This window comes from Lithobates pipiens, unplaced genomic scaffold (assembly GCF_037356315.1).
Source record: "Lithobates pipiens isolate NorthernLeopardFrog02 unplaced genomic scaffold, aLitPip1_a1.2 Scaffold_16, whole genome shotgun sequence".
Lineage (NCBI taxonomy): Eukaryota > Metazoa > Chordata > Amphibia > Anura > Ranidae > Lithobates > Lithobates pipiens.
Genome location: NW_027507748.1, coordinates 12824708 through 12896533, shown reverse-complemented (window position 1 = coordinate 12896533; position 71826 = coordinate 12824708). Strand labels below are relative to the sequence as shown.

The window sequence follows — 71826 nt, the reverse complement described above, 5'->3', positions numbered from 1 at the left end:
AGAGGTTGCAGATGTTGCAAGGGTTCCTCCAGAGGTTGCTAGGTTTCGACCAGAGGTTGCAGAGGTTGCTAGGGTTCCTTCAAATGTTGCAAGGGTTCCTCCAGAGGTTGCTAGGTTTCCCCCAGAGGTTGCTAGGGTTCCTTCAAATGTTGCAAGGGTTCCTCCAGAGGTTGCTAGGTTTCCCCCAGAGGTTGCAGAGGCTGCAAGGGTTCCTTCAAATGTTGCAAGGGTTCCTCCAGAGGTTGCTAGGTTTCCCCCAGAGGTTGCTAGGGTTCCTTCAAATGTTGCAAGGGTTCCTCCAGAGGTTGCTAGGTTTCCTCCAGAGGTTGCAGAGGTTGCAAGGGTTCTTTCAAATGTTGCAAGGGTTCCTCCAGAGGTTGCTAGGTTTCCCCCAGAGGTTGCTAGGTTTCCTTCAAATGTTACAAGGGTTCCTCCAGAGGTTTCTAGGTTTCCTCCAGAGGTTGCAGAGGTTGCAAGGGTTCTTTCAAATGTTGCAAGGGTTCCTCCAGAGGTTGCTAGGTTTCCTCCAGAGGTTGCAGAGGTTTCTAGGGTTCCTTCAAATGTTGCTAGGGTTCCTCCAGGGGTTGTTCCTTTCAGTAGTTGTTAGGTATTCCTTTCAGTAAGTAACCACGGACACCAAAGATCTTTTTAGTTATCTTTTTGGGGGACTTTCTTCCCACTGACTACCTATATGACTACCTAATCACCTGTATAAAAAAATCTCTTCTCCAATGACCACCTATACACCTACAGTATATAAAAAGGCCCTTCTATGCTGACCACCTCTAAGCCTATATAAAAAGGACCTTCTTCGTTGACCACCTATTAACCCATGTAAGAAGGATCTTCTCCAATGACCGCCTATACAATTATATAAGAAGGCCTTTCCTCACTGATCACCTATACACCTTTATAAAGTAAGTAGGACCTTCTCCACTGACCGCCTATACACTAATTTAAGAAGGATCTTCTTTGACTGACCACCTCTACAAAAATATATGAAGGTCCATATCCACAGACCACATAAACAAGAAGGCCCTTTTCCACTGACCACCTACTGTATATAAGGAAAACTTTCTCTAATGACCACTTATATATAGTATCTCACAAAAGTCAGTACACCCCTCACATTTTTGTAAATATTTTATTATATCTTTTCATGTGACAACACTGAAGAAATTACACTTTTCTGCAATGTAAAGTAGTGATTGTACAGCTTTTATAACGGTGTGAATTTGCTGTCCCCTCAAAATAACTCAACACACAGCCATTAATGTCTAAACCGCTGGCAACAAAAGTGAGTATACCCCTAAGTGAAAATGTCCAAATTGGCGCCCAATTAGCCATTTTCCCTCCAACAGTGTCATGCGACTCGTTAGTGTTACAAGGTCTCAGGTGTGAATGGGGAGCAGGTGTGTTAAATGTGGTGTTATCGCTCTCACTCTCTCATACTGGTCACTGGAAGGGTCACTGGAAGTTCAACATGGCACCACATGACAAAGAACTCTCTGAGGATCTGAAAAAAAAAGAATTGTTGCTCTACATAAAGATGGCCTAGGCTATAAGAAGATTACCAAGACCCTGAAACTGTGCTGCAGCACGATGGCCATGTACCTCGGCGGTATACCATACAGCGGTATAACAGGACAGGTTCCACTCAGAACAGGCCTCGCCATGGTCCACCAAAGAAGTTGAGGTCATGTGCTCAGCGTCATATCCAGAGGTTGTCTTTGGGAAATAGACGTATGAGTGCTGCCAGCATTGCTGCAGAGGTTGAAGGGGTGGGGGGTCAGCCTGTCAGTTCTCAGACCATACGCCTCACACTGCATCAAATTGGTCTGCATGGCTGTCGTCCCAGAAGGAAGCCTCTTCTAAAGATGATGCACAAGAAAACCCACAAACAGTTTGCTGAAGAGAAGCAGACTAAGGACATGGATTACTGGAACCATGTCCTGTGGTCTGATGAGACCAAGATAAACTAATTTGGTTCAGATGGTGACAAGCGTGTGTGGGGGCAACCAGGTGAGGAGGACAAAGACAAGTGTGTCTTGCCTACAGTCAAGCATGGTGGTGGGAGTGTCATGGTCTGGGGCTGCATGAGTGCTGCCGGCACTGGGGGGCTACAGATCATTGAGAGGACCATGAATGCCAACATGTACTGTGACATACTGAAGCAGAGCATGATCCCCTCCCTTCAGAGACTGGGCCGCAGGGCAGTATTCCAACATGATAACCACCCCAAACACACCTCCAAGACCACCACTGCCTTGCTAAAGAAACTGAGGGTAAAGGCGATGGACTGGCCAAGCATGTCTCCAGACCTAAACACTAATGAGCATCTGTGGGAAATCCTCAAATGGAAGGTGGAGGAGCGCAAGGTCTCTAACATCCACCAGCTCCGTGATGTCATCATGGGGGAGGGGAAGAGGACTCCAGTGGCAACCTGTGAAGCTCTGGTGACCTCCATACCCAAGTGGGTTAAGGCAGTGCTGGAAAATAATGGCCGCCACACAAAATATTGACACTTTGGTCCCAATTTGGACATTTTCACTTTTGTTGCCAGCGATTTAGACATTAATGGCTGTGTGTTGAGTTATTTTGAGGGGACAGGAAATTTACACTGTTATACAAGCTGTACACTCACTACTTTACATTGTAGACAAGTGTCATTTCTTCAGTGTTGTCACATGAAAAGATATAATGGAAACATTCATTTACAAAAATGTGAGGGGTGTACTTACTTTTGTGAGATACTGTACCTATATAAAAAGGCCCTTCTGCACTGACCACCTACTGTATATACCTATACATGAAGACCCTTCTACACTGACCACCTATACACTTATATATTTGAAGGCACTTCTCCAATGACCACCTATATATTAAGGCCCTTTTCCACTGACCCACCTTAAGCCCTTGTACACACGGTCGGAGAATCCGTCGGAATGTGTCCTATCGGACCGTGTCGTCGGATAATCTGACTGTGTGTGGTATGCATCGGACTGATTCCGTCGGAATATCCGTCAGACCCAATTTTCCAACATGTTGGAAATATTTCCCGACCAACTGGTTCGATAGGACATACTTGGATCATGTGTAGAGAATTTTGATCGGACCAAGTGCCACGCATGCCCAGATCAAATTCCTACAACAAAGCTATTGGCTACTAGCCTGAACATAGTCCCATCGTAACGAAATTACGTCATCACGTTCTGAATGATCAGATTTTTTCGACAACTTAGTCCGACCGTGTGTATGCAACAGTTTCAGACAAGATCCGACGGACAAGATCCGACGGGCAAAATCCGACGGATTTGGTTGTGGAAATCTCCGACCGTGTGTACAGGGGCTAAGAAGGCTCTTCTTACAATGGCCTCCTCTTGGATGGTTTTTCCTGACGGAATTCCGCTCAAGCTTGCCTTGCATACACCCGGTCACACAAAAGTTCTCTGAACTTTCGACCATCAAAAAGAACGCGGTGACGTACCACACTACGACGAGCCGAGAAAATGAAGTTCAATGCTTCCGAGCAATGCGTCGAATTGTTTTCCGAGCATGTGTAGGAATTTTGCACAATCGGAATCGCTACAGACGATGGGAATTTCCGAACTTTTTCCATCGGAAAAATAGAGAACCTGCTCTCAATCTTTTGCCGGCGGAAATTCCACCAGCAAAAGTCCGATGGAGCCTACACGCGGCGTTTTCGACCAAAAGCTCACGTCGGACTTTTGCTGGCGGAATTTCCGATCGTGTGTGTACGGGGCATAAGTGTGCCGTTCCTTTTATTAATCCCATTACTTCTTCTATCCACAAGTTACTGTTTACACAAATGTATGAGCTGTAGGTAAAGTATTATCAGGAGTTCCCTAAAACCTAAAATGTCTTAGCCCTTGTACACACGGTCAGACATTCCGACAACAAAATCCGTCGGATTTTGTCCAATGGATTTTGTCCGAAACTGGCGTTGCATACGCACGGTCGGACAAAATTGTCGGAAAATCCGATCGTTCGTAACGTGATGACGTTATTTAGTTACGACGGGACTAGTTCAGGCTAGTAGCCAATAGCTTTGGTCTAGGAATTTGATCTGAGCATGCGTGGCACTTTGTCCGATCGGAAATTCTCTACAAACGATCGGACAAAGTCCGATCGGATCATGTTGTCGGAAATTTTTTATATCCAGCTCTCAAACTTTGTTGGTTGGACATTCCGACAAAAAAAAGTCAGATGGAGCCCACACGCGGTCGGATTATCCGACAACGCGGTCCGATCGGACATTTTCCCTTGGCATGTCCGACCGTGTGTACAAGGGCTTTCAAGGGTTCCTCCATGTTAAAAAAAAAAAAGTTGGGAATCGCTGCTTTAAGCGCCAGGCATTCATCTGGTCAGACAACAAAGTGACTCTTGTTGTTTGAAGGATGGCGTACTTATGGAATGATGTCATGAGGAAGAATATTCCGAGGGGACTGTGCAGCAATACAAGTTTAGGAATCCCTGATCCTTGGGACGGAATTATCCGCGGGGTCAATGACTCGTCTTTATCATTGTCAGCGCTGAGATCTTCCAATTATTCCTCCATACTGGATTTGTGTTTACTCCATCTCTGGTCATGTAATGACTGACAAGGATTTATACTCGGGTCTTGTAATATTCATTCCAACCATAAGCTGGAACGCAAGAAGATCCTCCCAGCTGTGACCATCAAAAATATGACATGTATAAGCGAGACTGATGGAGTGGGTAGACGCCGGTCTCACTTACAGTGAAAGGATCGGAAAAAAAATTGGTTTAATCCCAGTGTGGGAGAGAAGACCTCTTCGATGTAATTGAAATATTCCGGGTCGGGATAAAGATCTGACAAAGTAACTTTTTTTAAGTGGCCCTAGCATCTTCTCACTTTTGTGATTTGCTATAAAGTTACAGTGTTGCAGTCTGATCGCTGGGGGGGGATGGGGAGATTGAGGAAATGCTTCCTCCTATCTGCAACAGACTGATGATGTCACCTCAGCCTAGGCAAAGTCACTGACTGGAGAGTGAGGACGACTTTTCAATGATTAAAGGTGGAGATTTTCTGAAAAAATTGTACTGCTGCCGAATATTGTCACATGTTGAGTGCCAGAAACCATGAAATCAGGCCAAGACAGATGTACAGTCAAATCACCAGGGCCGGACTTACCATTGGGCTTGATTGGGCTCTAGCCCATGGGCCCCGCCCAATAGGAAGCCCCCACTGGCCCCGCTGAGGTACATAGCCGAGTGTACTCGGCTCGCTCACGGTCACGCCCAGTTCCGCCCTATGATGGACATAACACAGGGACCGGGCGTGACTGTGAGCTGAGCCGAGTACACTCGGCTACTCTCAGCTGCACTCGGGACTGCAAGAGGACCCGAGAGCCGCCAAGAGGACCTGAGAGCCACCGAGAGGACCCGAGAGCTGCCGAGAAGACCCGAGAGCCACTGAGAGGACCCGAGAGCTGCCGAGAAGACCCGAGAGCCACTGAGAGGACCCGAGAGCTGCCGAGAAGACCCGAGAGCCACTGAGAGGACCCGAGAGCTGCCGAGAGGACCTGAAACCAGCCAAGAGCCGCCCAGAGGACCCGAGAGCCTCCGGGATACACAGGACTCTGTATCTCAGCGGCGCCATTTTTAAACTTCAAGACTGATGATGTCACCTCAGCCTAGGCAAAGTCACTGACTGGAGAGTGAGGACAACTTTTCAATGATAAAAGGTGGATATTTTCTGAAGAAATTGTACTGTTGCCGAATATTGTCACATGTTGATTGCCAGAAACCATGAAATCAGGGCGAGACAGAAGTACAGTCAAATCACCAGCGCCGGACTTACCATTGGGCTTGATTAGGCTCTAGCCCATGGGCCCCGCCCAATAGGGAGCCCCCGCTGGCCCCGCTGAGGTACATAGTCGAGTGTACTTGGCTCGCTCACGGTCACGCCCAGCCCCGCCCTATGATGGACATAACACACGAACCGGGAGTAACTGTGAGCCAAGCCAAGTACACTCGGCTACTCTCAGCTCCACTCGGGACTGCAAGAGGACCCGAGAGCCGTCAAGAGGACCCGAGAGCCACCGAGAGGACCCGAGAGCTGCTGAGAGGACCCGAAACCAGCCAAGAGCCGCCAAGACGACCCGAGAGCCACTGAGAGGACCCGAGAGCTGCCGAGAGGACCTGAAACCAGCCAAGAGCCGCTGAGAGGACCCGAGAGCCACTGAGAGGACCCGAGAGCTGCCGAGAGGACCTGAAACCAGCCAAGAGCCGCCGGGATACACAGGACTCTGTATCTCAACGGCGCCATTTTTAAGACTGATGATGTTACCTCAGCCTAGGCAAAGTCACTGACTGGAGAGTGAGGAAGACTTTTCAATGATAAAAGGTGGATATTTTCTGAAAAAATTGTACTGTTGCCGAATATTGTCACATGTTGAGTGCTAGAAACCATGAAATCAGGCCGAGACAGAAGTACAGTCAAAGCACCAGGGCCGGACTTACCATTGGGCTTGATTGGGCTCAAGCCCATGGGCCCCGCCCAATATTGGGTCCCGCCGGCCCCGCCGAGGTACATAGCCAAGTGTACTCGGCTCGCTCACAGTCACGCCCAGTCCCGCCCTATGATGGACATAACACAGGGACCGGGCACGACTGTGAGCCGAGCTGAGTACTACTCTCAGCTCCACTCGGGACTGCAAGAGGACCCAAGAGCCACCAAGAGGACCCGAGAGCCACCGAGAGGACCTGAGAGCTGCCGAGAGGACCTGAAACCAGCCGAGAGCCACCAAGAGGACCCGAGAGCCGCCGGGATACACAGGACTCTGTATCTCAGCGGCGCCATTTTTAAACATCAAGACTGCAATGACAAGGCTACACTGACAAGGCTGAAAATGACACTGGACAAGGCTGCAGATGGATGGGCAAGGCTGCAGATGGACACTGATAAGGCTGCATTGCTGGGCATTTAAATGTAAGTTTTTTCCTTAAACTTCCCTCCTAAAAGTTTTTTTCCTTAAAATTCCCTTCTAAACTTGGGGTGCGTGTTATACGCTGGTGCATGTTATACGCCGATAAATACGGTCATGTATAGAAGGTAGGTCCCAAAAGTGAGCCCAGGGGCCCCCACCACCCTAAGTCTTGTCCTGCAAATCAAACTTGTTTAATAATATAAGTAAAAAGAACAAACATAGTCAAAACATAGCCAAAGTTCAGTAAACCGGAAAGGATAGTCAGCCAAGCCAGAAGTCAGGGATCAATGTAGTGGAACAGCAAGCAGGATCTGGAGGCAGAAGGGGTGGAAGCAAAGCAGGTCTTGAACAGGATTGCAGGAGATAGTCTCTGTGATGTTGACCAAGACGAAGGCAGAGACCCTCTGGACTGGACGGCTTAAGTAGGCAGGACTGACGAGCAGGATATCATCAACAGCTGAGTAACTGTGGAGAGAGATGGGAGCTGGCAATTACCAGACAGCTGAGTGGCCAGCTCAGAGAAGGAACGGCTGAGCCCTGCCCTGACATTGGGTCAATTTGTGATTATCTATTCCAAAGCTAATTAGAATAAGGGACCTACCTGTCACGCTTACCCCTAACGCAGGTGGCCAGACACTATAGCTGGCTTCTGTGTTCTTCACCTATAGCAGCCCCTTTTTCCGAAAGGCAAGAGGGCCTACCAGTACTCAGTTGTCCCCTGGGACATATACACAAAGCTATAGTGCCTGGCTACTACGCCTGGTCATGCGTGAACTGAGCAAAGCAAACCGGTACTTGCGGTTGGCAGATAGACAAGAGTGGTTCAGTGACAGTCCGGGGGAAAAGTGGGCAAAGTTCAGAATAGTGCGGGATCAATCCATAGTCAAAAGACAGGCAGAGTTCAGAAAATAGTCCGATGTCGTCAACTCGAGAATCCAATCTAGCAGAGCAGGGCAGACAAACAGGGAGCTTTGGAACATGTATTACACGCGTTATCACAAGCATGAGACTGCAGGCTTGGCTGGCTTACGTTGGACTCCAACATCGGGCTCATCCCTATAAATTTACCTTCACTACAGAAAAATCTCACTCTAGCACCTACTCTAGGTAGAGGGTGCTACACTTCTACGCGCATGCGCATAAGCGCGAGAGGATCTGCGGTTGCCGTGAGTGTGCGCCAGTTGCCCGTAAGTGTGCGCACAAAACGTATTCTGGCAGTTCTCTTACAGGTATTTTTGGCTCTCGTTTAAGAAATGACACCAAACCTGCCTGATGTCATAGAAGTCTATGGTAAGGTGCAGGTAACCCACATGAAACCCACACAGCTGTATAGTATTTTCTTTTTTTATTGGTAAATGTCCCCCATGGCAGTGCTCAGGTTCCTATGGTTTTTTTAACAGTAGTCTGCCTATTAGTGCTTAAAGTGGTTACAAAGGCTAAAGGGTCTGCTCACCCCCCAGCAGTACCAGGACAAGGTCAACTAGAGCCCAGGGTGAACATGCCAAATAAAACACCCCCCAAGAGGTATGAGCATTATGTGTCGGCAAAAGTCCCCCCCCCCCCAAAAAAAATAAATAAAGAGTCTCTGTCCCCCCCCCCCCCCAACCTCCTCAGCTCAAATCCTCTAATTACCAATATTATTCCCTCAGCACAGATCCACCCCCCTGAAAATAAAATATTCCCCCCCCTCCTAGTACAAATTCTCTACCCCCCAAAATTTCCCTTCTGAGCAAAACTCCTCTCACCCCACTGTGAGTCCCCCCCTAGCACAAATTCTCCCCAGTCCCCCATCCTAAATACCCCCCTATCATCCATGCTAGCACAATCCCCCCCCCCCTCCAAAAATAAAAATCCCCTCCTAGCACAAATACCCTCCCCCTCATCATATTACCTTGTCTAGCACAACCCCCCCCCACAAAAAAAATGTCCCTCCCCCAGCCAAATCTTCTTCCCCTCTCCCCTAACCCAACACAAATCCCCTCAATTCATCACTCCTAGCACACCTCCGCAAATTACCCCTTCTAGAACAATGCTAATTCCATGCCACCCCCCCCCCCCCCCCACACACACAATTTCCCCCTCCCAACACAAATCTACAACCTCCTTGTGGTTCCCCACCACCTCACATAATACCACAGTGCCCAGAGCCAGGGCAGCTGCCCCTCCTACCCACCCCTTGTCCCCAGCCTTGCCCCTCCTATCCACCCCTTGTCCCCAGCCTTGCCCCCAGCCTTGCCCCTAAGCCCCACCTAAATACTTACCTAAGCCTGATCTCAATCCAACACTGTGCCTGAGAGTGACAGCGCTGCTCTCTCTCTCTCCCCCTCCCCCAGGACCCAGAAGCAGCAGCGAGAGCCATTCGCTCTTAGGCCGCGTACACACGGGCGGACTGTTCGCCCAACCTTGTCCGCTGAACAGTGTTTGGGCGGACAGTCCGCTCGTGTGTGGGCTTTCAGCGGACAGTTTCAGCGGACAGTTGGACGGACAAAGTCTTTCGGAAATTCCGAAAAACTGTCCGCTGAAACTGTGTTTGAGCGAACAGTCCGCCCGTGTGTGGGCCTGTCCGCTGTACTTTCGAAATGAGCGGACTGTTCCCGCTCGGAAAGTCCGCCCATTTCGAGCGCGTGTACAGGTAGGCGGGGCCCGCGAAGGATACATTGCGGGCTCCGCCGCCTGGAATGGGCTTAAAGGGGAACCCCAACGCCGAAAAAAATCGGCGTGGGGGTTCCCCCAAAGTCCACACCAGACCCTTGTCCGAGCACGCTACCCGGCCGGCCAGGAAAGGGGGGCGAGCGAGCGCGCCCCCCCTCCTGAGCCGTACCAGGCCGCGTGCCCTCAACATGGGGGGGTGCCTTGGGGAAGGGGGGGCCGCGCGGCCCCCCCACCCCAAAGCACCTTGTCCCCATGTTGATGAGGACAAGGGCCTCTTCCCGACAACCCTGGCCGTTGGTTGTCGGGGTCTGCGGGCGGGGGGCTTATCGGAATCCGGGAGCCCCCTTTAAGAAGGGGGCCCCCGGATACCGGCCCCCCACCCTATGTGAATGAGTATGGGGTACAATGTACCCCTACCCATTCACCTGTGAAATAAAGTACAAAAAAAAACAACACAGGGAAAAAATATTTTATTGCACAGCTCCGGGGGGTCTTCCGTCTTCGGGGGTCTTCTCGCCGGACTCCTCCGCTATCTGTGTGTAGCTCTTTTACTAGCGGAGGAGTCCGGCTTTCTTCCTCCCCGCCGCCGGCCTCTTCTCCCGACTTCGGGGGTCTTGTCCCCCTCTTCGGTTCTTCTGCCGGGCCACCGCGCCTTCTTGTAGCTCTTTTACAGGCGGTGGCCCGGTCTTCTGTCGCCGCTGTCGTCGCCGCCGCCACCGCCTTCCGTTCTTGTTCTTCTTCTTGTTCTTCTTCTTCTTCTCCTGGAGATGTTGACTCGACGAGCTCTCCGGCCGGAATGCCAGAGCCGCGCTGTGCGGTCACTTATATAGTGACAATGGGGCGGTGTCACATGGTATATGTCACATGGGTTGGTCACATGGTGACCCCGCCCCCTTACGATGTCATAGTCCCCATGTGACATCAACCCATGTGACCAACCCATGTGACATATACCATGTGACACCGCCCCATTGTCACTATATAAGTGACCGCACAGCGCGGCTCTGGCATTCCGGCCAGAGAGCTCGTCGAGTCAACATCTCCAGGAGAAGAAGAAGAAGAACAAGAAGAAGAACAAGAACGGAAGGCGGCGGCGGCGGCGGCGACGGCGACGACAGCGGCGACAGAAGACCGGGCCACCGCCTGTAAAAGAGCTACAAGAAGGCGCGGTGGCCCGGCAGAAGAACCGAAGAGGGGGACAAGACCCCCGAAGTCGGGAGAAGAGGCCGGCGGCGGGGAGGAAGAAAGCCGGACTCCTCCGCTAGTAAAAGAGCTACACACAGATAGCGGAGGAGTCCGGCGAGAAGACCCCCGAAGACGGAAGACCCCCCGGAGCTGTGCAATAAAATATTTTTTCCCTGTGTTGTGTTTTTTTTTGTACTTTATTTCACAGGTGAATGGGTAGGGGTACATTGTACCCCATACTCATTCACATAGGGTGGGGGGCCGGTATCCGGGGGCCCCCTTCTTAAAGGGGGCTCCCGGATTCCGATAAGCCCCCCGCCCGCAGACCCCGACAACCAACGGCCAGGGTTGTCGGGAAGAGGCCCTTGTCCTCATCAACATGGGGACAAGGTGCTTTGGGGTGGGGGGGCCGCGCGGCCCCCCCTTCCCCAAGGCACCCCCCCATGTTGAGGGCACGCGGCCTGGTACGGCTCAGGAGGGGGGGCGCGCTCGCTCGCCCCCCTTTCCTGGCCGGCCGGGTAGCGTGCTCGGACAAGGGTCTGGTGTGGACTTTGGGGGAACCCCCACGCCGATTTTTTTCGGCGTTGGGGTTCCCCTTTAAGCCCATTCCAGGCGGCGGAGCCCGCGACGTCTCCTTCGCGGGCCCCGCCTACCTGTACACGCGCTCGAAATGGGCGGATTTGCCTCCTCCTTACGTGGGCGAGTCCGTTCATTTCAAAAGTTGAGCGAACTGTTTGGCAAACAGTTTGCTGAAACAGTCCGCTCGTGTGTGGGCAAGTCCGCTCATGCAAATTTTGAGCGGACTGTTTGCCGAAACTGTTTGACGAACAAGGTTGGGCAAACAGTCCGCGCGTGTGTACGCGGCCTTACTGTTGTCAATCAAATACAGTGGGGAAGGAGCCACGCTGTGTGTGTAAATAGACGAACACACCCCAGCTCTGGATCAAGCTCACATGAGTGCCCCCATAGCAATCGGGACAGGAGCGGTGAAGGGACCCTCAAAGAGGAGGTTTGGGGCAAAACCATTACACAGAGCATGTAAGAACGACATGTTTATTATAAAAAAAATGAAAAAACCCATGACTTTAAACTGGCCATAATTTAACAAAAAGATTGGCCAACCCTTCCTCCGCCCCCCCTGTAGATTTCGAAGTGCTTTGCCTCTAAGTTTGGGTTCACTGAATTCTGGGCCAAATTAGCCAACCTTTGCCTCCCAGCCTTTTGGGCCCCATTTACAATATGTTTTGGGAGAGCCGTACTCATGGTGGGCTCCAGAGGTCCAGTGGCCCACATGTTCACTGAGCAGAAGACCTGGCGGGAAGACATGACTTTTTTTTTTTCTGGCTGCTTTCATGGGAAATAATAATTCTGGCCGATTCTAAAACCTAAAATAAAATATTGCAGCAAAATAAAAAAAAGTAAAAAACTATTATTCCAGCCATCTTCTCGAAGCGCCCCCCTCTGGTATCATGGACTTTCTTTCTCCATCGTCACCTCTCCCCCGTCTATGCTGTTCATGCCCCTCTACACGCCAACCAGCAGGCACCTCCGTGTGAATTATCTGTAAGATTCTTCCAAGCCGGGCACATGCCAGCTGGAACGAGGTGCCGCTCTGCCAATGGGGGGGGGGAGATGGATGAATACAAGTTGCTATTATTAAGTGATAACCCCCTGAGATCCGTGTTTAGTGAGCGACAAGGACGTGAAGTGCTATGGTTACAGGGAGGTGGCTTTCTGACGGCTTCTGGATGATACAAACTGTCCCTGGCAGCGAGGAGCCCTGGTGGTTATCAGATCCCACAGATAAACATGGACATGGCTCCTTACCCAGAATTCCCTGGGGTTGGGGCACGGCGGTGACTGTGCACTGTCACTGTGATTGAGCAACATCAAAGAAAACTTAATTTATCTCCCGTTTACACTCATTTATACACTTATTTTGTCTAAATCCATTCATCGGGTGTCTTCTTCTTGAATCTTGGTGTTCTTTGTGAATTTCTTCTAGATCTGTGCAGTAATTCAGCGTGAAACCTCCTGTAATCAAGACCGTTCACCAGGGGCGTTGCTAGGTCTACAAGATCTGGGGCTAGAGCCCATAGAAGAGTAGTAAAGAAAGTCATATGCTTGCGCGGGCATACACATGTACTCTATATACATAATATACGTGTGTGTGTATCTATATCCCCAGAGAGCACCCCTTACATCAGGGTCCCTAGAGAGCCCCTCCTTGCATCAGGGTCCCTAGAGAGCCTCCTCCTTACATCAGAGTCCCCAGAGAACCTCCCCCTTGCATCAGGGTCCCCAGAGAGCCCCCTACTTACATCAGGGTTCCCAGAGGGCCCCCTTTAAATTAGGGTCCCCAGAGAGACTCCCCTTAAATCAGGGACCCCAGAGAGCCTCCCCCTTGCATCAGGATCCCCAGAGAGCCCCCCTTTACATTAGGGTTCCCAGAGAGCCCCCCCATAGAAGAGTAGCAAAGAAAGTCATATGCTTGGGCGGGCATACACATGTACTCTATATACAGTAATATACGTGTGTGTGTGTGTGTGTGTGTGTGTGTGTATATATATCCCCGGAGAGCCCCCCACTTACATCAGGATCCCTAGAGAGCCCCCCTAACATCAGGGTCCCTAGAGAGCCTCCTCCTTACATCAGAGTCCCCGGAGAACCTCTCCCTTGCACCAGGGTCCCCAGAGAGCCACCCACTTACATCAGGGTTCCCAGAGAGCCCCCCTTACATTAGGGTCCCCAGAGAGACCCCCCTTAAATCGGGGTCCCCAGAGAGCCTCCCCCTTAAAATCAGGGTTCCCAGAGAGCCCCCCTTAAATTAGGGTCCCCAGAGAGACTCCCTTTAAATCGGGGTCCCCAGAGAGCCTCCCCCTTGCATCAGGATCCCCAGAGAGCCCCCCAGTTACATCAGGGTCCCCAGAGAACCTCCCCTCCCCTTGGGGGCCCCTGCAGAGATTCGGTGCTATGGGCCCCAGATTCGGGGCTATAGCCCCCAAAGCCACCCCCTAGCGATGCCACTGCCGCTCACTGCTGCTCTCTCTCCTTGTGCAGGGGGGCTGGTCTTGACTCTGTCCCCTCCTGTCGTTTTCTGCACGAAGCCTGTAGCAGGCGGAGTTTGCTGGGCCCCTTCCACAGCTCTGCTTTCTCAATTGCGCAGTGTGATTGGTCTTGTCTCCACCCCCTCCTGTCATTTTCTGCAGGAAACCTGTAGTGGGCAGAGTTTGCCGGGCCCCTCCCACAGCTCTACTCTCTCAACTTGCACAGTGAGACTGGTCTTGTCTCCGCCCCCCCTCCTATAGTTTTCTGCAGGAAGCCTGTAGTGGGCGGAGTTTGCTGGGCCCCTCCCATGGCTCTGGGCTCTCAACTTGCGCAGGATGACTGGTCTTGTCTCCACCTCTCCTGTACTTTTCTGCAGGAAGCTTGTAGTGGGTGGAGCCCGCTGGGCCCCTCCCACAGCTCTACTCTCCCTCCTTATGCAGGGTTACTGGTCTTGTTTCCTCCCCCTTCATTAGTTTTCTGTAGACAACCTGTGGTGGGTGGAGCCTGCTGGGCCCCTCCCACAGTTCTGGTCTCAATCCTTTTGAAAGGTGACTGGTCTTATCTCCATCACTTGCTGTAGTTTTCTGCAGGCAACCTGTAGTTGGGGAAGCCTTTAAAGCAGGGATAAATGTAGAAAAAGCAGATAGAAATGTAGTACAATAGCCCCCCCCCCCCCAGCCCTGCACAAATAGGACTTTGTTGAGTGCAAGCAGAATCTTCAGCTGAGCTGGGCTAAAAGGGCAGCAGCCTTTCTGGCTGACAAACTCTCCTCCTTGTTCCAAACTATTTATGCACTCTCCCAGCCACCTTCTGGGCACCCTGCTGCAGGGATTGGCTGGAACCGCATCAGTTTTCAAACTGCTTATCTCATTCTCTCACCCACCATATTCAGGAAACCTTAAAAACAGGGTGAATTAATCAAAACTGCAGCCTGCAGAGTCCAGAGCAGCCTAAAGCAATCACAAGCTGCTCAGCTGATTACAGGATAGACACAACAGAACTACAGGCACCTTTTGTGTTAAGGTTGTGTGATTATCATGTAGCACCCTCCCAGATAGGCTGCTGGGGAAGTTAGATAAATGTAGTTCTGTTGTGTCTCTCCTGTAATCAGCTGAGCAGCTTGTGATTGCTTTAGGCTGCTCTGGACTCTGCAGGCTGCAGGTTTGATTGATTCACCCTGATTTTTTTTTTAAAGGTTTCCTGAATATGGTGGGTGGGAGAATCAGATAAGCAGCTTGAAAACTGATGTGGTTCCAGTCAATCCCTGCGGCAGCGTGCCCAGAAGGTGGCTGGGAGAGTGCATAAATAGTTTGGAACCAGGAGGAGAGGTTGCCAGCCAGAAAGGCTGCTGCCATTTTAGCCCAGCCCATCTGAAGATTCTGCTTACACTCAACAAAGTCCTAATTGTGCAGGGCTGGGGGGGGGGGCTATTTTACTACATTTTTCTAAAGATAAGAGAGGGGTTTCACTGGTGATACAGAGTAAATTGTCTGCCTGAGTCTGGAAAGAGGCATCCATGTACTCAGGGACACTGTGAGTACATACCTGAGGGAAGAATCCTAGTGACTAATACTATTCCTGCTGGGTGTACTAATACTAAGGCTTGCCTGGCCCGGGACATTGCTTATGGTTTCCCAGTGCTGTCCATTCCCTGTCCTACTGCTTATTGGACTGTACTAGGAAGAAACTGCAAAGAGAAGCGTGTCCTCTCATTATTTTTCAGTGTTTGGCAAATCCAACAGCTTCCCCAAGCCCCATCCAAGTTTATCAACAATAAACTTTAAAAAAAAAGTGACCTCTAGATTGTTTACTGAGCCAGAAGAGTGAATGCTGCTGTTTGCCTGGCTGCCGCTACACTGGTAGGAGAAGAACCTTGGACATATCAGCGGCCCTTAAAGTGGTTGTAAACCCTTACAAACCACTTTGACCTACAGGTAAGCCTAGATTAAGGCTTACCTGTAGGTCCAAGAAATATCTCCTAAACCTATACGGTTTAGGAGATATTTACCTGAAGACAATCACCGCTGTCTACGGCGCATGCGCCGTAGACAGCGGCGCGCAGGCGCACTGGGCAAACCGCAGATGCCGCGAGTGTCAGCTCCCGTACGCCGGAGCAGCCGGGGCAGCCAGACCCACCAAGAAGATGGACGCTCGGAACTACAGGGAACAGCGGTGACTTCGCTGGCTCCTGTGTCAGGTAAGTGACACATAATGGACTACTATGCGATGCGATGCGATGCATAGTAGTCCATTATGCTTTACCATTGCAGGGAGACAAAGAGGAAGTAAACCTATCAGGGTTTACTTCCTCTTTAAGGGGTGGGCGCTACAATCATAGAAACATTTTGGATGATTTTTCTGTAGAAGCTGACAAAGCCAATGAATGTTGTATTGCTCTTGAAACTTGGGGAAGAGCCCAAAGACCATCTTCATTGGGGGAGGATATGAAATTAGGTTGCAGGCTCCTCTCATGTCAAGTTTGGAGGTGACTCAAGCACTTTAGATGCGGTTCTGTGATCAGCGGTAAAGGGGAATGGTTATTTTCGTTGATGCCTCTGTAATCTATGCAGGGATGTACCAACTTTCTACAAAACGAAAGAAGAACCCTGTGCCCAAAGAGGAAGCAGACGTTTCTGGGATATTCCCCAATGTAATCCCTCGTAGTTTGGTTTTCAGGCTTGGATAGAGGGTAGACAAAGCCTTTGTGCATAGAAGTATCCGGTATGAGATCGGTAGGACGGTGATAAGACCTGTGAGGTGGTAAAAGAGTAGCGGCTTCTTCACTGAAAACATCTGTACAATCTGAATCCCAGACAGGGAGAGTAGTGGAGCTTACAGAAAAGACAAGGGTGTCAAGGCCGAATCTATCTGATCTAGGGGGTGCCAGAAAATTTTACCAACAAGTTGGAAAACTTGGTCCGTCGGATACTCCGATGGAAACAGTCCAATGTAGACCACACACAGTCGGAATATCCGACAAAACGGTCCGATCGGACACATTCCGTCGGAATCTCCGACCGTGTGTACAAGGGCTTAGGGTTAGCCTTGGGATTCATTCACATGACAGCGGGGACTTGTTAATAGCATCTAAAGAGAATGGAGCCTGCTAGACATGTGCAAAAGGAAAAAATTTGTTTCGTTTCGTTTTAATTCGTTAATTCATTAATTTCATTTAGTTATATTCGTTAACTTCCTTAAATTCGTTTTTCGGATTTCGTTTAGTTTTCTACCGAATTCGAAAAATCGGCCACATTCGAAAATATTTCAACGAAGTTCGAAAATATTTCTACCGGATTCGAAATGATTTCAACATGATTCGACATTATTTCAACCACATTCGAAAATATTTTGTGACCCAACTTTAGGGCTATGTATCTCGGAGTCACTTGGTGCTAGAAACTCCAAATTTGGTATGCAAACACACATATCCAAATTTGAAGTGTCTAGCACCAAGTGACCCCGAGATACATGGCCCTAAAGTCGGGTCACAAAATATTTTCGAATGCGGTTGAAATAATGTCGAATCATGTTGAAATCATTTCGAATGCGGTTGAAATAATTTCGAATCATGTCGAATTCATTTGAATTCATTTGTTATATTTCTTTCGTATTCGTTGTAATTTGTTATTTTTTTATTCGGACATTCGGATGCATCCGAATGTCCGAAAGATGCAAAATTCGGCCGAATTTCGATTCGTTACGAAACGAATTGCACAAGCCTAGAGCCTGCACAGGAAGGAGAGGGATCAGAAGAAGCTGAGACAAAGGCTAGATCTATAAAGTTACCGGCATCACCAGAACCCAAGAAGGGAGATAAGGGAAGCTGGCTAGACTGGAAGAAAACTGCGGCTGGGACAAACTTTTTTTTTTTTTTATAATGGGACTAAAGGGACTAAAGGGACAGTCTCAGATCCCTATAAACCCTGGCTTGATAGGGTAGTTGGCAAATGATGCCCCTGGGATTGACAGTAAAGGCGAAGGCTAAGAGAATTTTGGTGTAGGACACATCAAGCTTTGGCCAACTAGGACTATGAATTGTAACGAAAACAAAATGCACATGTCTACACAGCAGCTTGACAAGTTGTGGGGTCTTTGATGGGACAATAAATAGTTGAATGCTTACAAGACTGGGGACCTATTTTAGGTATCTTGCTTTGACCTGCTTGGAGGTAGGTGGTTCTCCCAGGAGCCGGCTATTGCCGGAAAAATTAAGAGCGCGTGAGTTTGGTAACATCTTCGAGGTTGAGGACATGGTCAATTCTAGTTATAAATTATGTCTTCAAAGACACCCAAAGAGCAGGGCCATCTTTAAAGTGGTTGTAAACCCTTACAAACCACTTTGACCTACAGGTAAGCCTAGGTTAAGGCTTACCTGTAGGTCCAAGCAATATCTCCTAAACCTATATGGTTTAGGAGATATTTGCCCGAAAATGGGCACCGCTGTCTACGGCGCATGCGCCGTAGACCGTGGCGCGCAGGCGCACTGAGCGCGGCATTTCCAAGAATGGAGCTGCCGCGCGTGTCGACTCCCGTGCGCATGCGCGGGAGTGACGTCATCGCGGCTTCGCCGAATGACAGCGGCGGAGCTGCGAGACCCCACCAACAAGATGGAAGCGGTGGACTACAGGGGACAGCAGCGACTTCGCTGGCTCCTGTGTCAGGTAAGTGACACATAATGGACTACTATGCGATGCGATGCATAGTAGTCCATTATGCTTTGCCTTTGCAGGGAATGAAAGAGGAAGTAAACTCATCAGGGTTTACTTCCTCTTTAAGGCAGGGCAAGAGGGGCAGCTGCCCTGGGCCCTGTCATTGTTGTGGGGCCCAAAGCAGCTGCCTCATACTTGCCAACTATCCCAGTTTACATTCCCTTGTCCCTTGAAGTTTTAGTCCTGTGCTGCTACTAATGCTGCCCAGCTCTGCCCTATTGTTGTGTACAGATGACTCACCTGCAGACCTGTGTTTACATGTAAATACTGGCATTCATATGTAAATAGCAGTGACATGCATATGTAAATAGCTGAGGCCAACTGCATTGATATGTAAATAAAGGCAGCATTCATAGGTATATCATGCCCCCATGCAGTGAGGAGAAGATGTGCTGTAACCTATAGCAACCAGTGAGCAGTATTACTGTACAGCAATCTCTAGCAGCCAATCAACAAGCAGAAATGTGCTGTAACCTCTAGCAACTAATCAGTGAGCCTTAAGGAGTGCTGTAACCTCTAGCAACCAGTCAGCAAGCAGTAATGATATGCTGTAACCTCTGGCAACCAATCGCAATCGCTGCCTGATCTGATACAGTAAACTGATTTTAAGTCTAGCTGCTATTTATTGTACGTCTCAGAGAAGGTGGAGAGCGAAATTGCATGGGGGGGAGGGGGGGCCCTAAGAAAAATTTTGCCCATGGTCCAATCAATATTAAAGACGGCCCTGCCAAAGAGGTTAATTAGAAGGACTTTGAATCAGGTCCTTCCGTCAAGTATTGTTTTTTCTCAAATAGATTTTTAGATGAAAGAAAAATAAAAAATGATTTCCATTTTATTTCCTAATCAAACAACTTTTCATCATTTTTTACAACTCTTTTACGTCAAACCTTTATACGTTGTAACATCAGCAGACAAAACTCAGACGAATCGGGTGAAATGAAAGGTCGTTAGTGATGGGTCTTCACAGAGGACAATATTTCAGAGCAGCGGGAGGAGACGGCGACCTGAAGGGGATTATTCCCACTTATTTATAGATTGGAGAACAGCTGTACTGAGCGCTCTGCAAATTCACTGCTGTGTGTTGTGATGAATACGAGAGGAGAAAATTATATCAATAAAACTCATATTCCACCATCACATGCCATGGAGTAGGTCGGGTGAGGTGAAGGCTCTGTGCCTCCATACTAATTGTTGGTTATCACCCAGTGCCAGGCGGTGGGATAGCAAGGGGAGACAACTGTCACCCAGTATCTCAGAACCTCAAACTCTCCAACTACCTAAACTCTTTACATCTGTCATACAAGTACAGAAGTGGCTGCTAACAACTCAGCATTGGGATGGTAGGAACCCTTAATAATTGGCACAGTAGGTGTGAAACCTGAGAACCCAGCACAGGGATGGTGGGAACCCCTCATAATGGGCACAGCAGGTGTACAGACGTGGGAACTCAGCACAGGGATGGTGGGAACCCCTCATAATGGGCACAGCAGGTGTACAGACCTGGGAACTCAGCACAGGGCATGGTGGGACCCCCTCATAATGGGCACAGCAGGTGTACAGACCCGGGAACTCAGCACAGCGATGGTGGGAACTCCTCATAATGGGCACAGCAGGTGTACAGACTTGGGAACTCAGCACAGGAATGGTGTGAACCCCTCACAATGGGCACAGCGGGTGTACAGACCTGGGAACTCAGCACAGGGCATGGTGGGAACCCCTCATAATGGGCACAGCGGCTGTACAGACCTGGGAACTCAGCACAGGGCATGGTGGGAACCCCTCATAATGGGCACAGCAGGTGTACAGACCTGGGAACTCAGCAGGGGGCATGGTGTGAACCCCTCATAATGGACACAGCGGGTGTACAGACTTGGGAACTCAGCACAGGAATGGTGTGAACCCCTCACAATGGGCACAGCGGGTGTACAGACCTGGGAACTCAGCACAGGGCATGGTGAGAACCCCTCATAATGGGCACAGCAGGTGTACAGACCTGGGAACTCAGCACAGGGATGGTGGGAACCCCTCATAATGGGCACAGCGGCTGTACAGACCTGGGAACTCAGCACAGGGCATGGTGGGAACCCCTCATAATGGGCACAGTGGCTGTACAGACCTGGGAACTCAGCACAGGGCATGGTGGGACCCCCTCATAATGGGCACAGCAGGTGTACAGACCCGGGAACTCAGCACAGCGATGGTGGGAACTCCTCATAATGGGCACAGCAGGTGTACAGACTTGGGAACTCAGCACAGGAATGGTGTGAACCCCTCACAATGGGCACAGCGGGTGTACAGACCTGGGAACTCAGCACAGGGCATGGTGTGAACCCCTCATAATGGGCACAGCGGGTGTACAGACTTGGGAACTCAGCACAGGGCATGGTGTGAACCCCTCATAATGGGCACAGCGGGTGTACAGACCTGGGAACTCAGCACAGGGCATGGTGGGAACCCCTCATAATGGGCACAGCAGGTGTACAGACCTGGGAACTCAGCACAGGGATGGTGGGAACCCCTCATAATGGGCACAGCGGCTGTACAGACCTGGGAACTCAGCACAGGGCATGGTGGGAACCCCTCATAATGGGCACAGCAGGTGTACAGACCCGGGAACTCAGCATGGGGATGGTGGGAACCCCTCATAATGGGCACAGCAAGTGTACAGACCCAGGAACTCAGCACAGGGATGGTGGGAACTCCTCATAATGGGCACAGCAGGTGTACAGACTTGGGAACTCAGCACAGGAATGGTGTGAACCCCTCACAATGGGCACAGCGGGTGTACAGACCCGGGAACTCAGCACAGGGATGGTGGGAACCCCTCATAATGGGCACAGCAGGTGTACAGACTTGGGAACTCAGCACAGGAATGGTGTGAACCCCTCACAATGGGCACAGCGGGTGTACAGACCTGGGAACTCAGCACAGGGATGGTGGGAACCCCTCATAATGGGCACAGCGGCTGTACAGACCTGGGAACTCAGCACAGGGCATGGTGGGAACCCCTCATAATGGGCACAGCAGGTGTACAGACCTGGGAACTCAGCACAGGGCATGGAGGGACCCCCTCATAATGGGCACAGCAGGTGTACAGACACGGGAACTCAGCACAGCGATGGTGGGAACTCCTCATAATGGGCACAGCAGGTGTACAGACTTGGGAACTCAGCACAGGAATGGTGTGAACCCCTCACAATGGGCACAGCGGGTGTACAGACCTGGGAACTCAGCACAGGGCATGGTGTGAACCCCTCATAATGGGCACAGCAGGTGTACAGACTTGGGAACTCAGCACAGGGATGGTGGGAAACTGACATTCTACTCCTTGACAGTGAGGTGTGAGGTTGCTGGTTCCTTAGCTCCTGTGCTTCCAGAGACCAGGGGCTAGAGTTTCTTCTCTGCCCCAGGAGGAATGCTGGATCCTGGCGGGGGCCCCTTGATAGGCCTGTGACTAGGCCTCAGCCTGTGGAAGATACTGGGCCTGGCACAAGGAGAGATGAGTCCCTGTCTGCCTTTAGACAGAGGATTGTCGGTAAGCTAAAACGGACTGAAAAAGAAGAGGTGAAATTTTTAGTTTTGATGGCTGAATTTAGGAAGAAAAAAACTGATTTGTACCAAAGTATACAGTAAAAAGAGACCGGCTCTGAGTTGAAGGACTTGGAGCAAGCTGTGAGGAAGCAGAAGGAATTGGTGATTACTCTGAAAGAGAATAGCAGAATCTTTAAAGAAAAATGGTGGTTGTGGTGGGATGGTGGGAACCCCTCATAATGGGCACAGCAAGTGTACAGACCCAGGAACTCAGCACAGGGCATGGTGGGAACCCCTCATAATGGTCGCAGCAGGTGTACAGACCTGGGAACTCAGCACAGGGATGGTGGGAACCCCTTATAATGGGCACAGCGGCTGTACAGACCTGGGAACTCAGCACAGGGCATGGTGGGAACCCCTCATAATGGGCACAGCAGGTGTACAGACCCGGGAACTCAGCACAGCGATGGTGGGAACTCCTCATAATGGGCACAGCAGGTGTACAGACTTGGGAACTCAGCACAGGAATGGTGTGAACCCCTCACAATGGGCACAGTGGGTGTACAGACCTGGGAACTCAGCACAGGGCATGGTGGCAACCCCTCATAATGGGCACAGCGGCTGTACAGACCTGGGAACTCAGCACAGGGCAATGGTGGGAACCCCTCATAATGGGCACAGCAGGTGTACAGACCTGGGAACTCAGCACAGGGCATGGTGGGACCCCCTCATAATGGGCACAGCAGGTGTACAGACCCGGGAACTCAGCACAGAGATGGTGGGAACTCCTCATAATGGGCACAGCAGGTGTACAGACTTGGGAACTCAGCACAGGAATGGTGTGAACTCCTCATAATGGGCACAGCGGGTGTACAGACCTGGGAACTCAGCACAGGGCATGGTGGGAACCCCTCATAATGGGCACAGCAGGTGTACAGACCTGGGAACTCAGCACAGGGCATGGTGTGAACCCCTCATAATGGGCACAGCGGGTGTACAGACCTGGGAACTCAGCACAGGGATGGTGGGAAACTGCCATTCTACTCCTTGACAGTGAGGTGTGAGGTTGCTGGTTCCTTAGCTCCTGTGCTTCCAGAGACCAGGGGCTAGAGTTGCTTCTCTGCCCCAGGAGGAATGCTGGATCCTGGCGGGGGCCCCTTGATAGGCCTGTGGAAGATACTGGGCCTGGCACAAGGAGAGATGAGTCCCTGTCTGCCTTTAGACAGAGGATTGTCGGTAAGCTAAAACGGACTGAAAAAGAAGAGGTGAAATTGTTAGTTTTGATGGCTGAATTTAGGAAGAAAAAAAAACAGATTTGTACAAAAGTGTACAGTAAAAAGAGACCGGCTCTTAGTGGAAGGACTTGGAGCAAGCTGTGAGGAAGCAGAAGGAATTGGTGATCACTCTGAAAGAGAATAGCAGAATCTTTAAAGAAAAATATAGAAATGAGGAACGATTCAGCCGAATGAGGAGAGGTGTCGCTTCCTGCATGGAAAGTGACCCAATCAATGAGGAGATGAGGCAGAGTCAGCAGGAAGTGAGAAAGTGGGACCGGAGGATGAGCCCCGCTTTTCAACACTTCAGGCATCTGCTGAGCCCTCAATGGCGGAGGCCTCTGTCCCTCTCCCTCGGCAGCAGCAATATGGAACATCTGAGCAGGAGGTCGAGAGAGGTGCTGGCATGCTGCAGTTCATCACTAAGCTGGAATCCCCTTTGGGTGCGGATTCCCCAGATGATTAGCCCACTGTTAGCCATGACATTGCAAAGGTAACAGCACAGCAAGCAGGTTCAGTGTTTGTGCAGGATGGTGATGTAGACTTTATTAATGACAATGGGCTTGCTGAGGGTTGTAGTGTTATGGGTACTGGGCAGTCAGCCCAGACCCATAGACAATGTACAGCATGCATTGCAGTCTGAATTACCTGCTGAAAACAAAGCTTCAGATGAAATTGGTGAGAGTAACTGTCAGCTTCTGGGGGAGGAGTCTGCAGAGAGGAGCGCCATGGACAATACAGTGACTTTACCCGGACCAGACACAGTGGCTATTCCTATGAATAGTATAGGAGATGCTGGAATCAGTAGTGCTACAACTCTCCAAGAGTCTGCAGGAGCCAAGACTGTGCTTGAACCCAGGAAAGAAGCTGAGTGTTCAGAGCAGGGGGAGAGGGTGGGTCCTCCCTCTGTTAATCCTAAAACTGCTATCCCAGCTGAATTAGACTCTCTGTCAGCACAGGTTTGATTGTGTCTAAGGACAAGACTGCAATTGGTGTGTCTGCGAGAAAAACTTATGCTGGTGTTGCTGCTACAGGATCTGTGAATGGGGAGCAAGTGGTGAAGGAGCATGAAAATGTTTTATCTTCCTCCCTGTTTAAAAGGAGGAATGTTGTGCAGCTCCGATGGGAAGGTGGACGACTTCGTCCGCATAGGAGGGCAGTGGCGGATAAGATTTTGCAGATGGGGTTTAGGCCCACAGATATCATCGCCCTGATCAGTCCGTCAGGTTCCTTTGAGTACGATTAGTCCTTTATCCAGAGTCTTTGGACATATTTTGGGAGAAATATGAACATGTGTGTAGGGGCCTGCCGGACTGGAGAGGGGTCATCCCCAAGCTTGTATCACTCCAGTCACTCATTAAAACATAGCTCCTAACTGTCCCTGATTTTGAGGGACTGTCCCTTATTTGGAGCAATGTCCCTCTGTCCCACTTTCCCCCTCTTTTGTCCCTCATTTTGGTCTGATCTATAAACTTTATGTGAAGGGCAACTTGAAGTTTCTTTCCATGAGTGTTTGGGGCTGCCCGAGAGTGGAGTGTGGTGGAGTCCATGGATCACTTTCTACTTCAGTGCCCTTTTAATATAGAGGTGTACAAGAGGGTGGGGAGGGCTCAGAGTATACCCTTCCCTTCCTTATGCAGAGTGGGTGTATGGGGCTTTCCAGACTCGTCGGGATTATGATTTTGAAACCCTTTTTTTAGTTAGTCTAGTAATCCGTTATTTCACGTGGAGTGTACGGTGTCAGGTATCCTTATGGAGTAAAATCCTCCCTGTGAAGTGGTGATGCAGAACATTCTGGGTGAGGTTGGGAAGATTCGGGGTCTTGAGAAAGACAGGTGGCAGCAGGAGGCCTGGATAAAGGCGTGGAGGAATATCAGGGCTCTGTAGCTGCTGCCTGTTGATCTCGGAGTGTACGTTTTTTTTTTTGTATTCTTCTTTCACTCCCCTAGATATTCAGATCAAATATATATTTTTGATAAAAGGCTCCATACATGGTGACAGGGATGTTCCTTAGTCTGGCTCTCCCCTAGGGATTATGTTGTGCGCAATTTGGTTTGCACCATTCTTGTCCTTTCTGTTTTGTATAGTCATATTCAATTATTTTGTAAATATGTTTTATTTATTTATTATGGTTTTATTGTATATAAGTTGTTGTTTGTAAGATTTTTCAATAAACAAAATGAACCCCTCATAATGGGCACAGCGGGTGTACAGACCCGGGAACTCAACACAGGGATGCTGGGAACCCCTCATAATGGTCACAACAGGTTTACAGACCTGGGAACACAGACAGCAGAAGGATGGTGGGAACCCCTCATAATGGGCACAGCAGGTATACAAACATGGGATCTAAGAGCAGGGATGGCGTGAACCCCTCATAATGGGCACAGCAGGTTTACACGCCTGGGAACTCAGCACATGGATGGTGGGAACCCCTCATAATGGGCACAGCGGGTGTACAGACCTGGGAATTCAGCACAGGGATGGTGGGAAACTGCCATTCCTCTCCTTGACAGTGAGGTGAGAGGTTGCTAGTTCCTTTGCTCCTGTGCTTCCAGAGACCAGGGGCTAGAGTTACTCCTCTGCCCCAGGAGGGATGCTGGATCCTGGGGAGGACCCCGGCGGGGGTCCCCTGGCTAGGCCTGTGGAAGATTCTGGGCCTTGCCAAAGGAGTGAGGAGTCCCTGCCTGCCGTTAGACAGAGGATTGTTGGGAAGCTGAAGCAGATTGAGGAAGAAGAGGAGAGATTGTTGATGTTGATGACTGAATTTCGGAAGAAAAAGCAAGTTTGTGCCAAATTGTACAGCAAGAGGAGGTCAGCTCTGAGGCCTGAGTTGAAGGACTTGGAGCAAGCTGTTAAGAGGCAGAAGGAGCTGGTGAGCTCTCTGAAGGAGAACAGTGGCATTTTTAAAGAGAAATATAAGAATGAGGAGCGATTTAATCGCATGAGGAGAAGAGCCGCGTCCTGCATGGAAGGTGATCCAACCTGTGAGGAGATGCAAGTAAAGTCGGAGTCAGCAGAGAGTGAGAAAGTGGGCCCGGAGGATGAGCCCAGTGTTTCAACACCTCAGACACCTGCTGAGCCCTCAATGGCGGAGGCCTCTGTCCCCTTCCCTCCCCAGCAATGTGGAACATCTGAGCCGGAGGATGAAGGTTCTGACATGTTGGATGTGATCAATAAACTAGAGGCCAGTCCAGATTCAGCTCCCCAGGAAGGTGAGGAGAAGATGGACACCATTCCTAGTCCTGTGGAAGAAAGACCTGTGGAGAGAGCAGGTGCAGGTACAATGTGTGTGCAGGATGGTGGGATCTTTAATAACAATGGGCCTGCTGAGGGTTGTAGTGCTACAGACAGTCAGCCCAGACCCATAGACAATGTACTGCAAGCAATAAATAACTGTCAGCTTCAGTCTGCAGAGAGGTCCATGGACAATACAGAGACTTTGCCTGGACCAGGCACAGCGGCTGTTCCTGTGAATGGTGGAGGAGATGCTGGGAGCAGTAGTACTACAACTCTCCAGGAGTCTACAGCAGCCAAGACTGTGATGGCTCCCAGGATTGAAGCTGAGTGTTCGGGGGAGGGGGTGGGTCCTGCTAATCAGAAGACTGCTATCCCAGCTGATTCAGACTCTCTGCCAGCAGGTTTGAATGTATCTGAGGACAAGACTGCAAAAGCTGGAAGAAAAACTTATGCTGGTGTTGCTGCCACAAGTTCTGGGAAGGGGGAACAAGCAGGGAGGGAGCATGGGGATGTTCTATCTTCCTCCCTGTTTAAAAGGAGGAATGTTGTACAATTGAAATGGGAAGGTGATGGAAACCCCCCACATAGGAGGGTGGTGGTGGATAAAATCCTGCAGATGGGGTTTAGGCCTGCGGATATCTTCGCCCTGATCAGTCCGGCAGGTTCCTATGAATATGATTTGTCCTTTATCCGTCCCGAGTCTCTGGACATATTTTGGGAGAAGTTTGAACACGTGTGTAGGGGCCTGCCGGACTGGAAAGGGCTCATCCCCAAACTTGTTTCACGCCAGCCCCTCATTAAAATGGTGACAATACTTGTGCGCAATGAATCCATACCACAAGGGGATCTGACTGTATGGTTGAGGAGGTATGGGGACGTCCTGAGCCCCCTAAGAAAGATTTTGGACGATCGGGGAATATGGACAGGGGGATGGTCTGTGCAGCTGAAATTAAAAGTCATTGATAATGTTGTGCAGCATCTGCCATCCTCAGCTTTCCTGGGGAGGGACAGGCTGACCATCTTCTACCCGGGCCAGCCAAAGCTCTGCAATAAATGTGGAGATAAAGGGCATCTTGCATCCTCCTGTCCAGTGATGAAGTGCTCTCTGTGTCAGGGTATAGGACATTTGGCAAAGGACTGTAATATTATCAGGTGTAATCTGTGCAATGCAGTGGGACATCCTTATAGTCAGTGTCCTGAGGCAATGCACAACAAGCCGGAGCTCATGAGAGAGTTCTTCCGTCTGGACATGGAGGATGCACAGAGCTCATCAGCTGGAGGGCCTGTGATCCCATCTGAGTCTGTGCCAATACCCAATGTGTCTCCCCAGTCTGTGCCAATACCCAATGTGTCTGTGTCTCCCCAGTCTGTGCCCATACCCAATGTGTCTGTGTCTCCCCAGTCTGTGCCAATACCCAATGTGTCTGCGTCTCCCCAGTCTGTGCCAATACCCAATGTGTCTCCCCAGTCTGTGCCCATACCCAATGTGTCTGTGTCTCCCCAGTCTGTGGGTAAGGTTTCAGTTGCCAAGAATGTGTCCAATCCTTCTGTGTCTTATCCTTCTGTGTCTTCTAAAATTGCAGAGGCAGCAAGAGGTGCTGAGGCTGGTGCATTAAGTGCGGTGCCAGTCCCCCTCCCCCGACGCTGCAGGGTCTCTGTTAAGGGTCATGGGGTGCAGAGGAGTGGGGTGGATGGTGAAGAGGCTGGCCTGGTGGTAGATAAGGGAAGGGAGAGTGGGGGGGAGGATAGGTGTGGGGAGGTTGTTGACTCTGATTTGTCCAAGGATGATATGGAGTGGTTGGAGGATAAAAGGAAGAGGGGCAAAAGGAAGGGGAAGAAAAGAGGTGCAGTTACCTTAAGTCCTGAGGTTTTGCATGTAGAAAATAAGTTTGGGGTCCTGTCAGATGATGATGATGATGATTGGGACTCGTTCAGTTCAGCGTCCTCCATGGATGATGAGTGTCAGGGTGCAACGAAGCGTGCTGGTTCTCCCGGCAGAGGGAGTAGTCGGGCTAAGAAACGTCTGCCCCGACTACCCTAATGGCAGTTCCCACTCCGTTTCTATAGAAGGTTCCATGCATGGTGATGGTGATGTTCCTTAGTCTGGCTCTCCCGTAGGGATTATGTTGTATGCTTTTTGGTTTGCACCATTTATTATGTTCTTGTTTTGTATAGTCATATTCAATTATTTTGTAAATATGTTTTATTTATTTATTATGGTTTTATTGTATATAAGTTGTTGTTTGTAAGATTTTCAATAAACAAAATTAACCCCTCATAATGGGCACAGCGGGTGTACAGACCTGGGAATTCAGCACAGGGATGGTGGGAACCCCTCATAATGGGCACAGCAGGTGTACAGACCCGGGAACTCAGCACAGCGATGGTGGGAACTCCTCATAATGGGCACAGCAGGTGTACAGACTTGGGAACTCAGCACAGGAATGGTGTGAACCCCTCATAATGGGCACAGCGGGTGTACAGACCTGGGAACTCAGCACAGGGCATGGTGTGAACCCCTTATAATGGGCACAGCGGGTGTACAGACCTGGGAACTCAGCACAGGGATGGTGGGAAACTGCCATTCTACTCCTTGACAGTGAGGTTGCTGGTTCCTTAGCTCCTGTGCTTCCAGAGACCAGGGGCTAGAGTTGCTTCTCTGCCCCAGGAGGAATGCTGGATCCTGGCGGGGGCCCCTTGATAGGCCTGTGGAAGATACTGGGCCTGGCACAAGGAGAGATGAGTCCCTGTCTGCCTTTAGACAGAGGATTGTCGGTAAGCTAAAACGGACTGAAAAAGAAGAGGTGAAATTGTTAGTTTTGATGGCTGAATTTAGGAAGAAAAAAAACAGATTTGTACCAAAGTGTACAGTAAAAAGAGACCGGCTCTTAGTGGAAGGACTTGGAGCAAGCTGTGAGGAAGCAGAAGGAATTGGTGATCACTCTGAAAGAGAATAGCAGAATCTTTAAAGAAAAATATAGAAATGAGGAACGATTCAGCCGAATGAGGAGAGGTGTCGCTTCCTGCATGGAAAGTGACCCAATCAATGAGGAGATGAGGCAGAGTCAGCAGGAAGTGAGAAAGTGGGCCCGGAGGATGAGCCCCGCTTTTCAACACTTCAGGCATCTGCTGAGCCCTCAATGGCGGAGGCCTCTGTCCCTCTCCCTCTGCAGCAGCAATATGGAACATCTGAGCAGGAGGTCGAGAGAGGTGCTGGCATGCTGCAGTTCATCACTAAGCTGGAATCCCCTTTGGGTGCGGATTCCCCAGATGATTAGCCCACTGTTAGCCATGACATTGCAAAGGTAACAGCACAGCAAGCAGGTTCAGTGTTTGTGCAGGATGGTGATGTAGACTTTATTAATGACAATGGGCTTGCTGAGGGTTGTAGTGTTATGGGTACTGGGCAGTCAGCCCAGACCCATAGACAATGTACAGCATGCATTGCAGTCTGAATTACCTGCTGAAAACAAAGCTTCAGATGAAATTGGTGAGAGTAACTGTCAGCTTCTGGGGGAGGAGTCTGCAGAGAGGAGCGCCATGGACAATACAGTGACTTTACCCGGACCAGACACAGTGGCTATTCCTATGAATAGTATAGGAGATGCTGGAATCAGTAGTGCTACAACTCTCCAAGAGTCTGCAGGAGCCAAGACTGTGCTTGAACCCAGGAAAGAAGCTGAGTGTTCAGAGCAGGGGGAGAGGGTGGGTCCTCCCTCTGTTAATCCTAAAACTGCTATCCCAGCTGAATTAGACTCTCTGTCAGCACAGGTTTGATTGTGTCTAAGGACAAGACTGCAATTGGTGTGTCTGCAAGAAAAACTTATGCTGGTGTTGCTGCTACAGGATCTGTGAATGGGGAGCAAGTGGTGAAGGAGCATGAAAATGTTTTATCTTCCTCGCTGTTTAAAAGGAGGAATGTTGTGCAGCTCCGATGGGAAGGTGGACAACTTCGTCCGCATAGGAGGGCAGTGGCGGATAAGATTTTGCAGATAGGGTTTAGGCCCACAGATATCATCGCCCTGATCAGTCCGTCAGGTTCCTTTGAGTACGATTAGTCCTTTATCCAGAGTCTTTGGACATATTTTGGGAGAAATATGAACATGTGTGTAGGGGCCTGCCGGACTGGAGAGGGGTCATCCCCAAGCTTGTATCACTCCAGTCACTCATTAAAACATAGCTCCCAACTGTCCCTGATTTTGAGGGACTGTCCCTTATTTGGAGCAATGTCCCTCTGTCCCACTTTCCCCCTCTTTTGTCCCTCATTTTGGTCTGATCTATAAACTTTATGTGAAGGGCAACTTGAAGTTTCTTTCCATGAGTGTTTGGGGCTGCCCGAGAGTGGAGTGTGGTGGAGTCCATGGATCACTTTCTACTTCAGTGCCCTTTTAATATAGAGGTGTACAAGAGGGTGGGGAGGGCTCAGAGTATACCCTTCCCTTCCTTATGCAGAGTGGGTGTATGGGGCTTTCCAGACTCGTCGGGATTATGATTTTGAAACCCTTTTTTTAGTTAGTCTAGTAATCCGTTATTTCACGTGGAGTGTACGGTGTCAGGTATCCTTATGGAGTAAAATCCTCCCTGTGAAGTGGTGATGCAGAACATTCTGGGTGAGGTTGGGAAGATTCGGGGTCTTGAGAAAGACAGGTGGCAGCAGGAGGCCTGGATAAAGGCGTGGAGGAATATCAGGGCTCTGTAGCTGCTGCCTGTTGATCTCGGAGTGTACGTTTTTTTTTTTGTATTCTTCTTTCACTCCCCTAGATATTCAGATCAAATATATATTTTTGATAAAAGGCTCCATACATGGTGACAGGGATGTTCCTTAGTCTGGCTCTCCCCTAGGGATTATGTTGTGCGCAATTTGGTTTGCACCATTCTTGTCCTTTCTGTTTTGTATAGTCATATTCAATTATTTTGTAAATATGTTTTATTTATTTATTATGGTTTTATTGTATATAAGTTGTTGTTTGTAAGATTTTTCAATAAACAAAATGAACCCCTCATAATGGGCACAGCGGGTGTACAGACCCGGGAACTCAACACAGGGATGCTGGGAACCCCTCATAATGGTCACAACAGGTTTACAGACCTGGGAACACAGACAGCAGAAGGATGGTGGGAACCCCTCATAATGGGCACAGCAGGTATACAAACATGGGATCTAAGAGCAGGGATGGCGTGAACCCCTCATAATGGGCACAGCAGGTTTACACGCCTGGGAACTCAGCACATGGATGGTGGGAACCCCTCATAATGGGCACAGCGGGTGTACAGACCTGGGAATTCAGCACAGGGATGGTGGGAACCCCTCATAATGGGCACAGCAGGTGTACAGACCCGGGAACTCAGCACAGCGATGGTGGGAACTCCTCATAATGGGCACAGCAGGTGTACAGACTTGGGAACTCAGCACAGGAATGGTGTGAACCCCTCATAATGGGCACAGCGGGTGTACAGACCTGGGAACTCAGCACAGGGCATGGTGTGAACCCCTTATAATGGGCACAGCGGGTGTACAGACCTGGGAACTCAGCACAGGGATGGTGGGAAACTGCCATTCTACTCCTTGACAGTGAGGTTGCTGGTTCCTTAGCTCCTGTGCTTCCAGAGACCAGGGGCTAGAGTTGCTTCTCTGCCCCAGGAGGAATGCTGGATCCTGGCGGGGGCCCCTTGATAGGCCTGTGGAAGATACTGGGCCTGGCACAAGGAGAGATGAGTCCCTGTCTGCCTTTAGACAGAGGATTGTCGGTAAGCTAAAACGGACTGAAAAAGAAGAGGTGAAATTGTTAGTTTTGATGGCTGAATTTAGGAAGAAAAAAAAACAGATTTGTACCAAAGTGTACAGTAAAAAGAGACCGGCTCTTAGTGGAAGGACTTGGAGCAAGCTGTGAGGAAGCAGAAGGAATTGGTGATCACTCTGAAAGAGAATAGCAGAATCTTTAAAGAAAAATATAGAAATGAGGAACGATTCAGCCGAATGAGGAGAGGTGTCGCTTCCTGCATGGAAAGTGACCCAATCAATGAGGAGATGAGGCAGAGTCAGCAGGAAGTGAGAAAGTGGGCCCGGAGGATGAGCCCCGCTTTTCAACACTTCAGGCATCTGCTGAGCCCTCAATGGCGGAGGCCTCTGTCCCTCTCCCTCTGCAGCAGCAATATGGAACATCTGAGCAGGAGGTCGAGAGAGGTGCTGGCATGCTGCAGTTCATCACTAAGCTGGAATCCCCTTTGGGTGCGGATTCCCCAGATGATTAGCCCACTGTTAGCCATGACATTGCAAAGGTAACAGCACAGCAAGCAGGTTCAGTGTTTGTGCAGGATGGTGATGTAGACTTTATTAATGACAATGGGCTTGCTGAGGGTTGTAGTGTTATGGGTACTGGGCAGTCAGCCCAGACCCATAGACAATGTACAGCATGCATTGCAGTCTGAATTACCTGCTGAAAACAAAGCTTCAGATGAAATTGGTGAGAGTAACTGTCAGCTTCTGGGGGAGGAGTCTGCAGAGAGGAGCGCCATGGACAATACAGTGACTTTACCCGGACCAGACACAGTGGCTATTCCTATGAATAGTATAGGAGATGCTGGAATCAGTAGTGCTACAACTCTCCAAGAGTCTGCAGGAGCCAAGACTGTGCTTGAACCCAGGAAAGAAGCTGAGTGTTCAGAGCAGGGGGAGAGGGTGGGTCCTCCCTCTGTTAATCCTAAAACTGCTATCCCAGCTGAATTAGACTCTCTGTCAGCACAGGTTTGATTGTGTCTAAGGACAAGACTGCAATTGGTGTGTCTGCAAGAAAAACTTATGCTGGTGTTGCTGCTACAGGATCTGTGAATGGGGAGCAAGTGGTGAAGGAGCATGAAAATGTTTTATCTTCCTCGCTGTTTAAAAGGAGGAATGTTGTGCAGCTCCGATGGGAAGGTGGACAACTTCGTCCGCATAGGAGGGCAGTGGCGGATAAGATTTTGCAGATAGGGTTTAGGCCCACAGATATCATCGCCCTGATCAGTCCGTCAGGTTCCTTTGAGTACGATTAGTCCTTTATCCAGAGTCTTTGGACATATTTTGGGAGAAATATGAACATGTGTGTAGGGGCCTGCCGGACTGGAGAGGGGTCATCCCCAAGCTTGTATCACTCCAGTCACTCATTAAAACATAGCTCCCAACTGTCCCTGATTTTGAAGGACTGTCCCTTATTTGGAGCAATGTCCCTCTGTCCCACTTTCCCCCTCTTTTGTCCCTCATTTTGGTCTGATCTATAAACTTTATGTGAAGGGCAACTTGAAGTTTCTTTCCATGAGTGTTTGTGGCTGCCCGAGAGTGGAATGTGGTGGAGTCCATGGATCACTTTCTACTTCAGTGCCCTTTTAATATAGAGGTGTACAAGAGGGTGAGGAGGGCTCAGAGTATACCCTTCCCTTCCTTATGCAGAGTGGGTGTATGGGGCTTTCCAGACTCGTCGGGATTATGATTTTGAAACCCTTTTTTTAGTTAGTCTAGTAATCCGTTATTTCACGTGGAGTGTACGGTGTCAGGTATCCTTATGGAGTAAAATCCTCCCTGTGAAGTGGTGATGCAGAACATTCTGGGTGAGGTTGGGAAGATTCGGGGTCTTGAGAAAGACAGGTGGCAGCAGGAAGCCTGGATAAAGGCGTGGAGGAATATCAGGGCTCTGTAGCTGCTGCCTGTTGATCTCGGAGTGTACGTTTTTTTTTTTTGTATTCTTCTTTCACTCCCCTAGATATTCAGATCAAATATATATTTTTGATAAAAGGCTCCATACATGGTGATGGTGATGTTCCTTAGTCTGGCTCTCCCCTAGGGATTATGTTGTGCGCAATTTGGTTTGCACTATTCTTGTCCTTTCTGTTTTGTATAGTCATATTCAATTATTTTGTAAATATGTTTTATTTATTTATTATGGTTTTATTGTATATAAGTTGTTGTTTGTAAGATTTTTCAATAAACAAAATGAACCCCTCATAATGGGCACAGCGGGTGTACAGACCCGGGAACTCAACACAGGGATGCTGGGAACCCCTCATAATGGTCACAACAGGTTTACAGACCTGGGAACACAGCAGAAGGATGGTGGGAACCCCTCATAATGGGCACAGCAGGTATACAAACATGGGATCTAAGAGCAGGGATGGCGTGAACCCCTCATAATAGGCACAGCAGGTTTACACGCCTGGGAACTCAGCACATGGATGGTGGGAACCCCTCATAATGGGCACAGTAAGTGTACAGACCCAAGAACTCAGCACAAGGATGCTGGGAACCCCTCATAATGGGCACAGCAGGTATACAGACCTGGGTGATGGAAGAGTCTGTCAAGTCTACAACAAACACTAAATATCAGCTTTTAAAACATGGCTTTTCCTCCTTTCTTCACTTTTAACATGGTTGTTATCATAATGACAGGTTCACTTGGAAGGACCGCTCTGCTCTGACATCCGGCCGTTTGATCTCGTTGGGTGGGAAGCGGGGGGGGGGGGGGGGGTGCAGTGAAAGCTCGGAGTCCTTATAGCGATTGATAAAACGTTTGCTCCATTGTTACGTTTATTATATCCAGATGATCTTGGCACCTACAATGAGATCGTGGAAGGGTGGTGGGGCGGCTTTACCTTACATGTGACCTTGGATGTCTGCGACGACTATTAGCATAACAAAACGCGCTCAGGGCGGCGTCGTGTTTCAGGTAATTACCTCCTAATCAGCGGAGGTGGAAGAACGCCGCGGCCTCTGGCGATCCACAGCGGCACGTATTTATGCTAATTTGTAACAATGAAATTGTAGCTGATAATTGTTTTGCACCGCGGGGCCCCGGCTGCCTCCGTCAATTCCCGCTGATGTGCGGCGCGAGCTGGGAGAATGCGTTACGATGATGCGTCGCTTCCCTTCCAGAATGAATGGGATTGGAATGCGTGGGGCTGATTGCAGGAAACAATATATACGATATACCCTGCCGAGCGAACGTTTCTACGCTCGGGTCCTCACCATCTGTGCCAGGGACGTCAGAAAATAGAAGCCGGAAAATGTCGGCTGGTTGGAAAAACCTCCTTATGGCGACCAATCAGAGGTCACAATGGAGTCAAGAGAACGCAACGCTCACTTCTGCAACTTTGTTCTGTAAATTATAATTGTTCTGTGATGACTTCTCTTTCACTTTATTTGTAACAATGTTGCCATTGTAGCTGTCAGCAAAATTCTCCAGAAGACATCATCACTGGTCATCATCACTGGTCATCATCACTGGTCATCATCACTGGTCATCATCACTGGTCTTCATCACTGGTCTTCATCACTGGTCTCTGCGCTTCTCTATGCAATGCAGGCAGATCGTGGTGGGTGAGAGGGGCCAGCAGGGGGGGCTGTACACACAGCTTCCCGAAAACGTCCCAGCACTCCTCTCATGAGCTCTCAGTCCTGATGCATGCAGTGGGCGGGAGGGAGGATTCGTTATGCCAATATCAAAATGCCTTGATGGGTAGGTATCAGTCTGGAGATGCGGGCGTTCCTCCGCAGCCTGAATCTGCATGGAAAGTCCCACATGTGATGCTTAACCTCTATGATTGAAAGAACTGAAATCTAAATAATGAAAGGGGAGGTCTGTACACCCGCTGTGCCCATTATGAGAAGTTCCCACCATCTCTGTGTTGAGTTCCTGGGTCTGTACACCCATCGTGCCCATTATGAGGGGTTTCTGCCATCTCTGTGTTGAGTCTCCGGGTCTGTATACCTGCTGTGCCCATTATGAGAAGTTCCCACCATCCCTGTGCTGAGTTCCCGGGTCTGTACACCCGCTGTGCCCATTATGAGGGGTTCCCACCACCCCTGTGCTGAGTTCCCAGGTCTGTACACCCGCTGTGCCCATTATGAGAAGTTCCTACCATCCCTGTGCTGAGTTCCCGGGTCTGTACACCCGACGTGCCCATTATGAGGGGTTCCCACCATCCCCTGTACTGATGGCCTGGGTATGTACACCCGCTGTGCCCATTATGAGGGGTTCCCACCATCCCTGTGCTGAGTTCCTAGGTCTGTACACCCACCGTGCCCATTATGAGAAGTTCCCACCATTCCTGTGCTAGTTTCCTGGATCTGTACACCCGCTGTGCCCATTATGAAGGGTTCCCACCATCCCTGTGCTGAGTTCCCGGGTCTGTGCACCCGCTGTGCCCATTATGAGAGGTTCCCACCATCCCTGTACTGAGTTCCTGGGTCTGTACACCCGCTGTGCCCATTATGAGAGGTTCCCATCACCCCTGTGCCGAGTTTCCAGGTCTGTACACCCACCGTGCCCATTATGAGGAGTTCCCACCATCCCTGTGCTAAGTTCCTGGGTCTGTACACCTGCTGTGCCCATTATGAGGGGTTCCCACCATCCCTGTGTTGAGTTCCTGGGTCTGTACACCCGCTGTGCCCATTATGAGGTATTCCCACCACCCCTGTGCTGAGTTCCCAGGTCTGTACACCCGCTGTGCCCATTATGAGAAGTTCCCACCATCCCTGTGCTGAGTTCCCGGGTCTGAATAATAAAACAAAAATTTGAATAGAATAGAATCAGTTCTTCTTCACAATAAATTTGAATCGCTTTGATATTTTCAATTCTAATTCCAATACTTCAAGAAAGGATTTGGGACTTTAAATGAAGCATGCAATTGGGGAACGAGTAACAAAATGTAACTAAGTAAGCAGTTTTTGTTGCATGTATCCATGAAAGGTCAAAACTGATACAGACAAACACATGAATAAAATATCATTTTCATATATAATACACATCATAAAAATACACATCAATGCAAGGACACAACACTTAGTTGTGGCTAACACATATTTAGTATAAAAACATGAATAGTTAATAACATAATAAATGAAGTATCTAGTAGGACAAAGATCAGACATATTGGGACATGTATGGCGTCTGTAGCTCGACGCGTTTCGTGATTAATTACCACTCATCAGGAGCAGATGCCAGGGTGTCTAAAGAGTATAAAATATGAAATATCAGCACCGTATCAAACTAGGTATGGGAATACAAAATTGTTAAGAGGAAATGGAGTAACGTCCCCTTAATTCTAATACTTCAACTTTCCACTGGAAAAATTGTAAATCCGGTCGCAAAACGAAACAAATGGAAATTTTGTTACAAATGCAACGAAAACAAAATTAGTAATTTAATGAATCGCCAAATTTTTTTTCCATTCTGCACGTCTAGTTAATGCGATTCACTGTTATTCCGGCCATTGCAATAAATGAACGCTCAATCGCTAAATGTGCCTCGCGCTTAGGCGTGTTTAGATGATCTCCTGCCTCTAAACTCCTTTAATGTGAGCATGGACATACAGACTGGCATGCCAGGCCATTTAGAGGCAGGAAAAAAATTAAAATACGCCAAACGCCGCCAGGAGCAGCAGAAAAACGTCCAGTGTGCATGGGGCCTAATAGAGCAAATCTGCTAAAACACGAAAACGTCAGGAAGACATTCCACGATTGGCTCATTGAAGCGTTCATGAAAACACACACCGAAGCGTCCCTTGTAATGGCTCTCCGGGAGATTAGCGTGCGTTCTGACACCTCGGCTATTTCCGGAAAGCTGCGTTTTCTTTCCAGAGCCTCTCCTCCCTCGCTCCTTCATCTGGCGCGGCCTCGCCCCATTAAGCGCGCGTTTATGCTTCTCTCGGGACTGTGACTTCACCGTCCTGGCAAACCGGAGGAAACTCGCAAAACTGGGATGTCTGAGGATCGAATGTGTTTGCGAGGAGGTGTCTGAGCGGTGGGTGTGGAATGTGTCCCTCCACCGCGGGGTCCTCTGAGGGAGCGCCGTTCCAAAAAAAAAAAAAAACGTCATCGGTAGCCAATCCCACTTCACTTTCATGTTTCTGCAGAAAAAAAATGAATATTCAAGTTATTAAACCTTCTATGAAGGGTAGAAAATGTAGCAGAATGCAGTGTGCTACATCTTCTGTTTGGTGTTTGCAGCATTTGCAGGTTTGGTGCATTCTGTTTCCGTCTAAAAGGGGGGGCTGCATTGCCTGGCAGGGTCTCCTTGGAGGTCAATCATAGCCCCCCCCCCCCCCCCCCCAGACATGCACACCCGGTCTTTATCATTATGTTCTGCTCGGGTGCTCTGCACATTGTGGCCGCCCACCGCCGTTATCATTATGTGCCTGCTTCATTGTCCCTGTGCATGTATATTGCGGTCACTGCGCAATGAATCGTCGAACATGCAGCAGTCCCAGTGCATCAGATCACTTGCACAGTGCATACACCCCGATGGGGAGTTTGGGTGCTGTGCTTAGGGCATGAATGCACGTTGTTGTGTGTAGGTGCCTTGCTTAGAGTCTGCATGCACATTGTGTCTGGGATCCTTATCACATGACTGCTCGAGTGCAATGCTTAGGGCACGCATAGCTTATTGTGGCTGGGACCTCATTATATGCCTGCCATGTTCAGGACGCACATGTGCATTGTGGCTGGGGACATTATCATGTCATCAGCACAGGATCCAGAGATGATAGCTCGGGGCAGGCAGCATTGGTGATGAGGACAGGATACAGAGATGATAGCTCGGGGCAGGCAGCATTGGTGATCAGGACGGGATGCAGAGGTGAAGGCTCAGGGCAGGCAGCATTGGGGATCAGGACGGGATGCAGAGGTGAAGGCTCAGGGCAGGCAGCATTGGTGATCAGGACGGGATGCAGAGGTGATAGCTCAGGGCAGGAAGCATTGGTGATCAGGACGGATGCAGAGGTGATGACTCAGGGCAGGCAGCATTGGTGATCCAGATGGGATGCAGAGGTGATAGCCCAGGGCAGGCAGCATTGGTGATCAGGATGGGATGCAGAGGTGATAGCTCAGGGCAGGCAGCATTGGTGATCAGGACGGATACAGAGGTGAAGGCTCAGGGAAGGCAGCATTGATGATCAGGACGGGATTCAGAGGTGATAGCTCGGGGCAGGACAGGATACAGAGGTGAAGGCTCAGGGCAGGCAGCATTGATGATCAGGACGGATTCAGAGGTGAAGGCTCAGGGAAGGCAGCATCGGTGATCAGGACGGATACAGAGGTGATAGCTCGGGGCAGGCAGCATTGATGATCATGACGGATTCAGAGGTGATAGCTCAGGGCAGGCAGCATTGGTGATCAGGACGGGATGCAGAGGTGAAGGCTCAGGGAAGGCAGCATTGATGATCAGGACGGGATGCAGAGGTGATAGCTCAGGGAAGGCAGCATTGGTGATCAGGACGGGATGCAGAGGTGAAGGCTCAGGGCAGGCAGCATTGGTGATCAGGACGGGATGCAGAGGTGATAGCTCAGGGCAGACAGCATTGGTGATCAGGACGGGATGCAGAGGTGAAGGCTCAGGGCAGGCAGCATTGGTGATCAGGACGGGATGCAGAGATGAAGTCTCAGGGCAGGCAGCATTGGTGATCAGGAGGGGATGCAGAGGTGATGGCTCAGGGCAGGCAGCATTGGTGATTAGGACGGGATGCAGAGGTGAAGGCTCAGGGCAGGCAGCATTGGTGATCAGGACAGGATGCAGAGGTGATAGCTAAGGGAAGGCAGCATTGGTGATCAGGACGGATACAGAGGTGAAGGCTCAGGGAAGGCAGCATTGATGATCAGGACGGGTTGCAGAGGTGATAGCTCGGGGCAGGACAGGATGCAGAGGTGAAGGCTCAGGGAAGGCAGCATTGATGATCAGGACGGGATGCAGAGGTGATAGCTCAGGGAAGGCAGCATTGGTGATCAGGATGGGATGCAGAGGTGAAGGCTCAGGGCAGGCAGCATTGGTGATCAGGACGGGATGCAGAGGTGAAGGCTCAGGGCAGGCAGCATTGGTGATCAGGACAGGATGCAGAGGTGAAGGCTCAGGGCAGGCAGCATTGGTGATCAGGAGTGGATGCAGAGGTGAAGGCTCAGGGCAGGCAGCATTGGTGATCAGGACGGGATGCAGAGGTGATAGCTCAGGGCAGGCAGCATTGGTGATCAGGAGGGGATGCAGAGGTGATAGCTCAGGGCAGGCAGCATTGGTGATCAGGACGGATGCAGAGGTGATAGCTCGGGGCAGGCAGCATTGGTGATCAGGACGGATACAGAGGTGAAGGCTCAGGGAAGGCAGCATTGATGATCAGGACGGGATGCAGAGGTGATAGCTAAGGGAAGGCAGCATTGGTGATCAGGAGGGATGCAGAGGTAATAGCTCAGGGCAGGCAGCATTGGTGATCAGGACAGGATGCAGAGGTGATAGCTAAGGAAAGGCAGCATTGGTGATCAGGAGGGATGCAGAGGTAATAGCTCAGGGCAGGCAGCATTGGTGATCAGCGCAGGATGCAGAGGTGAAGGCTCAGGGCAGGCAGCATCCAGCGCTGTGTTTCCTGTGTCTGAAACTTTCCTTGCCTACTTTAAACACAAATTTCCTTTTGTATATAAAAATAACTTTTTGTGAAATGTAATGATTTCGGAATGATGTGTCGGTGATGTGTGATATTGTCCAGCACCAAAAAAATCACCTATTGTATATAGCAGACACAACCTCTGACGTCTAGAAGAGTTTTCATTAAAGAGGCGTTAGAGGGAGGCAATGTAACTTTGGCAGCTGTGTGGATACATTGTATATTCTACAGTTCAGATCATGTGATCAGCTCCCCGCACCTCCAGAGCCGCTACCATGAGATGATTGCAGGTGGTGCGAGACGACGCCCCTTCCCAGGCGGGGCTCAGTCCACACATACGAATCCCGCACTACAACCGGAAAACATTATTTATAACATGTGCTGGATGAAAACTGTACAGTTGTGAGAATCGGCCAATCCTGGCCTTAGTTGTAGCACAATATAATTAGATATCTCCCCCTAATGGTGGGGGGTATGTAAGGGTGGAAAAATCTAATCATATTTAGCTACAAACTAAGACCTGGATTGGCCGATACTCTCCAAGACTCAATTGAAAAATATCCTTCCTTCAGTTTTCTGGTCTCTAGTGAATGGATAGGCTGCATTCTCAGTGATGTCATCGGTCTCTAATGATTGGATAGGCTGCATTCTCAGTGATGTCATCAGTCTCTAGCGAATGCGTAGGTTGCATTCTCTGTGATGTCACCGGTCTCTAGTGATTGGATCGGCTGCATTCTCAGTGATGTCATCGGTCTCTAGTGAATGGATAGGCTGCATTCTCAGTGATGTCATCGGTCTCTAGCGAATGGATATGCTGCATTCTCAGTGATGTCATCGGTCTCTAGCGAATGCGTAGGTTGCATTCTCTGTGATGTCACCGGTCTCTAGTGATTGGATAGGCTGCATTCTCAGTGATGTCATCGGTCTCTAGTGAATGGATAGGCTGCATTCTCAGTGATGTCATCGGTCTCTAGTGAATGGATAGGCTGCATTCTCAGTGATGTCATTGGTCTCTAGTGAATGGATAGGCTGCATTCTCAGTGATGTCATCGGTCTCTAGTGAATGGATAGGCTGCATTCTCAGTGATGTCACCGGTCTCTAGTGAATGGATAGGCGGCATTCTCAGTGAGCTCACCGGTCTCTAGTGAATGGATAGGCTGCATTCTCAGTGATGTCATCGGTCTCTAGAGAATGGATAGGCTGCATTCTCAGTGATGTCACCGGTCTCTAGTGATTGGATAGGCGGCATTCTCAGTAATGTCACCGGTCTCTAGTGAATGGATAGGCTGCATTCTCAGTGATGTCATCGGTCTCTAGTGAATGGATAGGCTGCATTCTCAGTGATGTCATCACTCTCTAGTGCTTGGATAGGCTGCATTCTCTGTGATGTCATCGCTCTCTAGCGAATGGATAGGTTGCATTCTCGGTGATGTCATCGCTCTCTAGTGAATGGATAGGCTGCATTCTCAGTGATGTCACCGGTCTCTAGTGATTGGATAGGCTGCATTCTCAGTGATGTCATCAGTCTCTAGTGATTGGATAGGCTGCATTCTCAGTGATGTCACCGCTCTCTAGTGAATGGATAGGCTGCATTCTCAGTGATGTCATCGGTCTCTAGTGAATGGATAGGCGGCATTCTCAGTAATGTCACCGGTCTCTAGTGAATGGATAGGCTGCATTCTCAGTGATGTCATCGGTCTCTAGTGAATGGATAGGCTGCATTCTCAGTGATGTCATCGGTCTCTAGTGATTGGATAGGCGGCATTCTCAGTGATGTCACCGGTCTCTAGTGAATGGATAGGCTGCATTCTCAGTGATGTCATCGGTCTCTAGTGATTGGATAGGCTGCATTCTCAGTGATGTCATCGGTTTCTAGTGAATGGATAGGTTGCATTCTCGGGGGTTGTCACTGCTCTTTAGTGCTTAGATAGGCTGCATTCTCTGTGATGTCACCGGTCTCTAGTGATTGGATAGGCTGCATTCTCTGTGATGTCACCGGTCTCTTGTGAATGGATAGGCTGCATTCTCAGTGATGTCACCGGTGTCTGTGATTAATATTTGTATTCTTATTAATTCGCTCTATATTTCTCCCATAATACATCTCTCTGCAGTAAAGCATGGATTAACTAAAATATAAAATACTTTTTAATACTCTACTAAACCTTCAGACGAGGATTTGTTCATGAAATAATACAAAGTACGATATGATCTATGTTCCTCCAACTGGCAGAACTGGATTCTCATAAATCTGTAGTAAAGTCTGAACTTCCCTTCTCTGTCCATGATATGATGTCTGTAATCCCGGATCCTCCGCACCGCCGGTGCTTCATCAGAGGAATTGATGTAAATGATCCCTACCAGAGAGCGCCGCCATCTGCAAAACGCATCAACGGAGGCTATTTACAAATCACATCAGTTTACTCCAATCTTCTACTACCAACCCTGCTGACCGTCCATGGATTGACTGAAATCAAATGTTACAAATTAAATCTTCTCTTTTCTACTATAGCTTTGAAACATTGTTTTTTTTTGTTCTGTTTTGAAAGCGTTAGTAAAAACCTTTTTGTATAGTGAGCTCAGCACAGGGATGGTGGGAACCCCTCATAATGGGCACAGTAGATCTAAAGAGCTTGGGAACCCCTCATAATGGGCACAGCCGGTGTACAGACCTGGGAACTCAGCACAGGGATGGTGGGAACCCCTCATAATGGGCGCAACAGGTGTACAGACCCGGGAACTCAGCACAGGGATGGTGGGAACCCTTCATAATGGGCGCAACAGGTGTACAGACCAGGGAACTCAGCATAGGGATGGTGGGAACCCTTCATAATGGGCGCAACAGGTGTACAGACCCGGGAACTCAGCACAGGGATGGTGGGAACCCTTCATAATGGGCGCAACAGGTGTACAGACCCGGGAACTCAGCATAGGGATGGTGGGAACCCCTGAGAATGGGCGCAACAGGTCTACAGACCAGGGAACTTAGCACAGGCATGGCAAGGAACCTCTCGTAATAGGCACAGTAGTACTACAGACCCAGAACCTCAACACAGGGACCCCTCATAATGGGAACAGCAGGTTTAAAGACCTGGGAACTTAGCAAAGCGTTTGTGGAATCCCCTTATAATGGGCACAGCAGGTGTTCAGACCCGGAAACTCAGCACAGGGATGGTGGGAACCCCTCAAAATAGGCACAGTAGATCTACAGACCTGGGAGCTCAGCACAGGGATGGTGGGAACCTATCATAATGGGCACCGCAGGTATACAGACCCGGGAACTCAGCACAGGGATGGTGAAAACCCCTCATAATGAGCACAACAGGTGTACAGACCTGGACACTCAGCAAAGGAATGGTGGGAACCCCTCATAATGGGGCACAGCCGGTGTACAGACCCGGGAACTCAGCACAGGAATGGCAGGGAACCACTCATAATAGGCACAGTAGATCTACAGACCTTGGAACCCCCTCATAATGGGCACAGCAGGTGTACAGACCTGGGATCTCAGCCCAGGGATGCAGGGCTGTCTTTAATATTGATTGGACCCTGGGCAAAACTTTTCTTGCCCCCCCCCCCCCCCCCATGCAGTTTTGCTCTTCACCTGCTCTGAGACATACAACAAATAGCAGTTAGACTCAAAATCAGTTTACTGAATCAGATCAGGCAGCTATTGCAATTGGTTGCCAGAGGTTACAGTGTATCATTACCACTCACTGACTGGTTGCTAGAGGTTACAGCACACATTACAGCTCACAGATTAGTTGCTAGAGGTTACAGCACATGATTTCTTCTTTTTGATTGGTTGATAGAGATTACTAAGGATATGACATCAGGGGGGCATTATATACATATCAATGCTGCCAGTCACCTTTATTTGCATATGAATGCCGGTAATTTACATGTAACCACAGGGTCTGCAGCTGAGTCATCTGTACACAACAATAGGGCAGGGTTGGGCAGCATTAGTAGCAGCACTTCACACTGAGATATCGGGACACAGCACAGGACTAAAACCTCAAGGGATGAGGGAATTTAAACCAGGATAGTTGGCAAGTATGTAGCAGCTGCTTAACAATGACAGGGCCCAGGGCAGCTGCCCCTTTTGCCCTGCCTTAAAAACGGTCCTGCAGGAATGGTGGGAACCCCTCATAATGGGCACAACAGGTGTATAGACCCGGGAATCTAGCAGAGGCATCTCAGCAATTGAACCCTCAAGGGATAAAAGAGACTGTCACTGGGGAAAGCTCCAGTGTCCACCAAAAACTGAAATATTGGGTGGAGGCTTTTAATTTACTTGAAAAAAGGGTAATTTTTTCCTCCGCTCTACCTGGAGCACACACACACACACACACACACACACACACACACACACACACACACACACACACACACACTTACATATATTTGTGGGTGGGGGGGGGATCAGCCAGGGTGATGGAGTGGCGGCTGCTGCAGGAATTATGCGATTTGTTCTGTTGTCTGTGAACAGGTCCCGCCAGCTGCAGGTTATATGAGATGGGGCCACTGAACATAATTCTTTTGCTACAAACACGACTTTGTTCCAATTCTTTTAGCACCTGAAACCAAGTGAGAATAATAACTGTCATGGAGATATTTACAGCCTGGTAGTTGCCCCCCCCCCCCCCCCTTTCATTCTGCAGTCACACCAATCCATCTGCTAACTTCATCAGCTGAAACACACGGCCACAGGCACAGAGCTGAGCGATTCCACTCCATCCTCCCTTCACAGCACCTAAAGGGGGTCTCCACCTACAGGGGGATTTTACTTGCTGACAGATGCCCCTCTGCAACTATCAACACTTCCAGGAGTCAGCCAATTGCATCTTCTGAAAACTGCACAAGATTTAGGGTTAGTACTAGGACAAGGTTTAAGATTAGGGTAAGCACTGGTACTTGGGGAAAGATTAACACTAGAGTGGGCGTTAGCACTAGGGTGAGGGTTAGCACTTGGGTGGGGGTTAGCACTAGAGTAAGAAACTGCACTTAAATTAGTATGAGCACTAGGGTTGGGGTTAGCACTAGGGTTAGGTCCGGCACTTAGTTAAGGGTTAACAATAGGGTTAGGGTTAGCACTTGAGTTAGGGTTAGCACTAGAGTAGGGGTTAGCACTAGGGTAAGAGTTAGCACAAGGGTAGGGTTAGGGTTAGCACTAGAGCTGGAGGTTAGGGTTAGCACAAGAGTAGAGATTAGCACTCGATTTAGGATCAGTACTTGGTTAAGGGAAAGCACTAGAGTTAGGATTAGCACTAGGGATGGCGTTATCACTAGGGATAGGGTTTTCACTAGAGTTATCGCAAGGGTAAGGGCCACTAGGGATGGAGTTAGCACTGGGGATAGGGTTAGCACTAGGGTAAGGGTTAGCATTAGATATAGGGTTAGCACTAGGGATAGGGTTAGCACTAGGGTAAGGGTTAGCACTAGCGATAGAGTTAGCACTGGGGATAGGGTTAGCACTAGGGATAGGGCTAGCACTAGGGTAAGGGTTAACACTAAGGATATAGTTATCGCTAGGGATTGGGTTAGCACTAGGGATTAGGTGAGCACTAGGATTAGGGTTAGAACTAGGGTAAAGGTTAGCATCAGAGATAGGGTTAGCACTACGGATAGGGTTAAAACTAAGGATAGAGTTATCGCAAGGGTAAGGGTTAGCATTAGAGATAGGGTTAGCACTAGGGATAGAGTTAGCACTAGGGTAAGGGTTAAAACTAAGGATAGTGTTATCGCTAGGGTAAGGGTTAGCACCAAGGATAGGGTTATCGCTAGGGTAAGGGTTAGTATTAGAGATAGGGTTAGCACTAGGGATAGGGTTAGCACTAGGGTAAGGGTTAACACTAAGGATATAGTTATCGCTAGGGTAAGGGTTAGCACTAGGGATTGGGTTAGCCTTAGGATTAGTGTTAGAACTAGGGTAAAGGTTAGCATTAGAGATAGGGTTAGCACTAGGGTAAAGGTTAAAACTAAGGATAGTGTTATCGCTAGGGTAGGGGTTAGCACTAGGGCTTGGGTTAGCACTAGGATTAGGGTTAGAAGTAGGGTAAAGGTTAGCATTAGGGAAAGGGTTAACACTAAGGATAGAGTTATTTCTAGGGTAAGGGTTAGCATTAGAGATAGGGTTAGCACTAGAGATAGGATAAGCACTAGGGTAAGGGTTAAAACTAAGGATAGTGTTATCGCTAGGGTAAGGGTTAGCACCAAAGATAGGGTTACTGCTAGGATAAGGGTTAGCACTAGGGATTGGGTTAGCACTAGGATTAGGGTTAGAAGTAGGGTAAAGGTTAGCATTAGAGATAGGGTTATCACTAGGGTAAGGGTTAACACTAAGGATAGAGTTATCGCTAGGTTAAGCATTAGAGATAGGGTTAGCACTATGGATAGGGTTAGCGCTAGGGAAAGGGTTAACACTGAGGATAGAGTTATTGCTAGGGTAAGTTTTAGCACTAGAGATAGGGTTAGAACTAGGGTAAGGGTTAACACTAAGGATATAGTTATCGCTAGGGTAAGGGTTAGCACTAGGGTAAATGTTAGCATTAGAGATAGGGTTAGCACTAGGGTACGAGTTAGCACTAGGGTACGGGTTAAAACTAAGGATAGTGTTATCGCTAGGGTAAGGGTTAGCACCAAGGATAGGGTTATCGCTAGGATAAGGGTTAGCACTAGGGATTGGGTTAGCACTAAGATTAGGGTTAGAAGTAGGGTAAAGGCTAGCATTAGAGATAGGGTTAGCACTAGAGATAGGGTTAGCACTAGGGAAAGGGTTAACACTAAGGATAGAGTTATCGTCAGGGTAAGGGTTAGCATTAGAGATAGGGTTAGCACTAGGGTAAGGGTTAAAACTAAGGATAGAGTTATTACTAGGGTAAGGTTTAGCATTAGAGATAGGGTTAGCACTAGGGATAGAGTTATCGGTATTCGGTAGGGTAAGGGTTAGCACCAAGGATAGGGTTATCGCTAGGATAAGGGTTAGCACTTGGGTAAAGGTTAGCATTAGAGATAGGGTTAGCACTATGGATAGGGTTAGCGCTAGGGAGAGGGTTAACACTGAGGATAGAGTTATCGCTAGGGTAAGGGTTAGCACTAGGGATAGGGTTAGAACTAGGGTAAGGGTTAACACTAAGGATATAGTTATCGCTAGGGTAAGGGTTAGCACTAGGGTAACGGTTAGCATTAGAGATAGGGTTATCACTAGGGATAGGGTTAAAACTAAGGATATAGTTATTGCAAGGGTAAGGGTTAGCATTAGAGATAGAGTTAGCACTAGGGTACGAGTTAGCACTAGGGTACGGGTTAAAACTAAGGATAGTGTTATCGCTAGGGTAAGGGTTAGCACCAAGGATAGGGTTATCGCTAGGATAAGGGTTAGCACTAGAAATAGGGTTAGCACTAGGGAAAGGGTTAACACTAAGGATAGAGTTATCGCCAGGGTAAGGGTCAGCATTAGAGATAGGGTTAGCACTAGGGTAAGGGTTAAAACTAAGGATAGAGTTATTACTAGGGTAAGGTTTAGCATTAGAGATAGGGTTAGCACTAGGGATAGAGTTATCAGTATTCGGTAGGGTAAGGGTTAGCACCAAGGATAGGGTTATCGCTAGGATAAGGGTTAGCACTAGGATTAGGGTTAGAACTAGGGTAAAGGTTAGCCATAGGGTAAGGGTTAGCACTAGGGATAGAGTTTTTGCTAGGATAAGGGTTAGCACTAAGGATATTGTTGTCACTAGAGATAGAGTTATCGCAAGGGTAAGGGTTAGCATTAGAGATAGGGTTGGCACTAGAGATAAGGTTATCACTAGGGTAAGGGTTAGCACCAAGGATAGGGTTATCGCTAGGATAAGGGTTAACACTAGGATTAGGGTTAGAACTAGGGTAAATGTTAGCAGTAGAGTAAGGTTTAGCACTAGGGCTAGAGTTATCGCTAGGATAAGGGTTAGCACCAAGGATAGGGTTATCGCTAGGGTAAGGGTTAGCACCAGGGATTGGGTTAGTACTAGGATTAGGGTTAGAACTAGGGTAAAGGTTAGCAGTAGGGTAAGGGTTAGCACCAGGTTTAGGGGGTGCATTGAGGATCCTGGTGGGAGTTATTGGTAACCTTAGTGTTGTGGTTGGGGGTTACTATTACTGGTTGCATCTTTGCCACATGTATAGGCCCACGACAGATTAAATGAGCTTTGGTAACCTTAAGGAGCCAATCAAAGCCCATTGCACCCTTAAAGCAGAAATAAACCCGGCACCCTGCTACCATAAAATGTTCGAACCTCATTGAGAAGGATTAACAAATGCTTACTAACCACTACCTAGAGCTACAGGTATATCATGGAGCCTATTGTATTTTTTTGTTGCAGACCTGTTCTCCCCACTACCACCTAAGCTAGTGCTATCTTGAGAGCTTTCTGATGTCTATGTCCCAAAACAAAAATAATAATTTAAATTAAAATAAATAAATCAATTAATGAATTTAAATAAATAAAAAAAATGATCTGTAATAGAATAAATTAGTAAAGAAATAGATACAATAATTAGAATTAGAATAAATAAATAAAACAAATGAATCAATATATCAATAAATAATTATTTGAAAAAAAATACAAATTAATTGATAATGCACATTAAAATCTAAAATAAAAATAAATAAATGCATTGAATAATTAAAAAATAAATAAACAAAATAAGTATTTATAATTAAAGTAATAAATAAAAAATAAATAAAAATGTACATAAAAATAAATAAACAAAATAATAAAAATAAATAAAAATCAAATATTTATTTATAATAGAATAAATTCATAAACAAATAGATAAAGATAATGAAAATAAAAATAAATCGACCCTAATTTTCTAGCACAGCTTGACGTTCTGCTAGGGTCCCCATTATGGTCATTTGTGGATTCCCTCAGCTTTACCTGTTGTCCATGATTTTTGAAACCGTTATATATCTTATGTGCCCGTCTGATTATTGTATTTGTATATTTGCCTGATGTGACCCTATTGTTTCTATTTCATAATGGTATTATATGTTATATGTTTATGTCATTTACTTGGTATGTAAACCGTATCCTCTTTGAAAAATAAGGGAATTACAAAAAAAAAATTAAAAATATAAAAAAATAAAATGAATCCACAAATCAGTAAATAATTATTTAAAATAGAATAAATTAATAAACAACTGAAGAAAAAAATAATAATAATACCCCTATTCACATAAATAAAGCCATTAAAACACTTGCCACTTCTGATCTTTGGGTCTGTACCCCTTCTACCCTGTTGCCCCCAGGCGGAGGTCCATAGGCTTTATGGTAAATGTGGCCCCGTATCTGATTATTAAGCCCAGCGTTTTGCCAGGGGCAGTAAATCATTGTGAATTCAGCTGATAGAGCGTCTCACAAATTGTCAGCCATGGCTCATAAAAAAAGCTCCCCATTTTCTCCTCCATCCCTCCCCGCTTCCCCACCCCCCCCCCCCCACTGACCCCCCCCACCACCACCTTTGGGCCCCCCCCCATCTGCTTCAATCTCCCAGCTCTCAGACCCAGCTGATTGATTCCAGAGATGTCCCGGTTGTGAGAGCTTTCCTTTACAACATTGTACCGCTGTTCACCATCACCATTAACGTCAGCCGGGCGCAGGGGGCGGCCATACTTCCTGCAGGAAAGTGGCTTTATGGACTGTCGCTAACCACAGGATATTAAACAGATTTTTAATGTACCCCTATAGGGTTCGTTCCTTACCCCCCCTCTTGTAGATCGCCTGTGTGCAGTCGCCAGGGCAAGAGACGGGCCATAATTCAGATTAAATCGCAGCAACTCCACTAAATATCCATTAAAAATTAAAGGGTGTGTAACGACGGTCCGTGGGATAAAATACAACAGAGCCAAAGACAAAGCTAGGTGCAAACCAAAGCGCAATTGTTTGCAAAAAATAATGCAAAGATTTTTTTTTTTTTTTTTTACATTTTTATTATATTAAATACATTTTATAAAATAAATGGTGGATTTATAAAAAAAAAAAAAAAAGAATAAATAATTTATCTGCTGTACATTTGCATTACATAAAATTAGAATATCATCTAAAAGTTCATTTATTTCAGGAATTCAATTCAAAAAGTGAAACTCGTATATTTTATAAAGATTTGTTACACAGAGAAGTGATATATTTCAAGCATTTATTTTTTATTTTTTTATTTTTTATTTTTATTTTGATGATTATGGCTTACAGCGAGTGATAACCCAAAGTTCAGTATCTCAGAAAATTAGAATGTTACATAAGACCAATAAAAAAATAAAAATAAAAAGGATTTTTAATACAGGAATGTTGGCTTTCTGAAAAGTCTGTCCATGTACAGTATAGTAGGCACTCAATACTTGGTCGGGATCCTTTTACATGAATTGTGGCATCAATGCGGCGTGGCATGGAGGAGATCAGCCTGAGGCACTGCTGAGGTGTTATGGAAGCCCAGGTTGCTTTGATAGCGGCCTTCAACTCGTCTACATTGTTGGGTCTGGTGTCTCTCATCTTCCTCTTGACAATATCCCACAGATTCTCTATGGGGTTTAGGTCAGGCGAGTTTGCTGGCCAATCAAGCACAGCGATACCATGATCATGTGACCGGGTATTGGTACTTTTGGCAGTGTGGGCCGGTGCCAAGTCCTGCTGGAAAATTAAATAAGCATCTCCATAAAGCTGGTCAGCAGAGGGAAGTGCTCTAGAATTTCCTGGTAGAGGGCTGCGCTGACTTTGGACTTTATAAAACACAGTGAACCAACACCAGAAGATGACATGGCCCCCCTCACTGACTATGGAAACTTCGCACTGGATCGCATGCAACTTGGATTCTGTGCCTCTCCCCTCCTCCTCCAGACTGTGGGACCTCCTCCTCCAGACTGTGGGACCTATTCCTCGAGACTCTGAGACCTCTTCCTCCAGACTCTGGGGCCTCCTCCTCCAGACTCTGGGGCCTCCTCCTCCAGACTCTGGGGCCTCTTCATCCAGACTCTGGGGCCTCCTCTTCCTCCAGACTCTGGGACCTCCTCCTCCAGACTCTGGGACCTCCTCCTCCAGACTCTGGGACCTCCTCTTCCTACAGATTCTGGGTCCTCTTCCTCCAGTCTCTGGGACCTCGTCCTCCTCCAGACTCTGGGGCCTCTTCCTCCAGACTCTGGGACCTCTTCTTCCTCCAGATTCTGGGTCCTCCTCTTCCTCCACATTCTGGGTCCTCTTCCTTCAGACTCTGGGACCTCCTCTTCCTCCAGACTCTGGGACCTCCTCTTCCTCCAGACTCTGGGACCTCCTCTTCCTCCAGACTCTGGGACCTCCTCTTCCTCCAGACTCTGGGACCTCCTCTTCCTCCAGACGCTGGGACCGCCTCTTCCTCCAGACTCTGGGACCGCCTCTTCCTCCAGACTCTGGGACCGCCTCTTCCTCCAGACTCTGGGGCCTCTTCTTCCAGACTCTGGGGCCTCTTCTTCCAGACTCTGGGGCCTCTTCCTCCAGACTCTGGGGCCTCTTCCTCCAGACACTGGGACCTCTTGCTCCAGACACTGGGGCCTCTTCCTGCAGACTCTGGGACCTCTTATTCCAGACTCTGGGGCCTCTTCCTCCAGACACTGGGGCCTCTTCCTGCAGACTCTGGGACCTCTTCCTGCAGACTCTGGGGCCTCTTCCTCCAGGCACTGGGACCTCCTCTTCCTCCAGACTCTGGGACCTCCTCTTCCTCCAGACGCTGGGACCGCCTCTTCCTCCAGACTCTGGGACCTCTTATTCCAGACTCTGGGGCCTCTTCCTCCAGACTCTGCGGCCTCTTCCTCCAGACACTGGGACCTCTTCCTCCAGACACTGGGACCTCTTCCTCCAGACACTGGGACCTCTTCCTCCAGACTCTGGGGCCTCTTCCTCCAGACTCTGGGGCCTCTTCCTCCAGACTCTGGGCCTTTGATTTCCAAATGAAATGCTACATTTTCCACAGTCAGTGATGATTTGGGGAGTCATGTCATCTGCTGGTGGAAAATAAAATAAGCATCTCAATAAAGCTGGTCAGCAGAGGGAAGTGCTCTAGAATTTCCTGGTAGAGGGCTGCGCTGACTTTGGACTTTATAAAACACAGTGAACCAACACCAGAAGATGACATGGCCCCCCTCACTGACTATGGAAACTTCGCACTGGATCGCATGCAACTTGGATTCTGTGCCTCTCCCCTCCTCCTCCAGACTGTGGGACCTCCTCCTCCAGACTGTGGGACCTATTCCTCCAGACTCTGAAACCTCTTCCTCCAGACTCTGAGGCCTCCTCCTCCAGACTCTGGGGCCTCCTCCTCCAGACTCTGGGGCCTCCTCCTCCAGACTCTGGGGCCTCTTCATCCAGACTCTGGGGCCTCTTCATCCAGACTCTGTGGCCTCCTCTTCCTCCAGACTCTGGGACCTCCTCTTCCTCCAGACTCTGGGACCTCCTCCTCCAGACTCTGGGACCTCCTCTTCCTACAGATTCTGGGTCCTCTTCCTCCAGTCTCTGGGACCTCGTCCTCCTCCAGACTCTGGGGCCTCTTCCTCTAGATTCTGGGTCCTCCTCTTCCTCCACATTCTGGGTCCTCTTCCTCCAGACTCTGGGACCTCCTCTTCCTCCAGACTCTGGGACCTCCTCTTCCTCCAGACTCTGGGACCTCCTCTTCCTCCAGACTCTGGGACCTCCTCTTCCTCCAGACTCTGGGACCTCCTCTTCCTCCAGTCTCTGGGACCGCCTCTTCCTCCAGACTCTGGGACGGCCTCTTCCTCCAGACTCTGGGACGGCCTCTTCCTCCAGACTCTGGGACGGCCTCTTCTTCCAGACTCTGGGGCCTCTTCTTCCAGACTCTGGGGCCTCTTCCTCCAGACTCTGGGGCCTCTTCCTCCAGACTCTGGGACCTCTTCCTCCAGATACTGGGGCCTCTTCCTGCAGACACTGGGGCCTCTTCCTGCAGACTCTGGGACCTCTTATTCCAGACTCTGGGGCCTTTTCCTCCAGACACTGGGGCCTCTTCCTCCAGACTCTGGGGCCTCTTCCTCCAGACTCTGGGGCCTCTTCCTGCAGACTCTGGGGCCTCTTCCTGCAGACTCTGGGGCCTCTTCCTGCAGACTCTGGGGCCTCTTCCTGCAGACTCTGGGGCCTCTTCCTCCAGACTCTGGGGCCTCTTCCTGCAGACTCTGGGGCCTCTTCCTGCAGACTCTGGGGCCTCTTCCTGCAGACTCTGGGGCCTCTTCCTGCAGACTCTGGGGCCTCTTCCTGCAGACTCTGGGGCCTCTTCCTGCAGACTCTGGGACCTCTTCCTCCAGACACTGGGACCTCTTCCTCCAGACTCTGGGGCCTCTTCCTCCAGACTCTGGGACCTCTTCCTCCAGACACTGGGACCTCTTCCTCCAGACTCTGGGGCCTCTTCCTCCAGACTCTGGGGCCTCTTCCTCCAGACTCTGGGCCTTTGATTTCCAAATGAAATGCTACATTTTCCACAGTCAGTGATGATTTGGGGAGTCATGTCATCTGCTGGTGTTAATCTACTGCGTTTTATCAAGTCCAAAGTCAGCCAGGGTTAGTGCTGGAGTTACAGGGAGTGTTAGTGTTAGGATTACAAGGAGAGTTAGTTGTGGGATTACTGGGAGAGGAGAGTTAGTGTTAGGATTACTGGAAGGATTAGTGTTAGGCTTACAATGAGAGTTAGTGTTAGGGTTGCTAGAAGGGTTAGGTTACAGGGAGGGTTAGTGTTGGGATTACAAGGAGGGTTAGTGTTAGATTTACAGGGGTGGCTGGTGTTGGGGTTACAAAAAGGGTTAGTGTTACGATTACAGGGAAGGTTAGGGGTAGAGGGAGGTTTAATATTAGGCTTCATGCACACGGCCGTATAGAGACCACACAGCATGCAGAGCCGGATTAATTACTCTCTCAGGGGGTTGCCTTAAGCGCCCCTGAATGCCCACAATCATAATGCTCTTAGGAATAGTGTTAGGATTACAGGGAGTGTTAGGGTTACTGGGTGGGTTAGTGTTGGGATTACTTGGATGGTTAGTGTTGGAATTAGAGAGAGGGTTAGTGTTGGGATTACAGGGAGGGTTAGCGTTGGGATTACAGGGAGGGTTAGCGTTGGGATTACAGGGAGGGTTAGTGTTGGGATTAGTGGGAGGGTTAGTGTTGGGATTACAGAGAGAGTAAGTGTCAGGATTATAGGAAGGTTTAGTGTTGGGATTACAGGGAGGGTTAGTGTTGGGATTACAGGGAGGGTTAGTGTTGGGATTACAGGGAGGGTTAGTGTTGGTATTACAGGGAAGGTTAGTGTTAGGATTACAGGGAGGGTTAGTGTTGGTATTACAGGAAGGGTTAGTATTGGGGTTACAGGGAGAGTTGGTATTGGGGTTACAGGGAGGGTCAGTATTAGGATTACAGGGAGGGTTAGTATTGGGGTTATAGGGAGGGTTAGTGTTGGGATTACAGAGAGAGTATAAGTGTCAGGATTATAGGAAGGTTTAGTGTTGGGATTACAGGGAGGGTTAGTGTTAGGATTACAGGGAGGGTTAGTGTTAGGATTACAGGGAAGGTTAGTGTTGGGATTACAGGGAGGGTTAGTGTTGGTATTACAGGAAGGGTTAGTATTGGGGTTACAGGGAGGGTTAGTATTGGGGTTACAGGGAGGGTTAGTATAGGGGTTATAGGAAGGGTTAGTATTGGGGTTACAGGGAGGGTTAGTATTGGGGTTATAGGGAGGGTTAGTATTGGGGTTACAGGGAGGGTTAGTATTGGGGTTATAGGGAGGGTTAGTATAGGGGTTATAGGGAGGGTTAGTGTTGGGATTACAGAGAGGGTTAGTATTGGGATTACAGGGAGGGTTAGTATTGGGATTACAGAGAGGGTTAGTGTTGGGATTACTGGGAGGGTTAGTATTGGGATTACAGGAAGGGTTAGTATTGGGGTTACAGGGAGGGTTAGTATAGGGGTTATAGGGAGGGTTAGTGTTGGGATTACAGAGAGGGTTAGTATTGGGATTACAGGGAGGGTTAGTATTGGGATTACAGAGAGGGTTAGTGTTGGGATTACTGGGAGGGTTAGTGCTGGGACTACAGGGAGAGGAAGTGTTAGGATTTTAGGAAGGTTTAGTGTTGGGATTACAGGGAGGTTTAGTGTTGGGATTATAGGGAGAGTTAGTGTTGGGATTACAGGGAAGGTTAGTGTTAGGGGTATAGGGAGGTTTACTATTAGGCTTCATATAGTTGGATTCATTTAGTATGTTTGTTATTTTCAAATCGATATCGATTCTCATCGAAAATGTATCTGAATTTGGCCCCATTCACACTTGTGCATCTTCTCCTGCGACTTTGGACATCAGAGTCGCATGACAAGTCGTACCCCCCATGATTCCCAATAGTAACCATTCATATTTGTGCAACTTCAAGTCGCACCAACCTCAGAGTAGTCCCTGTACTACTTTGGTCCGACTTTGATGTGAGTTGAGGTCCGTAGACCTCACGTTTACACCGGAATTCCCTGAAATTGTGGCAAAATCGCAGCAAAAGCACAGCAAAATCAGCAACTTTCAAGTCGCAGCATGAAAGGGGCCTGAATTAGAAAATGAATTTGAATTGGAAGTATATTGCAATAAATACAGTAAGGTATGAAATTTAAATACGATGATGATTCCTACTTAGGCTGCTTTATAGAATAGAATTTAAAAAAAAATAGAAAAGAATACAATAGAATAGAAAATGAAGGAATAGAAAAGAATAGCATAGAATACAGTAGAATAAAATAAAATAGACTAAAATAGAATAGAAAATAAAGGAATTGAATAGAATATAAAAGAAAAGAATTGTATACAAAGGAATATAATGGAATAGAATAGAATAGAATAGAAAATAATAGACTAGATTTAAATAGAATGGAATAAAATAGAACGAATATAGCCATCTAATGATGGAACGGCTATATTCATTCTATTTTTTTCTATTCTATTCAATTCTTCTCTATTTTATTATTTTATTTTATTTTATATTCTATTCCATTAATTTCTATTCTATTTTATTCTATTATTTTCTAGTCTATTATTTTTTATTCTATTCTATAAAGCAGTCTAAGTAGTAATCATCATTTTATTTCACTTTTATACCTTACTGTATTTATTGCAATATGTATCTATTTACAATTCAAATTTCGATTTTTTTTTGTTTCTTTAGAATTTATGATTCGTTGAAATGTATTATTATTGTGACTCAGAAATAAGGATACACCTGAATCTCTGAATAACGAAAATTGAGTGCGAATTTTCGATTTGTAACAAAACGAATCGCACGTGTGTAGTTACAGGCAGGGCTAGTGTTAGGATTACAGGGAGGTTAGTATTTGGAGTACAGGGAGGGTTAGTGTCAGGATTATAGGGAAGGTTAGTGTTAGGATTACAGGGAAAGTTATTTTTAGGGGTAAAGGGAGGGTTATTACTAGGGGCACAGACTGGGTTAGTGTTAGGATTACAGGGAGGGTTAGTGTTGGGATTACAGGCAGGGTTAGTGTTAGGATTACAGGAAAGGTTAGTGTTAGGATTACAAGGAGAGTTATTATTAGGGGTACAGGGAGGGTTAGTATTAGGGGCACACACTGGGTTAGTGTTAGGATTACAGGGAGGTTAGTATTAGGAGTACAGGGAGGGTTAGTGTTAGGATTACAGAGAGGTTAGTATTTAGAGTACAGGGAGGGTTAGTGTTAGGATTACAGGGAGGTTAGTATTTGGAGTACAGGGAGGGTTAGGGTCAGGATTATAGGAAAGGTTAGTGTTAGGATTACAGGGAAATTTATTATTAGGGGTACAGGGAGGGTTAGTATTAGGGGCACAGACTGGGTTAGTGTTAGGATTACAGGGAGGTTAGTATTTGGAGTACAGGGAGGGTTAGTGTTAGGATTACAGGGAGGTTAGTATTTGGAGTACAGGGAGGGTTAGTGTCAGGATTATAGGGAAGGTTAGTGTTAGGATTACAGGGAAAGTTATTTTTAGGGGTAAAGAGAGGGTTATTACTAGGGGCACAGACTGGGTTAGTGTTAGGATTACAGGGAGGGTTAGTGTTGGGATTACAGGCAGGGTTAGTGTTAGGATTACAGGAAAGGTTAGTGTTAGGATTACAGGGAGAGTTATTATTAGGGGTACAGGGAGGGTTAGTATTAGGGGCACACACTGGGTTAGTGTTAGGATTACAGGGAGGTTAGTATTAGGAGTACAGGGAGGGTTAGTGTTAGGATTACAGAGAGGTTAGTATTTAGAGTACAGGGAGGGTTAGTGTTAGGATTACAGGGAGGTTAGTATTTGGAGTACAGGGAGGGTTAGGGTCAGGATTATAGGAAAGGTTAGTGTTAGGATTACAGGGAAATTTATTATTAGGGGTACAGGGAGGGTTAGTATTAGAGGCACAGACTGGGTTAGTGTTAGGATTACAGGGAGGGTTAGTGTTAGGATTACAGGAAAGGTTAGTGTTAGGATTACAGGGAGAGTTATTATTAGGGGTACAGGGAGGGATAGTGTTAGGGGTACAGGCAGGGTTAGTGTTAGATTTACAGGCAGAGTTAGTGTTAGGATTACTGGGAGGGTTAGTGTTAGGATTACAGGGAGAGTCATTATTAGGGGTACAGGGAGGGATAGTGTTAGGGGTACAGGCAGGGTTAGTGTTAGATTTTCAGGCAGGGTTAGCGTTAGATTTACAGGAAGAGTTAGCATTGGGATTACTGGGAGGGTTAGTGTTAGGATTACTGGGAGGGTTAGTATTAGGGATACAGGGCAGGATAGTGTTAGGATAACAGGCAGGATTAGTGTTAGGATTACAGGCAGGGTTAGTATTAGGATTACAGGCAGGGTTAATATTAGGGATACAGGGAGGATCAGTGTTAGGATTACAGGCAGGGTTAGTATTAGAGATACAGGGAGAATCAGTGTTAGGATTACAGGCAGGGTTAGTGTTAGGTTTACAGGCAGGGTTCGTGTCAGGATTATAGGGAAGGTTAGTGTTAGGATTACAGGCAGGCTTAGTGTTAGAGGTACAGGGAGTGTTAGGATAACAGGCAGGAGTAGTGTTAGGATTACAGGCAGGGCTAGTATTAGGATTACAGGCAGGGTTAGTATTCGGATTACAGGCAGGGTTAGTATTAGGGATACAGGGAAGATCAGTGTTAGGATTACAGGCAGGATTAGTGTTAGGTTTACAGGCAGGTTTCGTGTCAGGATTATAGGGAAGGTTAGTGTTAGGATTACAGGGAAAGTTATTTTTAGGGGTAAAGAGAGGGTTATTACTAGGGGCACAGACTGGGTTAGTGTTAGGATTACAGGGAGGGTTAGTGTTGGGATTACAGGCAGGGTTAGTGTTAGGATTACAGGAAAGGTTAGTGTTAGGATTACAGGGAGAGTTATTATTAGGGGTACAGGGAGGGTTAGTATTAGGGGCACACACTGGGTTAGTGTTAGGATTACAGGGAGGTTAGTATTAGGAGTACAGGGAGGGTTAGTGTTAGGATTACAGAGAGGTTAGTATTTAGAGTACAGGGAGGGTTAGTGTTAGGATTACAGGGAGGTTAGTATTTGGAGTACAGGGAGGGTTAGGGTCAGGATTATAGGAAAGGTTAGTGTTAGGATTACAGGGAAATTTATTATTAGGGGTACAGGGAGGGTTAGTATTAGAGGCACAGACTGGGTTAGTGTTAGGATTACAGGGAGGGTTAGTGTTAGGATTACAGGAAAGGTTAGTGTTAGGATTACAGGGAGAGTTATTATTAGGGGTACAGGGAGGGATAGTGTTAGGGGTACAGGCAGGGTTAGTGTTAGATTTACAGGCAGAGTTAGTGTTAGGATTACTGGGAGGGTTAGTGTTAGGATTACAGGGAGAGTCATTATTAGGGGTACAGGGAGGGATAGTGTTAGGGGTACAGGCAGGGTTAGTGTTAGATTTTCAGGCAGGGTTAGCGTTAGATTTACAGGAAGAGTTAGCATTGGGATTACTGGGAGGGTTAGTGTTAGGATTACTGGGAGGGTTAGTATTAGGGATACAGGGCAGGATAGTGTTAGGATAACAGGCAGGATTAGTGTTAGGATTACAGGCAGGGTTAGTATTAGGATTACAGGCAGGGTTAATATTAGGGATACAGGGAGGATCAGTGTTAGGATTACAGGCAGGGTTAGTATTAGAGATACAGGGAGAATCAGTGTTAGGATTACAGGCAGGGTTAGTGTTAGGTTTACAGGCAGGGTTCGTGTCAGGATTATAGGGAAGGTTAGTGTTAGGATTACAGGCAGGCTTAGTGTTAGAGGTACAGGGAGTGTTAGGATAACAGGCAGGAGTAGTGTTAGGATTACAGGCAGGGCTAGTATTAGGATTACAGGCAGGGTTAGTATTCGGATTACAGGCAGGGTTAGTATTAGGGATACAGGGAAGATCAGTGTTAGGATTACAGGCAGGATTAGTGTTAGGTTTACAGGCAGGTTTCGTGTCAGGATTATAGGGAAGGTTAGTGTTAGGATTACAGGGAAGGTTAGTGTTAGGATTACAGGGGAGGTTAGTGTTAGGATTACAGGCAGGATTAGTGTTAGGGATACAGGGAGGGTTGGTATGCGAGATTCGAGGAGGATTAGTGTTAGGGTTAAAGGAAGAGTAAGTGTTAAGGTTACATGGTGGGTGAATGTTAGGGTTACAGGCAGGATTCATGTAAAATGTGGGTTTACCAGGAAGATTAGAGCTAAAGGGAGTGTTTGTGTACTGGTACAGGGAGTGTTAATGTTAGGTGTACAGAGAAGGTTAGTGTTAGGATTATAGGAATGGTTAGTGTAAAGCCACGTACACACGACCGGACTTTCCGGGCAGAAAAGGTCAGACGGAATAATTTCATCGGATATTCCGATCGTGTGTGTGGGGGGCTTCAGCGGACTTTTTTTTCAAAAAGTCTGACGGGCCTAGAAATAGAACTTGTTTAAAATCTTTCCGGCGGGAATCAACTCCTATCGGGGAAAACCGTTCGTCTGTATGCTGGTCCGACGGTCAAAATACGGCGCAAAGGACAGCTATTGGCTACTGAACTTCCTTTTCTAGTCCCGCCGTAGGTCATCGCGTTCGAAAGGAACAGACTTTGGCGTGATCGCGTGTAGGCAAGTCCGTTCGGTCGGAACTCCGTCTGAGTTTATTCTGACGGAAAGTCCGGTCGCGTGTACGCGGCACGAGGGACACGGAGAGGGTTACGCCTAGAGGGGTCTCTTACCAAAACTAAAAAAAAGGTTTGGTTATGCATACACTTTAACATACACAACCAGAGAGGGTCCTCCTCACGTGGCATACAGAAGGTCCCAATTGGAGGAAGTCCTATACACAACCTAGGTGGCCACAAGCACGTGAGTAGCCTAGGTGGTCCATCAGTGACCTACAGAACATCCTAAATGGAGAAAACTCCAACCTGTAGCGGTTCATGTGTGCCTGAGCAGGGTGGGTGGTCTGGGTTCTTCGGGACCCTGCAAAGAGGACCTTTTCCCATGTGGACTCCATCAAGGTGGACAGGGAGTCATTTGGCACACATCAAGGGTCTTCTAAACAGCGGAGAAGTCAACAACCTGTCTAGAGGGGTCTTCATGTACTGTATACCAGGAAAAGTACAGTACGGGGGGGGGGGGGGGTCAATACGTACATTGGGTGGAATCTGCAACATCTAGGAGTAGTAGTACTGCACAATGTGGGGGAGTCTTCCTGTGCACCTTTGGGGGTGTCATTAGGCCTTGGATGCGGTCAAATTCCACGTTGTACGTTAGAAAAGTGTGAGCACTATGGGTCTTCAAAAAGCCCTCACGATGCTCGCGACACCTGAACTTCTTTCTTATTTTTATAAATTCAGGGTGGAGGTGCTGACCTCAGAGCGCAGGAGGGGTCTCTCACCTTGGGGGTGTCATTAGGCCTTGGATGTGGTCAAATTCCACGTTGTACGTTAGAAGGCCATAAAGTGTGAGCACTACACATGGGTCTCCAGGTCTTCAAAAAATCCCTCACGATGCTGGCGACACCTGAACTTCTTTCTTATTTTTATAAATTCAGGGTGGAGGTGCTGACCTCAGAGCGCAGGAGGGGTCTCCCACCCTTGGGGGTGTCATTAGGCCTTGGATGCGGTCAAATTCCACGTTGTACGTTAGAAGGCCATAAAGTGTGAGCACTACACATGGGTCTCCAGGTCTTCAAAAAGCCCTCACGATGCTCGCGACACCTGAATTTCTTTCTTATTTTTATAAATTCAGGGTGGACGTGCTGACCTCAGAGCGCAGGAGGGGTCTCCCCCCTTGGGGGTGTCATTAGGCCTTGGATGCGGTCAAATTCCATGTTGTACATTAGAAGACCATAAAGTGTGAGCGCTATGGGTCTTCAAAAAGCCCTCACGATGCTCGCGACACCTGAAATTCTTTCTTATTTTTATAAATTCAGGGGGGACGTGCTGACCTCAGAACGCAGGAGGGGTCTCCCCCCTTGTAGGTGTCATTAGGCCTTGGATGCGGTCAAATTCCATGTTGTACATTAGAAGACCATAAAGTGTGAGCGCTATGGGTCTTCAAAAAGCCCTCACAATGCTCGCGACACCTGAACTTCTTTCTTATTTTTATAAATTCAGGGGGGACGTGCTGACCTCCCCCCCCCCCACCTGCGGAATTACCCGCCTGCCCTGGGATCTTTCCTGCGTCGCGTATTCTTGCCTTTTGCGGTCTTGGAGCGGGGCGGTTTAAACAGCTGCAGCTGTTGTTGGATTGCTCAGCGGAGGTTCCAAGCTCTGATTGTCCTGCAGGAAGTGAAAGATTATCCGCAATAAGACATAATAACCCAAATAAATCCTTCTCAATAAGATAAGCTGTGAGGGCTTTGTCCTGCAAAAGATTATTTAATTGGGGGGGTGGGGGGGAGGGTGTATGACTCACATAATGCCGCCGTAAACCGACGTGTGATTGGGGGATCGGGCGCTTTTCCTGTTCTTCTGAAAATGATGCAGAGTTAACCATCTGTGAACCTCAACTTCCCACCAGTTGTGTTTCCAGCTTCGCCTCGCCTGTCCTGGTGACTTGGAACGACCTAGAGAGGGATAAAACGACTTCTCCACCTTGTAACGGGAGATCTCAATAGACGAGTCCAATTCTAGTAGCACAAATGTTCTGCCAAGCTTTACAGAGCGCAGAGGAACCAGCCACCTCGGTCTCTCCACCACAGGAGCTTACACTCTAATCTCCCCTCCCCCACAGTCTCACACAATTATTATTATTATACATTTATATAGCTCTGACATATACTATATGTATTGTGGTTGGCAAATGGGTCTTTACCTAGGTACACCCTAGTACTATCAGATTGTAACATCTGTGGCTAACCGGATGCAGACATAATGGCTACAATGATCGGTACCAGTATATGCCATCCCGCTGCCCCACATGTCCCAGTTCCTCTTCTTTCTGCTGCCCCTCCCCCCCTGTATGCTCCCCTTGCCCCCTCCCTCCCCCTGCAGCGCTTCTGGCAACCCTTCCACTCCTAATAAAACTACTGACACCGTCCGCTGCTCTACAGACACCAATCTCTGCCCAACTGACATGTCCACTGTCCTACAGACTGACATTATCCACTGCCCTACTCACACCATCCAATGCCCTACTGATTCCAACCTCTACCCTACTGACACCATCCACTGTCCTACGTACACCACCATCTGCCCTACTGACATGTCCACTGTTCTACTGACTTACACCATCCACTGTCCAACTGACACCACCCTCTGCCCTACTGACACCACCCCCTGCCCTACTGACTGACACCACCCACTGTCCTACTGACACCAACCTCTGAATCACTGACTTGTTCACTGCCCTACTGACTCCAACCTCTGCCCTATTGACATGTCCACTGTTCTACTGACTGGCACCATCCACTGCCCTACTGACACCACCCCCTGCCCTACTGACTGACACCACCCGCTGTCCTACTGACACCAACCTCTGCACCACTGACTTTTTCACTGCCCTACTGACTCCAACCTCTGCCCTATTGACATGTCCACTGTTCTACTGACTGGCACCATCCACTGCCCTACTGACACCATCTAATCCCCAACTGACTCCAACCTCTGCCCTACTGACATGTCCACTGTTCTACTGATTGACACCATCCACTGTCCTACTGACACCACCCTCTGCCCTACTGACACCACCCCCTGCCCTACTGACTGACACCACCCACTGTCCTACTGACACCAACCTCTGCACCACTGACTTGTTCACTGCCCTACTGACTCCAACCTCTGCCCTACTGACTCCAACCTCTGCCCTATTGACATGTCCACTGTTCTACTGACTGACACCATCCACTGCCCTACTGACACCATCTAATCCCCTACCGACTCCAACCTCTGCCTTACTGACATGTCCACTTTTCTACTGACTGACACCATGCACTGTCCTACTAACACCACCATCTGCTCTACTGACTCCAACCTCTGCCCCACTGACATGTCCACTGTTCTACTGACTGACACCATCCACTGTCCAACTGACACAACCCTCTGCCCTACTGACTGACACCACCCCTGCCCTACTGACTGATACCACCCACTGTCCTACTGACACCAACCTCTGCACCACTGACTTGTTCACTGCCCTACTGACTCCAACCTCTGCCCTATTGACATGTCCACTGTTCTACTGACTGGCACCATCCACTGCCCTACTGACACCATCTTATGCCTTACTGACTCCAACCTCTGCCCTACTGACATGTACACTTTTCTACTGACTGATACCATGCATTGTCCTACTAACACCACCATCTGCCCTACTGACTCCAACCTCTGCCCCACTGACATGTCCACTGTTCTACTGATTGACACCATCCACTGTCCAACTGACACCACCCTCTGTCCTACTGACTCCAACCTCTGCCCTACTAACATGTCCACTGTTCTACTGATTGACACCATCCACTGTCCAACTGACACCACCCTCTGTCCTACTGACTCCAACCTCTGCCCTACTGACATGTCCACTGTTCTACTGATTGACACCATCCACTGTCCTACTGACACCACCCCCTGCCCTACTGACTGACACCACCCACTGTCCTACTGACACCAACCTCTGCACCACTGACTTGTTCACTGCCCTACTGACTCCAACCTCTGCCCGATTGACATGTCCACTGTTCTACTGACTGACACCATCCACTGCCCTACTGACACCACCCTCTGCCCTACTGACACCACCCCCTGCCCTACTGACTGACACCACCCACTGTCCTACTGACACCAACCTCTGTACCACTGACTTGTTCACTGCCCTACTGACTCTAACCTCTGCCCTATTGACATGTCCACTGTTCTACTGACTGACACCATCCACTGCCCTACTGACACCATCTAATCCCCTACCGACTCCAACCTCTGCCCTACTGATATGTCCACTTTTCTACTGACTGACACCATGCACTGTCCTACTAACACCACCATCTACCCTACTGACTCCAACCTCTGCCCTACTGACATATCTGCTGTTCTACTGATTGACACCATCCACTGTCCTACTGACACCACCCCCTGCCCTACTGACTGATACCACCCCCTGCCCTACTGACTGATACCACCCACTGTCCTACTGACACCAACCTCTGCACCACTGACTTGTTCACTGCCCTACTGACTCCAATCACTGCCCTACTGACACCATCCACTGTCCTTCTGATACCAACCTCTGCTTTACTAACACTGTATACACACACACACACACACACGAACACACACACACTTGTTTGAGCTTTAGGTGCACACCTTAATGCAATAAGCTGCTCACACCTATGTGCTCAAACATAACCATCCATTCCTGATGGAACATTGAATACACCCAAAATGTAAAAAAAACAAAAAAACTCAGCTTTGTTTCTTCTTAAATAAAAGAGTAGCTGAAGGTTTTGGATATGGGGGAGCGCGCCAAGATGGCTGTCTTCACTCTCCTAGTGTGGAATAATGTATGCTTCATTCACCGTACGGTGTGGACAGCCCCAGATGTCCGAACCAAAGAGTTCTACCGCCTGCTGGACTCAAACTCTTTATGCATATGTGGTGGCTGCAGAGCAGACATGTAATACGTCCCAGCCGATACGGACACATGACCCCCCCGTCCTCTCATTGGGTTACCTACTTATACAATTCATGACTTTAGTTTTTTTTTTTTTTGGATGAATTCTTTTATTCTGTTCTGTTTTACATGAGAATTTATGGAAAGTATTTCGGGAGCGTTTCCAGTCTGAAAGAAATTGTTTCCATCCGACGGTTACCATAATTTCTTTGGAAGTTCTTCTGGTCGAGGAAAAGCCGTATGTTGGGTGAAGTACGCCCTCAGAGGTTCCTAAAGGTCTACAGAACAATAGGGATGAGCCGAACACCCCCCCCCCCCCCAACCCCCATTCGGTTCGCACCAGAACATGCGAACAGGCAAAAAATGTATTCGAACACGCGAACACGGTTAAAGTCTATGGGACACGAACATGAATAATCAAAAGTGGTAATTTAAAAGGCTTATATGCATGGTATTGTCATAAAAAGTGTCTGGGGACCCGGGTCCTGCCCCAGGGGACATGTATCAATGCAAAAAAAAGTTTTAAAAAACTGACGTTTTTTCGGGAGCAGTGATTTTAATAATTCTTAAAGTGAAACAATAAAAGTGTAATATTCCTTTAAATTTCGTACCTGGGGGGTGTCTATATTATGTCTGTAAAGGGGCGCATGTTTCCCATGTTTAGAACAATCCGAGAGCAAAATGACATTTCTAAAGGAAAAAAAGTCATTTAAAACTACTCGCGGCTTTAATGAATTGTCGGTCCGCAATACAGATAAAAGCTCATTGATAAAAATGGCATGGAGATTTCCCCACAGGGGAACGCCGAACCAAATGTAAAAAAAAAAAAAATGCATGGGCATCCCCCTAAATTCCATACAAGGCCCTTCCGGTCTGGTACGGATATTAAGGGGAACCCCGTGACAATTTTTTTTTTTAAATGGCGTAGGGGTCCTCCTTAAAATCCATACCAGACCTGAAGGGTCTGGTATGGATTTTAAGGGGAAACCCGCACCAAAATTTTAAAAAGCGCCCCCCCCCGAACCGTACCAGGCCATATGCCCTAAACATTGGGAGGGTGCTTTGAGGTAGCCCCTCAAAGCACCTTGTTCTCATGCTAATGGGGAGAAGGGCCTCATCCCCACAACCCTTGCCCGGTGGTTGTGGGGGTCTGTGGGCGGGGGGCTTATCGGAATCTGGAAGCCCCCTTCAACAACGGGACCCCCAGATCCTGGCCCTCTCCCTGTGTGAATTAGTAATGGGGTAGAAATGTACCCCTACCATTTCACAAAAAAAAGTGACAAAAAGGTTAAAAAAGACAAGAGGCAGTTTTTGACAAGTCCTTTATTAAATTCTTCTTCTTTCATCTTCTTTCTTCTGGTCTTCCTTCCTTGTTCTTCTTGTTTCTCCAACTTCTTCTCCATCTTCTTTATCTTCTTCTTCATCTTCTTCTTCCTCCGCTGTTCTCGTCCTGCATCTTGCTCCAGCTTCTTCTCCGCGCGCCGTCCTCAGTGGGAGTCTTCAGCCGTGTGACGCTTTGATTCTTCTGACACTTCTTAAAAAACGGAGGGCGGGGCCACCCAGTGACCCCGCCCTCCTCTGACGCACGGGGACTTCCCTATGGCTTTCCCCATGATGTTAGAGGGGGGCGGGGTCAACCGTTTACGTAAACCACCATGACCTCGTCCCCCTCTGACATCACGGGGAAAGCCATAGGGAATTCCCTGTGCGTCCAAGGAGGGCGGGGTCACTGGGTGGCCCCGCCCCCCGTTATTTAAGAAGTGTCAGAAGAATCAAAGCGTCACACGGTAGAAGACTCCCACAGAGGCGGATCGTGCGGACGGCGCAGAGAAGAAGCCGGAGCAAGATGCGGGACGAGAAGAGCGGAGAAAGAAGAAGATGGAGAAGAAGTTGGAGAAACAAGAAGAATACGGAAGGAAGACCAGAAGAAAGAAGCAGAAAGAAGAAGAATTTAATAAAGGACTTGTCAAAAACCCGTCTCAAACCTTTTTGTCACATTTTTTGTGAAATGATAGGGGGTACTTTTGTACCCCGTTACCAATTCACACAGGGGGGGCGGGATCTGGGGGTCCCCTTGTTCAAGGGGGCTTCCAGATTCCGATAAGCCCCCTGCCTGCAGACCCCCACAACCACCGGGCAAGGGTTGCGGGGATGAGGCCCTTCTCCCCATCATCATGGGGACAAGGTGCTTTGAGGGGCTACCCCAAAGCACCCTCCCAATGTTGAGGACATGTGGCCTGGTACGGTTCAGGAAGGGGGGGGGGCGCTCTCTCATCCCCCCTCTTTTCCTGCGGCCTGCCAGGTTGCGTGCTCGGATAAGGGTCTGGTATGGATTTTTAGGGGATCCCACGCCATTTTTTTAAAATTTTGGTGCAGGGGTTCCCCTTAATATCTATACCAGACCTGAAGGGCCTAGTATGGAATTTAGGGGGACCTCCACACATTTTTTTTTTAATTTTGGTTCGGGGTTCCTCTGTGGGGAAATCCCCATGCCGTTTTTATCAATGAACTTTTATGTGTATGGGGGACCGACAATTCATTATAGCCGCGAGTGCTTTTAAATGACTTTTTTTCCTTTAGAAATGTCATTTAGCTGTCAGACTGTTCTAAACACGGGAAACATGCGCCCCTTTACAGGCATACTATAGACACCCCCCAGGTATGAAATTTAAAGGAATATTACACTTTTATTGTTTCACTTTAAGCATTATTAACCCTTTCATGACTAAGCCTATTTTTGACAAGTTAAAATCCATATTTTTTTGCTAGAAAATTACTTGGAACCCCCAAAACATTATATATATATTTTTTAGCTGAGGATCTAGAGAATAAAATGGTGATTGTTGCAATATTTTATGTCGCACGGTATTTGTGCAGCAGTGTTTTAAACGCAACTTTTTGGGAAAAGGGGACATTTTTATGAGTTTTAAAAAAACAAAACAATAAAGTTAGCCCAATTTTTTTTTGTATAATGTGAAAGATGATGTTACGCCGAGTAAATAGATACCAAACATGTCACACTTTATAATTGCATGCACTCGTGGAATGGCGACAAACTACGGTACCTAAAAATCTCCATAGGCGACGCTTTAATTTTTTTTTTTTTCCGGTTACCAGGTTAGAGTTACAGAGGAGGTCTAGTGCTAGCATTATTGCTCTCGCTCTGACGATCGCGGCGATACCTCACATGTGTGATTTGAGCACCGTTTACATACGCGGGCGCGACTTCCGTATGCGTTTTCTTTGCTGCGCAAGGTCACGGCGATGAGGGGCGATTAAAAAAAAATCTTATTTATTTTAAAATTAATAAATTGTTTAAAAAATAAAAAATAAAAAAATTGATCAATTTTATTGCTGTCACAAGGAACATAAACATCCCTTGTGACAGTAATAGGTGGTGACAGGTACTCTTTAAGGAGGGATCGGGGGGGGGGGTCTAAAAGACCCCCGATCCCTCCTTTGCACTTCAAAGTATTCAGATCGCCATTTTCGCCGAATTCTGAATACTGTATATTTTTTTAAAACCGGCACCGTTGGCCGCCGAGTAAACGGGAAGTGACGTCATGAAGTCGCTTCCGTGTTTACGATCAGGACACTGGAATGAAGGCGCTTATGCCCCTAGCCGCCAGAACCGGCGGTTTGTTGATCGGGGCTCCCCATGGAACGGGAGCCCCGGTAAGAGCGGCGGGAGGCGACGGCGGGGGGGGGGGCGTCCCCTCCCGCTCCTCCAGCATAACAGCTGAGCGAATTTTAGCCGCATCGGTTGTTATAGCTGGAAAGCCGATCGCCGGATCTAAAAAAACAGTACCGACTGCAGCTGCGGGCATCATCCCGGTATGACCCACCAAAGCCGAGTACGCACATCTGCGTACTCTCGGCGGCAAGGGGTTAAAATCAGTGCTCACGAAAAAAACTTCCCTTTTTAAATCTTTTTTTTATGCATTGATACATGTCCCCTGGGGCAGGACCCGGGTCCCCAAACCCTTCTTATGACTATACCATGCATATAAGCCTTTAAAGTTAGCACTTTTGATTTCTCCCATAGACTTTTAAGGGGTGTTCCGCGGCTTTCGAATTTGCCGCGAACACCCAAAATTGTTCGATGTTCGGTGAACTGGCGAACAGCCGATGTTCGAAGTCGATCATAAAGCCCATCCCTCCAGAACAATAGCGGTTGAAACATTTTATTATGCGGGGGAAAAGATCCTCTCTGGGCCAAGTGTATACCGGACCTCATGGAGATTTTAGCCAAATCATTGGCCAAAAGGACATCTGAACCTGCTTCTACAAAGCATGCAGTGGAGTGGCATGGATTGCCAGCCCATGGGGCAAAGCAAATGCTATGCCCCCTAAGACTGCATTCACACCTGAGTGTTTTTCCAGTGTTTTTTTTTTTTCTGTAATTTTGAGCATTGGCGTTTTTTTTTTAATTAGCCAATAGAGAAAACTATCATCTGTTGCATCATTTGTTGCTAAGTATTTAAGCATTTTTAGCTTTTCCATTAGCTTTTATTTCTTCTTTTTTTTATTATTATTATTCATTTATTATTATTTTTTTCGTTAGGGTAAAGAGTTAAGGTTAGGTTAGGGATAGGATTATGTGGATTAGGGGTTAGGGTTATTTTATTTATTTTCTGTTACTACTACTACTACTACTACTACTACTAATAATAATAATAATAATAATAATAATAAATTAATAAATACACAAATAAATAAAAATAATCATAAATAAATTCAATTAGGTAATAATAAATAAATAATTAACTTCTAACCTTAACCCCTAATCCTTAAAAAAAAATAATAATAATAATAATACTAATAATAATATGTACAATAGATTAGTACTGTTGCGCACAACCTTGCCAGAAGAACTAAACAAAATATTCTAGAAAGCTGCTCACATATTAAAGTGTTCTCTACACTCAAGCATAAAAAAGGGGGGTGTTTTATGTGGCGCTAACTATAATAAAACTACATGTGTATACTCTAAAACCATAATGTAAATAGTTAAAATGCAAAAATAATAATAGCACAGTGCATAATAATACAGTACATACAAATGTGCAAATAGTGCCAGACAATAAAATAACATCAAGCAATCAATCCATGCAAATAGTGCAAAATAGTGTATAAAGCAAAAATGATCATGCCAAATAGACACAAATCTTCAGAGATCAAAAATAAATCAATAAAAATTATATATATCCAGTGAAAAGTGTAAATACAAAATTAGTCCACTCAAAAAATGTGCAATCCGTCCAAACGGCTAATAATGAACCGTGCAATGTGAGCAAATAAAGTGCAATCTACATCCTTCTTCCAGGCTTCAGTGCTTAGCGTGCACCCCTTATTTCCCCCAGCCTCTCACCTCTAATAAAGGTCCCTATGGACCGGATGTCGCTTAGGGGGTGGTTGGTAAACAATCTTCCACCTCTTAAAAGTACACCTCCGGGACACAGACTCAGTTCCTCCACTATCCACACTCCGGTTTATATACAAAAGAGTAAGGGGGCCGCCAATGTGTAGTAACGTTAAATCACTTTATTAATAAGAAATATCCACACTTACATTTAAAAGTAGAAATAAAGATGTAAATACTGGTGCTTCCGGTCTCGGCCGCGACCGGAAGTGACGATCGACACCTAGACTCCTCCCTGACGCGTTGCGTCACATATCACGTGACTTTCTCAAAGGGT

At 48.0% G+C, this 71826-nt stretch overlaps 2 protein-coding genes across 2 annotated transcripts; both read right to left on the bottom strand.

Annotated features, from left to right (window-relative positions):
- Positions 1–41239: 41239 nt before the first annotated feature.
- On the bottom strand, positions 41240–48536 carry LOC143981505 (uncharacterized). The gene is made up of 4 exons (XM_077479373.1): positions 48036–48536; positions 47602–47890; positions 47042–47235; positions 41240–41356 (listed from the first exon to the last, which is right to left on the bottom strand). Exons 1-4 carry the CDS (start codon positions 48534–48536, stop codon positions 41240–41242), a joined length of 1101 nt encoding a protein of 366 aa, XP_077335499.1.
- Positions 48537–58303: 9767 nt separating this feature from the next.
- Positions 58304–61930, bottom strand: LOC143981504 (uncharacterized). The gene is made up of 3 exons (XM_077479372.1): positions 61917–61930; positions 59667–60296; positions 58304–58775 (listed from the first exon to the last, which is right to left on the bottom strand). Exons 1-3 carry the CDS (start codon positions 61928–61930, stop codon positions 58304–58306), a joined length of 1116 nt encoding a protein of 371 aa, XP_077335498.1.
- Positions 61931–71826: the final 9896 nt, after the last annotated feature.

Bases quoted from the DNA above. Each gene is read 5' to 3' on its own strand.
- LOC143981504 (XM_077479372.1), bottom strand. The intron at 58,776-59,666 runs TGTACCCCTAAT...TGTATCCCTAAT, and splicing joins CCTCTAATACTAACCCTCCC to ACTAACCCTCCCAGTAATCC.
- LOC143981505 (XM_077479373.1), bottom strand. From the start codon at position 48,536: ATGCTAAACCTTACCCTAGTAATAACTCTATCCTTAGTTTTAACCCTT. The intron at 47,891-48,035 runs ATAGTGCTAACC...CTAATGCTAAAC, and splicing joins CCCTAGCGCTAACCCTATCC to CTTACCCTAGTAATAACTCT. The intron at 47,236-47,601 runs GTACCCTAGTGC...TTATCCTAGCAG, and splicing joins ACTATCCTTAGTTTTAACCC to TAACCCTATCTTTGGTGCTA.